Source organism: Helianthus annuus, chromosome 7, assembly GCF_002127325.2.
Source record: "Helianthus annuus cultivar XRQ/B chromosome 7, HanXRQr2.0-SUNRISE, whole genome shotgun sequence".
Classification (NCBI taxonomy): Eukaryota; Viridiplantae; Streptophyta; class Magnoliopsida; order Asterales; family Asteraceae; genus Helianthus; species Helianthus annuus.
The window spans coordinates 79,949,957-80,022,045 of NC_035439.2; the positions used below are offsets into that span (position 1 = coordinate 79,949,957).

A 72,089-nucleotide genomic window follows, 5' to 3' on the forward strand; every position below is an offset into this window, starting at 1 on the left:
CATTTTGGGCCCAGCTTTCCTTGGTTCTCTTTTTTACCAGCCTCATTGTTTCTAAGCACCAAGTCTCCTGGCTTGAAGCGTTCTTGCTTGACTCTCTTGTTGTAATAGGCTTCCATCATTTGTTTGTATTTGGCTTCTTGAATTGCAGCTAGGTCTCGTGCTTTCTCTAGGAGTTGTAAGTTCAACATGGTCTCTTTGTGGTTTGCTTCAGGATCCATGTTGACCGTTCTTTGAGTTACAACTTCTACTTCAGCTGGAATCACGGCTTCAGATCCAAACACCAAGCTGTAAGGTGTTCTTTTGTGGCTTGTTTTTTCGGTTGTTCTTATGGCCCATAGAACACTTGGCAATTATTCAAGCCAATTGCTTTCATGCCTTCCCAATCTGGCTTTGATTCCTTCAACTATGCTTCGATTCATCCTTTCAACCTGACCGTTTGATTGTGGGTATGCCACTGAGCTGAAAACCTGAGCTATTCTGAATTCTTTGCACCAAACGCTGAAAGGCTTTTCAGCGAACTGCTTTCCATTATCGGTGACAAGCACCCCCGGCAATCCATAGCTACAAATGATGTTTTCCTAAACGAATTCAATGACTTGCTTGCCCGTGATCTTTGCAAGTGGTTTAACCTCAGGCCACTTGGTGAAGTACTCTATGGCTACTAACAAGAACTACACTCCACCTTTGGCTGGTGGGAATGGGCCAACAATGTCTATTCCCCACTTATAAAATGGCCATGCTGAGGATATCAGGACAAGGTCATGCTTGGGGCTCTTTGGGACCGGTGCATGAATTTGGCATGCATCACATTTTCTCAGTCGTTCAGCGGTGTCTCGGTGCATGGAGGGCCAAAAATACCCAAGGTTCATTAGTTTAGCAACCACCGTTCTTGCTCCAAAATGAGCTCCGCATATCCCTTCTTGAACCTCTTTGATCAAGTACTGGCTTTGCTCGGGACCAACACATCTTAGCAAGGGTGCAAGGTAACCCTTTTTATAGAGGATTTCACCTTGCAGCACGTACTGTCTAGACTTGACTTTAACCCTTTTCAGCCTCTGTTTGATCAGCAGGTAACTCACCATTTTTAAGGAATTTTTTAATTGGAGTCATCCAATTGGTGCCTTTTTCGGTGATTACGTCTTAAACTTCCAATTCTTTAATTGATGGAGTTTTCAACACTTCTACCAATACCTTTTTGGTGAGGTGGGCAAAGGTGAGAGAAGCGAGTTTACTCAAGGCATCAGCTTTCTTATTTTGAGACCTGGGAATTTGCTTGATGGTACACGTTTGGAATGTGTTCATCAGTTCTTTGGATTTTTCTTTGTATCTCTTCATATCGGGCTCCTTTGCAACATAATTGTCGTTCACTTGTCTTGATACCAGCAACGAGTCTGTGAAGACAGCTTTTCAACCTTCATTTCCTTAGTCAACCTTAAGCTGACTATCAACGCTTCATATTCAGCTTCGTTGTTGGTGGTCTGAAATTCAAATCGAAGAGCGTACGTGAATTCTAACCCTTCTAGGTTGTTCAGAATGAGTCCAGCCCCTGACCCTTCAACGCTTGAAGCCCCATCGGTAAAAAGCTTCCAGGCTTCAAGGTCTGAGGGTTCAGTGGCTGTTGTGTTTACTTCAGTGATTGTTTGTTTTGGGACTTCTACTATGAAATCAGACAAGACTTGGGCTTTGATCGCTTTTCTTGGAACATAGGTGATGTTGTGTTCACCTAGTTCCACAGCCCATTTGGCTAATCGTCCTGAATTTTCTGGTTTTTCAAGTACACTTTTAATGGGTTGGTCAGTGACCACTTGTATAGGGTGTGTTTGGAAATACTTTCGAAGCCTTCTAGCCATTTGGACTAGGGCTAGAGCAAGTTTCTCCAAAAGAGGATACTTGATTTCTGCCAGTTTTAGAGTTTTGCTGAAAAAATAAACGGGTACCTGAACTTTGTCTCGTTCAATGGTGAGGACCGCACTTATTGTTTCTTCAGCAATCGAAAGGTATACAGAGATCAATTCTCCCGTTTCTGAGGCTGCAATGTCTGGGAGTGAAGCTAGGTGTTGCTTCATCTGGTTGAAGGCTTCCTCAGCTTCTTCAGTCCACTTGAAATCCTTTTTGTCAGAGCATCCTTTGATTGTTTTGAATAAAGGCAACGATCTTTCAGCCAATTTTGAGGTGAAACACTTTAAGGCTGCAAGCTTCCCGTTTAAGCTTTCTACCTCTTTCTTGCTTCGTGGTGGCTTGGTTTTGAGAACAGCTTTGACTTTTTTGGATTGGCCTTTATACTTTGTTTTCCCACAATATGCCCCAGGAACTTACCTTCTTCAAACCCAAACGAACATTTCTCGGCGTTGAGTTTCATGTTGACCTTCCTTAGGTCCTGTAACACCCCGAAAATATAAAATTACATATTAGAATTATAAAACATTAAATAAACAAGAACAAACTAACTAGGACTAAATAACCCAGTTAGTTACAAGTCTTGTAGTAACTCATAAGTGGGTTAAAACACTCAAAATATGAACTAAAGGAAATTAGAGGGACCAAAGGTGTCAAAAATGAAACTAATTATAATAAAAACCATTTTTAATCACAAAACACACATTTGAGTGTGCTGGGATCGATCAAACACAGAAGGGGACGCCCAGAGCTTCTCCAAACCCTAGTTCATGGTATTTGATCAAATTAAAGACCAAATTCTGTCCCAAATCAAAATCCGAACATAGATTAGTGATCACCTCAGTGAAAGGGATCATAAGGTATGTAAATTTTGTGGAAAAATTCTCTTTTAAATTTCTGAATGAACATGGGGAATTCAAATTAGATATTGCATGAGTGTTGTATAGATGAAATTAGAGTAATATGATGTCTAGGGATAAACCCTAGATGATTTCTTGTTAAAATTTAGCTTGATACTAGTGGGGTTCATAATCACCATTGTAGGTGATTAATGGGTTTTGTAGAAACTTGATAAACACTAGGATTATGATTCTTATCTAGTGTAATCCGAGTTTTAGGAAGTAATTTCTGAAATATTGATGTTAAAAACATGTGTAAATTGCCTAATTGATGTTAATCTTGGCTAAACAAAAAGTTATGAACTTAATGATAAGTTATGAGAAATTATGCCCTTAAGGTGTTTGTGAAAATGCCTAAAAGAAGATTAAAAATTGGAAATTTGAGTTAAAACGCGTGTTTATAGAGTTATGGCAAACTATGCGTATTATGTAAACAAAAGAGTTCTAAACGGGTTGTGATTGAACTCTATAGGAAAGGAAACCGGAGCGTCAAGTGGACAAGCCGGTGGTGACGCGCGATTGAAAGGGGTGCTTTGAAAGGTACGTGACTTTGGTCCCGTTACATTACGTATAAACGTTTGGTTTTAGCTTGTTAATAGTGTCATAATGTAGTGTATGCATTTGACGTCTCATTTAAGTGGCGAAGCCCACTCGACATTCAAACGGGTCAAAATATTGGTTAGAAATAGTTTGGCTTGACATTAAAGGGAGGATTTTCACTCGTCAACCAAACGGGTCAAAACTATGTCCTTATATCGATTCTTGCGCGTAAATATTTAAAAGCCTCATATTGCGCTGGTGCTAGATAGCAATTTTAGCAATGAATGGTTATACTAAGTTAAGGTTATGAATCCGTGTTATCGGGTCGAATGGTAGAAACTAGTTGCAAGAATTGCATAAAGTGGCAATGTTTGAATTTATAGAAAACAAGCATGAAATTCGAATACGAGCGTAAAGCCATGTAATGGTATGGATACGCCAAGAATTTCAAGCCCGAGGAATGGGTAAATAAGATTAGAATGCCAAAGAATAAATTGGCGAACAATTTGCACACATAGTTAATGGGTCGAATAATCAAAATAAGGATTTTGTGGGCCATTCGTTCATAATCCGGGTTTCGTTAAGTGAAATTTATATGGTTAGATCCGTAATTTTAATACAGACATATAGGAAAAAGAATCGGCTAAAATGGATATGTAAATAAAAAGTTATGAGGAATTAAGCGAAAAAAAAATATAAGAAGGCTGAGCTGGGCGAACCGTAAGCCACGGTCCTAAACCGTGGCTCACAGTCTGGCAGTTCTGTTTTGAGCTGGGCGAACCGTAGGCCACGGTTCTGAACCGTGGCTTACAGTTTGGCAGTTCTGTTTTTTATTTAAGTAACAGAACTCGTTTTTACTTAATATTAAGATGTCAAAACTAACGATTAATGTGGTTTTGACCATAGGTGATGCTCGTTTGTTGTGCATGTTGATCAAGCAAGGGAACCAAGAACCGAACACAAGTTTTGAATGCTTCCGCGCTAATCTAATCTAGTTTAAAACATGTTGTTTTGTAAACTCTTTTGAATGTTGAACATTTTAATCTAGTTAGTCGACTATGTTTAAATACTACAGTGACGTACATCTTAGTTATTAACTAAGCTTTTGTTGGTCATGTATTTCGAATTTAAAAAATCCGTATTTTATGGTTATAAAATGAAATTATAAATGAGTGTTACAAGTTGGTAATCAGAGCTCAATGTTGTTAACAAAATGTGTTCGGTTCAAGCTTGATCAACATCCGATAAGAATTAGTTATCTAGTAGATTTTATTACGATTATTGAAAGGAAGAAATTCTAGTCGATGTGTATGGGAAGAGCGTGTTAACACACTCAAACCCAGAAAGTGCACTAAACATGAATGGTTTAAGCAAGTGGTGAACTTGGCTAAACCAAAACGAGTGATGCATATGTTATAAAATGAAATGTTTAATAATGAATATAAACATTTCAGATTCAAAATGGCCGATGGAGGGAATGATGATACGGTGCTGGTGGTCACCGAACAAATGAGAGGAGTGATTGCCGAAGAAGTAGGGAAGGCAATTGAGAATAGTCTATCTGGTTTTATAGACAAAATTCAAAACACGGTGCTTAATGTGGTAGAGGAACGAATCCAAAGGTTGGAAGAAAATGCCAACCGAGCTAAGGAAAAGTCCGGAGAACGGAAAGGTTGTTCATACAAGGAGTTCATGGCGTGTAAGCCGACAACTTATAATGGGGAGGTCGATCCGATAATATGCCAACGGTGGCTAAGCGACATCGAGGGAGTGTTTGAAAGGACCCACTGTGAGGTAAGCGATTTTGCAGCTTACGGTACGGGTCAGTTAAGAGGTCAAGCCAAGGACTGGTGGGATAATAAGAAGAAGGAGATTGGGGCCGATGCTGCAAAGGCTATGACTTGGGATAACTGTAAGGCACCATTCCTTAAACACCATAGCCCCAAGGCGGTCATTAACAGAATCAAGGAGGAATTCATCCAGTTGAGGCAAAAGGGTGAATCGATAGACAAGATTACGGGCATCTTTCTCGATAAATTAAGGTTTTGTGACGAGCTGGTGACAAATGAAGAGCAGAAAATATATTATTACTATAATATGTTAAGTGCTGAATATCGGGAGTTCATGACTCCTTCCAAATATGAGACGCTCACCGAGATCATAAATACGGCTCGGGAACGGGAAATCGAACTCAAAAAGCAGATTGAACGGGGTGAACGAAGGGCAGGTTCTTGAAGACGAGTGTTACAGGTTCTTGAAGGTTTCTTGGATGTAATCAAGCATTTGGTATTCTGTTTCTCTTTTGATTACCAAATCATCGACATATGCTTCCATGTTTCTACCAATTTAACTAGCAAAAGGCTTGTCAACTAGGCGTTGGTAGGTTGCACCCGCGTTTTTTAGGCCAAAAGGCATCTTTTGGTAGCAAAAGATTCCCTTGTCCGTGTAAAAGGCAGTTTTCTCTTCATATTCTTCCTTCATGAGGATTTGGTGGTAACCCTTGTAAGTATCAAGAAAACACTTGAAAGGGTAACCAGTGAGGGAGTTAACCTTGAGATCATTTTCTGGCAACAGGTAACAATCTTTAGGACAAGCCTTGTTCAAGTCCTTGAAGTCTATGCATATTCTCCAAGAGTTGTCGGGCTTTCGAACCATGATTGGGTTTACAACCCAGGATTGATACTTGACTTCCCGAAGAATTCCAGCTGATACAAGCTTTTCAACCTCTTGGTATGCAGCCAAACTTCTTTCGGGTGCTAGACTTCGCTTCTTTTGGACAACAGGCTTGACATCGGGTGGTATTTTCAGCTCGTGTTCAGCAATGCTTCGAGGGATACCCGTCATGTCTTCCGGGCACCAAGCAAAGATATCACTATAGTGTACTAGCAGCTTTTCAAGATATGAGAGAGTTTTTTGTGAAAGACTTGGGTTGACCCTTATCCTTTGTTTAGGGTACTTAGGATTTATGAGTAGCCTCTGCTTGTCTTCTTCGCTCTTGGAACTTTCCCCTTCAACCATGTAGGCCTCTTGAGTATGTTGAAGGGTTGTAATCCCTCTCTTGGTATGGAACTTGACTGTGCCATGACCAACAGAAACAGCCATGTAAAATGCACACTGCCCCGACCTTCCTATGATCACATCATAGTTTGAAGGTATATTGATGACCACAAAAGTGAGGGGTTGGATTCTTTCCATTTTGCCTTCGCTGAAACGAACATCAAGGGTTAGTTGCACTAAAAGCTTGAGGGGTATGTCGGCAATACCTTTTATGGAGGTTCCTGAGGGTTGAAGCTTTGAACGCTCCTCATTGCTTAAACGATTGAAGAACTTCTCAAACATGATTTCAGTGGCTGCACTAGTGTCTATGTATGCCCTGCTTGTTTGTAGTGTACCCACAGTTGCTTCAACCACAAGGGGGTTTGAGAGTGGGACCTTTTCTGTTGGAGGGAAACAAACACATTGAAGCTCCCAAACTTCCAACCGCTGCCGTTTGTGGGGAACCTTTCCATCAAAATCCACCATATTAACTTCCTTGCCTTTTCCCTCGGCCATCTTGTCCCTTACTCCCTTTACCAAGTGAGCAAGCTCCCCGGACTTGACGGCCTCTTCAATCCGCTTTTTAAGTTGTAAGCGATCATTAGTATGGTGACCCTTCTCTTCGTGAAATTCACAAAATTGGGTGGAATTTTCATTCTTCTTGTTTTTAGGGAGAGGTCTGGGAGGTCGGAAGCTTTGCTTCACTTCCTCTGTGGCAAGAATCTCTTGAGGGGTCTTGGTAAGGGGTGTGAAATTCATGGCCTTCTCCCTGCTTGGAGGGTTTCGGCTTTCAGAACTTCGCTGCTCTGAACCCCTTTGGCGTCTATCATAGGAGTGAAAGTTTCCCCTTTTCCTAGCTGGACTGTTACCACGCCAACTAGATCCCCTTTTTCTTTGTTCTTTTATGTCTACAGCCTCCTCTCCTCTGATGTGGGCTTCGGCCCTTTCGAGAGCTTATTCCAAGGTTTTTGGCAGGGACTTGTTGAAATCCCTGGTAAGGTACTTGGAGGTAATTGCATTTATGAAGCCGGTTACTCTCATCTTTTCATCTACCCCCACATACGTTAGACCTTCCTTTTTATACCTTTCCATGAACTCTCGAATGTTCTCGTCATCCCTTTGTTTTATCTGGAAGATTATTGTAGCATCTTTAACGTATCGCCTTTGCTAGGAGAAGTTGGCCAGGAACTCCTTGCTAAGGTCATCGAAGCTTCGAGCGCTTTGGGCAGGTAAATCATTGAACCAGATTCTGGCTGACCCGACAAGGGTTTGCATGAACATGAGACAACATTTAGCATTTGACCATTTTTCAATCCTAGCAGCACCGGTAAAGATCTGAAGATGATCTTCTGGGTCCTCAGTCCCATCATATGTCTTGATATGGGATGGCATTTTGATCTTCGTTTGGAAATCATAATCAACGATTTGCTGAGAGAAGCATGACAAATTGCTTGGTTTATATGGCTTGGCTAGATCCTCTTCCACTCTTGCACCTGTGTTGTTGTTGTTATTGTTGTTCCCTTGGGTGGCCAACACTTGATTAATAAAGTGTTGCCACGGGAAGCTTGCCATCATTTGGGCCATCATCTGGGGCATAAGGTTGAATCCTTGTAGGCTTCTAGGTGCAACTGGACAGTTTACCCCCAAGGGAGTGCTCATAACGGCACTCTGTGCCAAGGGAAGCACAGACAAAGCTTGCTCCCATGTAGTCGTAGTTGAGGGTGGAAGGCTTGCTACTGGAGATTGAAGGAGCTGGTCCAAAGTCAGCTCGTGCCCTGAGCACCGGTTGCAATTGGTTAGGAAGAAAAGAGAGGGAAAGACGTTGGATCTGACCTCGTGTACAAATATGGGTTAGGATTCGGAGGAGGATTGTTGGGACCAGCCTCATTCCTGAACACAATTGGTTGTGAGGTTGCAAAAGGAAGAGCAGGTGGTCCAGGAGAAAGTGATGGCTCCAGCTCGTCATAGTCCAAACGGATCCTCACCCCTTTGTCTCGTTCTCTACTCACGTACTGGTTAAGAAGGGACCTTAACTCGAGAAAGTTGTTAACAACCCCTTCGAGAGTAAGGTCAACACGTGAGGGAGTGTTAAAGGCACCAATGTTGGGAGAAGGTACTCCGGAACGAGATGGTGTCGGCGTTTGGAAAGTGAGAAACTTGGGATATGTTGCTCCAGTTGGAGTGCTTCCCGGTGTGGAGAGGGAGGTTGGTATAGCCACAGGAGTTTGGCTAGTGTTCGGGGTAGAGGTACGAGGAACTTGGTTAACCTCTCCCGGAGACTCACCTTCCGACATGTTGATTCTTGAGCAGAAATGAAGCTACACTACTAGGTCTTTTGAAGAAAATTAGTGGCGTAGCCCCACGGTGGGCGCCAACTTGTTGATGCAACAAATACTAGACCGATCGTAGTAGCTGGGCTGGTTAGACAAAATGGTTGAAGGGTTTAATTTTGCCTAACGCAGGTCATGGGGTCCCCCCACGTTTGCAAGACGTGGAGAGAGGTTCACTAGTTAGATTTTGTTGTTTGCTCGAGATTCTCAGCTGAAGTATGTTCAGCCTCGGGTGTAGGAGCAATGGCAATGTGTGTGTTGAAAGTGGGGAAGAGTGACTTGCATGGAACATGTACTCAAGAGCAAAGACCAGAGATCCCAATGGAATCAGAGCTGATCGGAATGTCCCCAGCACTAAATGAAGTGTCATATATATAGAGAAGGTCATCGCTCAAAGAGGAAACCATTGACTAGTGAAACATGCTTGCAGTGGGGGACTTACCCTTTTGGGGGTTGAAGCGTTTTGACATGCGGGTAAAAGACTACACTCTGTGCATTCGTCTTACTTTTGTGGCTAGGAGAGTTGTTGAAGTAATCAGAGACATGACTGATTACTGTGCACGTGCTGCTTTATCCTAGCTCCCGGGTTTTTAACCTTTGAACCTTTTAAGCGTTCATGTATTTAAGTCATTTTATTTTGGTTTTGGACTACCCCGTCATCAACTATCAAATTTGTATATACATAGGCACACATTATATATACAGCTGTGTAAGTTTATATGTCATGATAAACCCAAAACGATTTTAAAACTTAAAAACCTTTGGAACTAGTTTATGGACATGAAACATACTAGGAGATTGGTCATAAAACTTGTGGGTTTAGAACGAGTATGATATTAGATAATACTTGCTCTTTATCGGAAAAGCTTGTGTAATCTTAAAAAATATAATAAATAGCATTATGAGTTTTTGGAAATTTTAAAATATAAAAAATGTGGAACTATCAAAGGTGTAATTGAGTATTTGATATTCCAGACAAGACTTTTAGATGAGTTTAAGATTAAATTTTAGGTAACTAAGGATCTCAACAAGAAACTTTTTACAAGATCATAAATAAGTGTACTTGATACTAATAGGGAAACACACAGACCTAAGTGGCTATAATCAATACAAAAGGGTATGAAACCGTATATAGAAAACATATGTACGATTCAGATTACCAAATATCGTCTCATATTAGCCCGTCTTTGTCACAATTTATATCATAAGGTATGACTAGAATTGCAACCAATATTGATACTGGACCGAACCGGTGCCATACTACATATTCTCAATACTGAAATGTACTTGATACTTACAGAGAAACACACTAGAAAATAACCAAAATAAAAAAAAATGACATGAAACCGAATATGGATAACATATATACGGTTGGTACCAAATCTCGTCTCATATTACATTAATACATTATAAGTAATCAATACCCCATTTGTTGCAATTTATATTAGAGTGAATTTCAAGTTTTGTCCTTTATCTTTAGGCCACTTTGCAAGTTTTGTCCTTTATGTTTAAATTTGACGAGTTTTGTCCTTTATGTTTAAAAATCAAGCACGTTTTGTCCTTTATGCTTGATTTTTAAGGACAAAACGTGCTTAATTTTTTAAACATAAAGGACAAAACGTGTTTGATTTTTAAACATAAAGGGTAAAACGTGTTTGATTTTTAAACATAAAGGACAAAACTCGTCAAATTTAAACATAAAGGACAAAACTTGCAAAGTGGCTTAAAGATAAAGGACAAAACTTGAAATTCACTCTTTATATTATAAGTTACGTATAGAAATAACAATATCCTTTTTATTTTATTCTACGCATTAAACTTTTGTTTTGTCATATTACATTAAAATTGTAGGATTGATTGATAACGGACATGCATTCTATTGAAAACTCTTTTTTATCTGTCAAACAATACGAAGTTTTGGTATACTATGACCGTCGTTTGGTCGAGTTCGTTTTGTCTATCGTTGATGAAAACAAACTATTGGTTATTTTTCTAGATCAAGCCGTAAGCGTCATTTTCCCATCTTTTTAAAATAAATCTCTACATGTTATTTAAATCACTAACAATCCTTTTGTTTTTATAGACGAAAAATAGCCACGTTCGCCCCAATATCTTCAATGCACTTTTACAATTACATGAATTTGTTATGTTTATGATTGTTATTTTAGTATTTGCGTGTACATTTGTTAAGATGCAACAATGGTTTTAATACATACAGTATACCTTTTATGCGAAATTTTTATTTAATTGGTATGTGTAAGACTAATGACAACCCTACAATTTAAGGAATCTTCGAGTCGTCTGGTTAAATTCCCCCTAATTATCAAAACATTGCCTAAGTATTGTGTTTCTATAGTAACGCACAGACAACCTAGTAGTTATACCATATATGTCTGGTCAATACGAGTATAATACGATATACGGTATAATTTGTATTAAATGACAAATTGCCTTTTAGTCTACGTAATAATAATAAATAAATATTATATTAGTAATAAATAAATATATTTTAAAAAAAGAATAATATTACTCACTCCATATCCACATGACATTGAATTCGTTGAAATTGGCGCCGGTGTATAAATACCAAAACCACATTCCATTCTTCCCCAAAAATCTTCTCTCCGTTCCAAGAATAACTCCGGCGCACGATATCCCCTACCCTTCTAACCTGCACACCATTTTCCGGCCACCGTATCTCCGCCTCCCACCGTCCACGTTCCCTTAATATGCACCACCACACTCCTACCTGATTCCTATTCAGTTTTCTCAATTTCAGAAACTGTAGATTAGTACAACATTCAATTCGAACACTCAATGAACGGTGATTACTAATTACTTATTATTGATTATGTTATCTAATTCTGATATATTTTGTTATTGATTTGTGATCTACTTAATTGTAGATAGATTAATGCTTTTTAGTTTCAGTTTTACGATTCTCATTTGTGATATTTCATCACATTTTGTGTGTTTTTTTACAAATTGATTGTAGAAGAAGACCTAAAAAGTCACAAGGATATACCGATCGAAGACTATGAGCAATCGCAATCGTCACCTAGAGGCGTATTGGAAATAACCGTCTCCGGTACGGATTCCGATGACGTAAGCAGTTTCAGCAGCCGTGGTTCGTCGTTCAATGATAAGTCTCCGGCGACGGAAGGAGATGCGGAGTCTGCAACAGATAGTGGCGGAGATGAGGACGACGGCGGCGGAGCGGAGGTGTACGGTCCGTCGGCTGTGAGTCAGGGTTTGCGGTGGAGAAATTTGGTTTATAACTTGAAGTTGAAGTCGAAATCGTTAAAGATGTTTTCGATGAAGAGGTTAGGGATGCGTCATGATGATGACGTGGCGGTTGTTGACGGTGGGGATTGGACGGTTGCGAAACCGTCTTGGCGGAATTTCACTTTTGAAGAACTTGCTGCAGCCACCGATAGTTTCTGCCACGGTAAGCTTTTTCATATTCTCTAGTTCTTTCTATATTATCACTAAGAGCATTCACATCCAACCCCCTAAAATTATACATACATTCCACTAAAAAACAACTCATATATCAATATATTTCCACTAAAAACAAATACTTTTTCTCTCTCCTTTTCAATTAAATAATATTTTATACCTTTATCATTACATTTTTCTCTCTCATTTAGGGGTGAGCAAAAGGGAAAACCCGACCCGACCCGATCATTACCCGACCCGACCTGAGAACCGATCAAACATAAAATATAGAACCGATTCACTACCCTAAATATAGGGTCGGTTCCGGTCATAGGTCCAAGTCGGGTTTCACCATGAAAAGAACCGAGAACCGACCTGACCCGACCCTATTTTATATAAAAAATTGGAACCGATTTAAATACCTAGGTACTTGGGTTCGGGTCGGGTTGGGTATTTTTCGGTTCGGTTCTCGGTTATTTTCGGTCCGGACCTAAACTTGCTCACCCCTACTCTCATTCACTCACAACCACTTTCAATATGTATTAAAAAATTATAGTGGGTGAACAGTGTCCCCCAAATATACAGATGAACAGCAACATTTTCTCTCTCCTCCACTCACAACCACTTTTTATACTTTTTATATTTTAAAAACACCACACTGAGAATATGATGCCTTGGATGTGAATGCTCTAACTAGTTATTGCCCCGCCCGCGTTGCGAGGCAATAAGCCGAATATTTCTCTCTCATAACATGTATGTCTGTATAGAGGGCATCGTAATTATATTTTGAACTGGAGGTGAAATCATAGTTTTAAACTGAGAGCAAAATCATAATTTTGAGCTAGGGGGAAAAATATAATTTCATTTTGAACTGTGGGCAAAAGCGTAACTTTGAGCAGAGGGCAGAATCGTAATTTTGAGCTAGAGGAAAAAACATTTTATATTGAGCCAGGGGCAAAACGTAATTTTAAACGGAGGGCGAAACCGTAATTTTAAACTGGGAACAAAATTAAAAGGGAGTTTTTTAACCGAGGGCAAAAGCGTAATTTTAAGCTAGCGGCAAAATTAGAAATTTATTTTGAGCTGAGGGCAAAAACGTAATTTCAAACAAATGACGAAAGCGTAATTTTAAACAGGGAATAAAATTAAATTAAAAATGGGCTGGTCCAATAGAGACTTGCCAGGCAAATTTTGAACTGGGGGCAAAAACGCAAATTTAAACGAAGGGCGAAACCGTAATTTTAAACGGATAGCGAAACCGTAATTTTAAACTGGGAACAAAATTAAAAGTGAGTTTTTGAACCGAGGGCAAAAGCGTAATTTTAAGCTAGGGATAAAAGTATAATTTTATTTTTAGCTGGGGGCAAAAACGTAATTTAAACAAAGGACGAAAGCGTAATTTTAAACTGAAAATAAAATGAAAATAAAAATTGGCTGGTCCAATAGGAAAGTGCCAGGCAAGTTGCGTCACACTATTCCCTCAAGGTGTAAATGTATTTATGCGCCGCCCGCGTTGCGGGGCGCTAAACCAAAAATTTCTTAGTTTAATAATATGTACGCATTTATTTCGGTAATGATACTTATAACACAATGTAAAAAAAGATACATTGAGTTAACCAATTAATTATTCACGCAGACCATTTGTTTTGTATGTATTAGAAATAGAAATAGAAATTGGAAATAGAAATTGAAATTGTATATTATCTAAACTAAAACCATGTGCGGCTCTCCAGTCTCCACCCACCAATTTCTATCTCATCTTCATTTCCTGAACTCTCTCTCATCTCTACAAAAAAATATCCATAAATGGTTTCATTTTCACCGCATTTCAGTTCATCATATTTCATATTTATATGATCTTGCACAACTAATTTCTTCAACGACAATTTCTCCAACTTGGCCGGCGGCTCTGGTGGCCTCAGAAACTCTTAAACCAACAGCAAAACCTTAAAATTCCGCCGAAATCGTTAAGCGGCTACAGCAAGTGAAGGGTTATTGCATGTCCTCTGTAGTCACTCTTTTTTTGTCCCCTAGACGTTTGTATCAGTTAAACCCTAGATCCGGCCAGCGAAGCAACTTTTCCGGCAAACTTCCGGCAAGCCGATGTAACCTTGCGTGTCTTATTTTTGTGTGAATCGGCATCGTTGAAGTACAATTCAACAGCATGTATACATTTTCTGAAACCGACATAACGGGTGAATATATGGCCTTTCCGGTGACGTGGTTGATTGGCGCCGAGGGTCGAAACCGTTGAGCATGCGGAAGTGGTGGTGACGGGATTTTGCTTGCGGAAATAAGAACCAACAATCATGGGCAAAAATGTAATTTGCTTTGCCGCCCTCGCCGCCGAATGACCGGGTGCCAGGCAGTTGCCTGGCACTATTCCCGGCCATGGGTTTTGTATACGTAGGTTAATTAAAGTTTTATACGTTTTAACATGTTGTATTATAATTTTATTTCTTTTATTTACTAAATTAGTGAAAGGTTTAAATACAAAAGTTTTTAAATAGACAACATGTGGCATTTTCATATATATATATTTATAGGGTCAAGTTATTCTACAAAGGCTTCTAATTGTAAGAAGTGTAAGAATGATTTATAGAGTGACAAGTGTCCAATAACCTAAAACTAAACCCACTACATCACCACCAAAAACCTAAACACCCACCCCCACCCCACCCCACCCCACCACCACCCAAAACCCTAACCCCCCCCCCCCCCAACCAAACACCTAAACACCCCCCCCCCCCCCCCCCCCCCCCGCGGCAAAAAAAAAACAAAAAAAATAAAATTATAGTAGGGTTTAAGGTTTTTTTTTTTTTTTTTGTAGTGGGTTTTTTTGTGTAGTGGGTTTTTTTAGGTTATTGTACACTTGTCACTCTATAAATCATTCTTACACTTCTTACAATTAGCATCCTTTGTATTTGATCCTAATCCTATATTTATATATGTATGTATTAGTTCATAAGATACGAGGAATAGTATTTATTTTTTTGTTGATTTTTTATGAACTTTAATGTTTTACGTTTTTATTATAAAAGTTTGTGTTTTTATTACTTTTCCACAAAAGTTAAAATGAGTTTAGTTTTTTTTATTAGTTTTTATTTTAGATTTCTTCTAGTGTATAATCGTCGTTCGGTAGCTATTTAGTTATATATAAATTTGTGATAAAAATGAAGGTGCGTAAACGAGCTGTGTGGCTTGTGAGCTACTCAAGGTTTGCTCGACAAAAGCTTGAATTGAGTCGAGTTTAAACAAGCTCGAGCTTGGCTCGCTAGCCTAAACGAGCTTTATATATATAATTTCAATTTTTGATATTTAATATATTTAGGTAATAACTATTGTTATATATAAGTTTGTGAAAAAAATAACTTAATGATATATATTATATGGGTAAGGATCCTGTAAAAAGTGCTCAAAGTGTAAGAAGTGTGAGAAGTGTATTATAACACTATATATAATACTATATAACACCATATAAACACCGTATAACAATATGTAACACCATATAATACCATATAACACTATGTAACACTATATATCATTATATAACAAATATAACACTATACATCTATCATAGACATGCTATCAGACAACCTATAGTGTTATATTTGTTATATAATGATATATAGTGTTATATGGTATTATATAGTGTTATATATTGTTATATGGTGTTATATAGTATTATATATAGTGTTATAATACACTTCTCACACTTCTTACACTTTGAGCACTTTTTACAGGATCCTCTACCTATTATATTGTATTGTATTATATTATATTATATTGAAAATTATAATAATTATTATCAATATGTATATAAATAATTATAAAATATTAATAAAATAATTAAATAGTTAATAAATAACAGACTAGGCGAGCTCAAGTTTAAAAACTACGCACGAGCAAGCTCGACTGCTCGAGCCTAAAGAAGCTCAGTTTGGCTTGACTTCTTTACGCCCCTTTAAACGATACATGTTTTTCATGTAAAAATATAAGCATGACGGTTATTGATTATAGTCAGTTATTTTAAAATATGGTATTTCTCATTTATTATTTCAGCCTAATTGATATTTGTAGACTTAGTTATCATCGTCTAAACGTCAGTCAAATAATGGGATTTTCAGTTGACTAATGAATAATGAAAGTCAAAATTAGGGATCTTTTGGATTTAATATTTTATCCATGAGTCATGACCTTTTCGTTTGTTTTTTCATATGATGTGGATTTTGGGTATTTCTTCAAAGTACTTATAAACACAACATTTCGTGTTTATTTTATATTCTTGATTCGTCATATTTTATTTTGAAATACAATAAAATGCTCTAGAAATCGCAAATATTTTACACTTTATTCGCGCTTACTTATATATTTGAATGATTCCTAAAAAAGTAAGTCATGGTTTTTTTTTGTGGTCTGTGGGCCACGTTTTGTAAATTCGAAAACAATCTTGACGAATCGAGAAGTTAAAACGTGTTCACGAAATTATCACACAATTTTTATGGCTATAGGCCATTTTTATGTACTTTGATGGGACATTTTGATGATTCACGAATTAAAACGGCTTCTTAAAATTCTCATCATACTCAAGGCTATAGAGATGAAAAAAACCTATTTGGTGAACACTATGCGTGAATGTAACAAAAAATGGATATATTTGTGGTTTTCTCTTTTTGGAAACTTAATACTTGTTAAAGCTTTCTTAATTACTATGTTAAGAGTGATTAATTACATTTATAGTTAAACTAAGCTAACTAACTACCAAACAAAGTATAAATTCTTTTATCAGAATTGTTAAAAATAAATTAATTTATACTCTGTTACGGCGTTAATTAGCTTTCTTAGTTAACTAGTAATCAATCATAAATGGATTTTTAGTCATGTTTTTTATCGTCTTTAGTATTTATTTCTCAACTAAGAATGAATTGATTTTTCTTCCCATTAATTAATTTCAAATACATTGTTGCTGGAAAGTAGGTCTAACAGTAAACTGATCAAAATTTCTTATTAATTAACGTTCTAAAAAGGCATTACCATAGAAAGCTGTCATCTTCAAGAATTTAGTTTAGTAAGCAAATTTATGGCTGTTTTCATATAACCACAACTAGTTTTTTATGTGCTATATGATATCTAATACTTGTTTTCGTTATGTTATAATGTTCTGATCCTGTTTTTTAATGTGTTATATGGTATTTGATACTTGTTTTTTATGTATTATACGGTATATGACACCTGTTTTTATGTGTTATTTATGTGTCTTGACAAATTTAAGTAGATATTAACTGAAATATTGGTTCACCTATAATCTAGTGTTTCAGGATAGCGACCTTGACATCACAGTCAAATCTTTAATCCAAGTTGTTAGTTGTTGACATTAGTGCAGTCAATGGGACCTGTCTAATTCAAGATTAACCTCCTTTATTTGCGCTCATAAACTATTTTTTTTTTATTTATATCAAAATGATCAAATATACTTCAGTTCTGGTAACATCTCTTGGCGTCAATTATGATTTACATAGATAATTTGGTGGGACGAGGAGGACACGCGGAAGTGTACAAAGGACGCTTACCCGATGGCCAACTTGTGGCGGTGAAGAAAATAACAAAGAAAGAGAAGAAAGACGAAGATCGAGTCGGAGATTTCTTATCTGAGCTCGGGATCATAGCTCATATCAACCATCCAAACGCAGCTCGCTTGATTGGCTTCAGCTCCGATACTGATTTACACCTCGTCCTCCAATTTGCACCTCACGGCAGCCTAGCAACTTTACTACATAGTATGCATAACGTTTTTATTCCACGTGATTCAAACGTCATTCTGTTGATCCAATTGCTTTTCCACAGATGGTGAAGAAAGATTAGAATGGGCGTTACGGTTAAAGGTGGCAATTGGCATAGCAGAAGGGTTGCAGTATCTCCATTATGAATGTAACCGGCGAATAATTCACCGAGATATCAAGGCTTCAAATATTTTGTTGATGGAAGACTATCAACCCCAGGCTAGTTTTATAGCTACATATATCATTTATGCACCCGTATAGTCCAGGGGTGTGAATTTCTGACACGACACGAACCTAACACGAAATTCTCGGGTTTGGGTTTAGTCTTAATTGGTTCGGGTCAGTTTTAGGTTGAACCTGCGAACCCGTTTAGCTAAACGGGTCGGGTTTGTGTCAATCCGATCGGGTTGGTAGGCTGACCCGTTTAACCCATTTATATCATATTTTATTTTATTTTATTTTATTTTATCTTATTTTTTTACAATATGTTTTGTCTCAAATTAAATCGGGTGGGTGTTTTACGTCATAATTATAAATTAAAAAGTGAAATTGGCATTAAATTTTATAATTAAAATGTAATTATATTATATACATTTGTGTTTTTCGTAGTAAAATTTTAACTTTAATACATTCTTTTGTGAAAAAAATAAAAAATTCAGTTTGAAAGGGTCGTGTTCGGGTTCATATGTATGACACAGTTTTCGGGTCGGGTTGAACCCACCAACCTACGCCCCACTAAATTGGTTCAATTCGGTCATGTTTGTACAGATATCTGATTTCGGGCTAGCAAAATGGCTACCGGAGAAATGGGTTCACCATATTGTTTCCCCCATTGAAGGGACTTTTGGGTACATGGCACCTGAATATTTCATGCATGGGATTGTTCATGAAAAGATCGACGTGTTCTCGTTTGGAGTTCTTTTGCTCGAGCTTATTACGGGTCGTGCTGCAGTTGATTCAAGCCGGCAGAGTCTTGTAATCTGGGTATGTTAATAAATAATCAATCTTTCGAATTTTGGTAAGTACAAAGTTACATAAGTTGGTGTGTTTGTCTAGGCGAAACCGCTTCTTGAGCAAAGTAATGTTGAAGAACTCGTGGACCCGCGTTTAGAAAACGATTATGAGGTAACTGAACTAAAGCGTGCAATGTCGGCTGCTTCCGCATGCATTCATCACATGCCAAACATGCGCCCAAACATGAAACGGGTAACTTCATCGACATATACCTTTAAAGAGACTTGATTTCGCGACCTAATAATAATATAATATACTTTGGTGCAGGTTGTACAGATACTGAAGGGTGAGGGGATGACAACCGAGCCAAAACCGAAGACGGGTGGTGGGCGTGCATTACTTTTAGACGCGTGTGACGTGGATGATTACACGGCTACTACGTACCTAAAAGACCTCAATCGACACATGGAACTTGCCATGGAGTGATGGTTGATCAACCTTGTAGAGATGGTGTGTTTTTTGTTTTGTATGTGATGGTTGTGGGTGTATATTGTTGGGAGTTGAGTCAGTGAGAGATGAAGATGGGCCTACAAGAAGCCCATTTAGAAATTTTAAGGACTGATCTTATTTTAGTGGTGGGCTTAGATGGGGCTGAAAAGGTGTAATCGTTCTAGACTTCTAGTTCTAATGAAAATCCCATGACACTTCTAAATCCTAGAAGATAATGATATCCATCGATTGACCGTACCCATAATATCTAACGCGATCAATGAATATGGATATTAAAAATTTGATTATTAATATTCCTTTCTTATGGCAGCCTTGCAACTTCTTTTACAAATGTAAGTAACCATCAGGGCCGTTGGCCGACTCCCTCCTTTATGGGGCCTTCTCAAATTTTATTGTTCTCAATGCTAAAAAATATTTTGCGTGTTTTAAGCGAAACATTTTACCTAAAATATACATAAATAACTTGCAAGTGTTTAAGAATGATTAAGCATGGCGTTCAAATAATTAAATGCAACTTGATTATATATAATGAACAAACAGTTAAAACCACCGAATACCTTATATAATTTCTGTGATATGAACTTACAGTTTTGGATTTTAATAATCATAAGTTTCACCTATTGGCCGAAAATAATCCCAACTTAAAAAATTCTTCCAACAATCTCAACTTGTAAGAATTTGGCCCTCCTCGATCCCATTCTAATTGGGTTATAACCCATTTAGTTTTTGTTGATGTGGATATATGATACATGGATGTGTCTCCTTTTCACCCTTTTCTCCCTCTACCACAACCAACCTATTCTCTCTCTACAACCCCACCACAACCACCTCACCTCCATCTACACCGCTCACCACCGCCATCTACACCGCCCACCATCACTGCCATCTCCACTAACCTGAGATAGTAGTGGATACGGCAATGGTGGTGGGCGGTGTAGATGGAGGTGAGGTGATGGTGGTTATGCGGTGGGAGATGGGTGGTTGTAGAAAGAGTAAGTAGAGCGAGTGTGGGTTGGTGGTGGAGGTAGAGGGAGAAAAGGGTGAGAGAGATATATATCCACATCATCATACACGTCATCGTATATTGACGTCATCGTCCACAATAGCAAAAACTAATTGAGTTATACCCCGGTTAGAAAATGATGGATTGGGGCCAAATTTCTTACAAATTAAAATTGTTAGAGAGATTGGGGCCAAATTTCTTACATATGAAACTTAGAATTATTAAAATACAACAACCCTTTAACCTATTCCATTTGTGGCTATCATCAATTTCATTTACCTTTATTCTCACAACTAATCAGTACACATGGAATCATAATTAATATCAATATTGTTTCATATATAAATCGTATATTATTCCATTTTTACTAATTACGTCTGTTCAAATCCCATATCCCTGGCAAACTTGTTATCGAAAGTCAAAATGTAGAATTGTATTTTCAGAGTAACTTAAGTCTCAAAGGTAGGTTTAAAAATCAGCAAACCCATATTAAATCAACAACACAACTTTAGAAAAAATTACATAATGTCAAAAATTCGTAAATCTACATACACCAGATAAAAGTATGCATTCTTAGACATATTAATTTGAATAACCGACCATAGTTCCACTTTTGTAGACGAAGTTTTGATTTAGATTACCCAGTGGACAAGAATTAAACTTTTTTAAACAACAGGCCTAAACATAATTCAGTAAATTGTTTTCTTTGCCCTAAGCCATCGCTTTAGTTCACTGGCCCAAAAGCCGGCGCTGGTAAGGATACGCCTAGTGGACATCTTTTTTTTTTGAACGGCAAATTTGGATCACTGACGGACCACTGGAGTATCATCGTGCCACCAGCAGAACCACCCGATCATATCCATCTCCACTAGACAATAATGTCTATACACCAATTCAGGAGGAAACCCAATACATCTGGGAAAAACCCCCTTTGTGGGAATCGAACTCATGACCTAATGGTCATAAGCCTTATCCCACCACCAAGATACCACTAGGCTATAATGCCATGGGTGGACATCTAATATTACTCTTCATATGTTACCTACCAATAAACGAAATATAATATAATTATTAATACTCCTTTCTCCAAAAATTGTTGAATATGATTGCATAATGTTATTGGCAAACTTCTTAAACTTAACATGAACTAGATATTAAATATGACCCCAAAGCGGGTATGGAATTGTCTCACCCGGCCCGGCCCCACTTCTCTTCGGGCACTTTCTAATTTTTCTTCTAACTTTTTTAAAATAGCAAACTATCGGACTCCTAAATACCATTATTATACCTCTAAATTGTCTCTCTTTCATACTACCTTCCGAACACCATATACAAATGATTATACGTTAATAGTAGTCTTATATTTGAAGTGCTTATTCTATACGTATTGAAAACTTATACTAGTATAATATAATACTACACATTATACGTGGTTTGTATTGCCTATTAAAATTGTTTCTCTATTTATTGCCTTTCTGAATTACACATTTGAGCAAATCAAAGCTATTGTTCAAAACTTATTTCACTCATAACTAATCGGATAAACAATTCTATAATGGACGTGTAAAACCCATTTATTTAAGTAAAGAACGAAAATAAGAAAATAAACCCTTCTACACATACTTCAAGTTCATAAAAAAAAAAAAGAAAAAAAAATCAGTTTTGACCTTTTCTTTCATAGTGTTTGACTAAATACAGTTTCTTAATGGTGACAGACAGTGGCGGACCTATGATTTTTTTTCAATGGGGTCCATTTTTTTCGGCGTTCAAAATTTTCATAACAAAACGTTAAAATTTTCGGGTCGGTCCTCGTTTGGGTCGGGTCATAGCGAGGTTTGAACTAGATTTAAAAAAAAAAAGAAAAAAATGAGCTATACAAGGATTGAACCCATGACTTCTTGTTGGTAAAGAGAGGGATTTAACACTACACCAGGTTTCTTTTTCTTTCTATGTTGTCCGCCTAATTGTATTTTTGGGGGCCTTATACAATTTAATATACCGAATCTACTAATTTTTTTTAAAAACATTGGGGTCCGAGGACCCGACCCACTCTATGTGGGTCCGCCCCTGGTGACAGAATTGACTTTCTCAATATATTTGAGCAACGGCTGGGAAAGTCAGCATGATCAAAAACTCATCTAGATTAGAATATGATCAAAAAGCTCTGAAAGTTCACATGTGAAAACAGAAACTCTTAATACAAAGAAACATGATGAACTGATAAAGCGCAACTTATACTAGTCAAGTCGCCGAGCTGAAACTAGTGAAAGTTGGATTTGAACCTGCGACCTCTGCTAGAGTGAAACCAAGCGCTTAGCACTGTGCCACCCCTTAAAGGTTCCATGCGTATAGTTTTTTTATATATTTTTCCGTTGACCGATTTTGTATACATGTGTAACGATCTTGTATCTCGGTTAGACTTGAGCAGAATAAAGGTAAGTTGGATTTATCAGACAAACTTAAATCAGCTACATTGGTTAAATCACCATCTGAAGAACAATGTGTCCACTATATTGATCCTAAAACAGATAAATGGAGTTTCTTGATGTTCTATATATGAAGTAGCACAATTACAATCATATCTATCAAAGAATTAGCCTACCAGCATAACCAATCGTAAACAAACTTACATATTCTGTATACATGTATCCATCCACCTGTTCGAGATGTGGGCTTATGCTGAGGTGGCACGCGCAAAATTGACAATTGACTATGTAAGGTCATGCATCCAAACACTTTGCCCATCTGAAAACGCGAGAAACTTTGCTTGGTAATTTATAGTCATTGAGGGAAGATGGATCTGCTGACAGGTCATCAGAGGTTGACCAATGGTACACGCCCCGTTCCTGTTGACTGCCCGGTACGGTGTTGTCTAGTATTGTCGCCACCAAGAGTGTCACCACCATGTTCATTGATAGCAGCGCGTTCATTATAAAATCAAACTGACAGCCAATCATTACAGAAAAATAGATGTTAGATATTCACAACAGTCTACATTCCAATTATACTGAATAAAAAAATTATGCAAATAATAGGGTCGCGTAGGGCTGTAATCGAGCCGAGCCAGGTTGAGGCTGAGTTCAAACTCGAGCTCGAACTTAAACGAGCCAGCTCGGCTCGGCTCATTTAGTTTGTCGAGCTAAAAAGTTGAGCTCGGCTCATAAAATGTTCGAGCCGGCTCGTTAATTTTTTTTACAAATATTGATAACATAAAAAACCAAAAAAATAAAATAAAATATGTATTATTTTTATTTTTCTAATATTTTAAAGATCGAAAGGTATTTTAAAAGTATTATATGAATAATTTTTGTTTATTTTCCCATATTTTTTATACGTTATTGATTAACTACACTCAAAATGTTTTCACTTCAATTAATCAATATAAAATTAAAATAATTCGAGCCGGCTCGCGAGCTCCCGAGCAGAGCCAGGCCTAGCTCGAGCTAGGCAACGAGCTTTTTCCAAGTGAGCCTTGAGCTTTTTGAACACCCCTACTCGCGAGCCAGCTCGATAAGTGAAGCTCAAGCTTATTTTTAAGCTCAAGTTCGGGCTCAAGCTTTTTTTAAGCTCGGCTCGATTCGAGATTTGAGCAGGCCGATCTCGAGTAGCTCACGAGCGGCTTGGCTCGTTTACATCACTAAACATACCTGTTTATTTCCAGAGTGAATTGGCCCATCTTGTGCTGCCGAGTAAGGAATGAAGTAACCGGGAAGAATTAAGGCGGTTTCGGGTTGATACTGTTGAAAATACGTGGGTAAGGATAACCCTAGAAACAGGGATACACCAACTATCATGATATTTCTGAAGCTTGATGTGTGAGTATACCGCAATGTCGAGAGCCCTAATGCCACAACTAAGGCCCACACAAAACACAACAAAGAAGCAGCCAATGCTTGCGGTATAGAAGCAAGAATCGCCCCCACTTTACCTGAAATAACATCTCATCGGTAAACAAATTCAATTCATGAAAACATTAACAAATGTTCAGTGGCGAAGCTTTAGATTTCCGACCAGGGGGCGAAAGTCACCGGACCTAAAATTTTCTATAAAACTGGGGGGTCGAAAACGTATATACCCAAAATTTTCTATACGAAAAGTATATACTCTCCACTACTGAGCGAAAAGTTCGGGAGGTCAGCCGCCCCCTCCCGCCCTACTTAAGCTTAGCCAATGAATGTTATTAAAAACATTAAGAGAATACAGATATATATATATATATACCTACGAAAGAGAAGACGATCAAGATAACCGCACCCACCTCCACTGCCCTTCTACTAGCTATCTTTGTGATGGCAACGGTGTGTGCGTTTTCGGTCAAAGTCGTTGACCCGCCTCCCGTTCCCCATAGCCCAGCCAGTACACTACACATGCCTTCCAAACCAATTCCTCTACTTACGATACCCCGTGTTGGAGGCTTCGCATTAATATGCATTGATGTCGAGTAATACGTTCCAACCTTTCAACATACAAAAATACTATATAAGAATTAAATCTAATCATTGAACATATAGTAACTTGTTCAAATTAACTACAGGGTAAACTGCATAAAAAGTAAACAACTTTAAAAAGTTCTTGTTTATGGTAACTGCACTTTTTTTCCACTTTGGGTAATAAACTTCCAAATGTAGGTTAAATTTTTCTTTTTGGGAAAGTGGGCATGCAAGAAAAAGGTCATTTCGGCTTGGGTGTCGAATTTACTACTTACCCACGTCAAGTTTCCACTACGTAAAATCTTGGTTTTAAAAAGCGAGAGGTGCACAAACGCGACAAGCTCTAAAACTAAGGCACGAAGCGCAAAAGCGGTGGGCTTTTCGAGTTTTCGTACCCGAGGCGCAAAGAGATTATATATATTTTTATATATCCCATAGGTTTTTAGCATACCTTATTCAAAATATAGCTATAAATAAGGTTTATATATGACTTTACCTACATGTACAAGCCAAAAAACCTATAGTATAACATTTTGATGCATAAAAACACCCAAAGTACAGAAGGCGCCTCCGACCCCAGAAAAACCCAAAATTTGCGTTTTTCTTGCGCTTTGTGGACATGAGGTGACATGAGGTGTTGAGCCTTGCGCCCTTGGTTGACATGAGGCCACCAAGGATACAGAAGGTGACATGAGGTGTTGAGCCTTGCGCCCTTGGTTTTAAAATGCGCGCATAATGCGTGATGCGCCCAATGCACTAATGAGAGCGCATCGCAACAGCTGATGCGATGCGTTTACGTGATGCGAGAATATTGCGCGCATTTCGCATAATGCGCTCTGATGCACGCAACATTGTTTCTTATGCCTTTTTTCCAGATTTTATGAACTGTGTTCGGTTTTTTCCATAATTAACATCTTAGTATGCTTGATTTGAACCAAAAAACACAACTCTTATCTTCTAATTACGTCAGTTGTTTTACTTTAAGTATGTTTTTATAAGTTTTTATGTATAAATAATGTTTAACTATTTTTTTTATAAAGAACGCATCACATTCGTGATGCGCTCGCATCACGCATCACGCATCACGCATCAGATTTTTGGACTAAACGCATCGGAGCGCATCACGCAATTTAAAACCAAGCTTGCGCCTAGGCACGCTTTTTAAAACCCAGCGTAAAATAGAAAATATTTAAAAGTCAGTACCTTTTTACGGATAGATATAGTAATATTACCATAAAGATGAATTTGATGAAAGTTTTTATATAAGTTATATATAGACATATAGTTACCGAGTCAACTGAGGCCACCAAGGATACGACAATCATGATAATGGAGGTTCTTAGATGAAAGACGGGGATACCCCATTGCAAAGGGTAAGGTATCCTAATCCAATCAGCAGTGTCCCATGCATTAGATGCATCGGTCCTGCAATGCTTCATTGTATACGCGTGTTTGATACAAGAATCGGTTAACATATTGGAGATAGGTATGTCTGGGCTACATCCTTTGTAGTTGTATGCGCCGCCAGCTGTCAAGAAAAACGCGTACACCCATACAATCACAACGCTCAAAGGGACCTGTAAGAAAGGTCAATGTTGTTGACAACAAGATTATTCATTTATTTGTTGGACATAAAAACTATGATAAGAAACGTAAACAAGAGGATTTATGATACACGTACCGCGTATATATGAAATACTCGATTTCCAAGAATAGATACTCCCCGAAGGTGCTACAGAAACGAAGCAAAACTATGACATTTATGAAATTCAACAAACTAGTACGTGAATCTAGACGTGTGAATTTCTAACACGACCCGAAAACACGACACGAACCTAACACGAAATTCGGTTTGGGTTTAGTCTAAACGGGTTCGAGTCAGTTTCAGCTTGAACCCACAAACCCGTTTAGCTAAACAGGTCAGGTTCGGGTCCACCCAGTGGGTTAACCCATTTTATATTATATTATATTTTTTTTACAATATGTTTTGTGTCATAAATTAAATTGGGTGTGTATTTTATGCCATAATTATAACTTAGAAGAGAAATTGACATAAGATTTTATAATTTAGATCTAATTGTATTATATACATCAGTGTGTGTTTTTAGTATATTTTAACTTTAATATATTAATTTGCGGAAAAAAATTAAAAACTAAAAAAATTCGGGTTGAACGGGTTGTGTTCGGATCAACCCACAAATATTCGGGTCATGTTCGGGTTCATATATATTACACGATTTTCGAGTTCGGGTCGTTTTCGGGTTCGGGTTGAACCTGTCAACCCGCGAACACGACCCGTTTAGCACCCTTTGGTGAATCAAACAGAAACTGTTATACGCACGTACCAGAGAAAATACAAGCACCAATAATATCTGAGGAACGCTGATCTCAACACAAGTACCGGCTTGAGGAAAACCGTAACTGAAAAATGCCAAACCCACGGCTCCGATAGTCGGTGCAACCACAACCGGATTTATCAACCTGCAGCGAACTCACTCACTTGAGCGTCTATTTTATTTCAAAAGTTAACGAATATTAACTGCTTATCATGATTCTTGAGTATATGATCATGAAAGAATTTACCTTAGGAGCAACGACATTAAACCGCTGAATCCAATAACGCATTGAAAGATTGAACTAACAATTATAGCCCCTTGTAGTTCCCTCATTATGTGTCGAAATTTCTGTATTACGGAAGGTTATCTAAGATTAACGCGAAGGAAAAAAAGAACTATGTGACGTGAAAAACGGAAAGCTTACGTTTTCACTAAGATTTCGGTACTCATGAGCGTTAATGATAACTAAAGCCGGAGCCAAAAACACAAATGAACTCCCTTGAACTAATGGTAACCGCGTCCCAAAGTACGAGTGCAAGATTGTGGTTAAACCAGAAACTAGCATTATTGTGGAGATTACAGTGGCGGTGTCCTTCTGTTGAAAATAAAGTAGAAAATGTGTTACAACGGTTAATTGTGGGATTTTTATTAACTAAGGTTAAAGTGAAAAAATCAAAGGAACGATGACGTACGTCGGTGCCACCCATAGCGGGGACAATGATCAACGGGACGAAAATCAGTGAACCCGCAAGTGAGAGGTAATGCTGCATACCATAATACAAGAGAGGTACTGCATTGCACATGATGAATCGTAAAAAGAAGGTAAATTGATTTTTAATGATCCAAACTACGAGTTATCGGTCGATGATAATCCATACTCACATTTTGATCAGCGACACTTCTAGGATCTAACTATGACTTCTGTTGACAAATTAGAACGTTGTAAATTGTTTTGAAAAGACATAAACGAGATTGCATTTGACAACGAAAGTGAAGGTTAGGAGTGCCATTGGTCACATTTTTGGTATAAACTATTATCGGCGAATGGGTCATAGGAGTATTAAAAAATAAAAATCCCATTCTATCGAATAAGTAACTTTGTCTAGTTCTAATTAATATGTTGTAAGTTGTTTTAAAACGACATAAATGAGATTACATTTGACAATAAAAGTAAACGTTAGTCCATCGGTCAGCATGGATTATTATCGGCCAACAGGTCATAGTTTGGATTATTATAATCCAACTCGCCTAAAACGAAACTCAAATTATATAAACAAATGCATTTATTAATCAAACAAAAAAAATAAAAAATAAATAAAAAAACACAAACCTAAACCAGGATTATCTCTAACTCCACACTTCATCTCAGGCAAACTTTCCTCCCCATCACCACCACCACCAGGATACTTCACATCAACCACCTCCTTATCACCACCACCACTAGTTTCAAATACCCCATTTCTCCTTTCCCGGTTCAACTCCGGTTCAACATGATCAGATAAAATGGGTTCAGCCTCATTCTCCACCCTATCCCGGTTCAACTCCGGTCCAATCTCAACTCTCCGGTTCACACCCCTCCCCACAACCGGTTCAACTTCACTCTTCTCCAACCCACCACCACCACCGCCGCCGCCACTTTCCAAATCAACCCCATGTGGGCCACTCCTATCTCTAACACTAGAACTTCCAACTTCACCAGAAAATATGGAAACAAAACCGGTTCTTTTAGCCCAAGATCTCAAATCTCTGGCATTGTGGTCACCTTGGGGCACAAAAGGTTCGATTTTGGATCTTAACTTTTTACCCTTTTGTTTGTTTGTGGATTCTGAGGTCGACCCACGATCCATTTTGTTCAAGATTTTGGGGGAAAACGAAGGTGGGTGTGGATAAATGTGAAGATTTGATCGACCCTTTTGTAAAAATTGAAAATTTATTAGAGGGGTGTGTTCAATTTGGCAATTTGAGTGATTTTGCTGACCGTTACATGGATGAGAGAGAAGGTGGAGTGATGAAGTTGGTCAGAAAAGGTAAGTAAGTGCAAGTGTCGTTTGGTTTCCTTCGGTTTCAAGGTTTTCTTTTTCTTTTTTTTTTTTTTACGAAATTACGGTGCTTTTTTTTTTTCTTTTTCTTAGAATATGTAAATAAAACCAAGGGGTTGGTTGTGGCGAATTTGAAACGTAGATAAAACAAGTAAATTACAAGTTTTGTCTTTTATGTTAACATTTTTTTTTGGTGGGTCCTTTGACGTTAACGTTGACGAATTTTGTACTAAAAAATCTAATTAGGTTAGGCTAAAGGACATAACGTGCAGAATTTTGAACGTTAAATACAAAACTTGTGAACTTTAACGCTCAATGTTTTAAAAACCGGTTCAAACCGGCCGGTTGTACCGATTAAACCGCCTGGTATACCCGGTTGAACCACTCGATACACCCGGTTAAACTGCCTCTAAGGCAAATCTGGTACGACATAAAAAACCAGATTTTAAAACATTATTAGCGCCAAAGTACCCCGCCTGGTGTTAACATAAAGAACAAAAACTATAATTATCTGATAAAAAAATATTGTGATGGTATATTAGAAATTACGAGAAATTTATGTCGTAATCTAATATCGTGTAATTTAAATCTTTTAAAATATTATGATTTTAGGTTTCTTTTTTATTTTTTATATCACCCCTCTTATTCTCCACCGCCAACGACTAGGGTTGCAAACAAACACGAATAGGACCTTGTTCGTGTTTGTTTGTTAAGAAATATATGTGTTCACGAACACTTATCGAACGAGATTTTATGTTCGTGTTCGTTTGTTAAGTTAATGGACTTATTCGTGTTCGTTTGTGTTTGTTTGTTAATTTTAGGCAACGAACAAAAACAAACGTTGACGAACACAAATGAGCAGAAACTAATGTTCATGAACACAAATGTAAACAAACGAACACAAACAATCGTTTATGAACAAAATATATAATACACTGACACTTATTAGATATTTAATTTGTCGAAATTTTGAAGTATTTAAATACATATAAAAACTAAAAACACTAATTAACTATCGAACACGTTACCAAACATTCACGAACATAAACGAACGAACATGACCTCTGTTCATGTTTGTTCATTTAACTAAACGAACGAAATTTCTTGTTCGTGTTCGTTTGTTTAATAAACGAATCAACACAAACGAACTTCCCGCCGTACGGTTCACAAACTGTTCGTCGAACGTTTGGTTTGTTTGCAGCCCTACCAACGACCACTACGTCACTCCATCCCAACATCTACCTCCGGCTCCACCCACACAAACTCAGAAGTGGAAACATTTTCAATTGAAGTCTTCATCTTGATTTGTATAGTAATAAAAACATATTAATTTGCTGGCTACTTGAACATATGGATTGAATTCATTGCCTAAACCTACATTTACTTTACTGGTTCATCTTGCTTGATTCAAATAACAGAAACCTAATTACAAACCAAAAGAAGCCAAAATTCCATGATCCACTAAATTTGCAAATAACTCATGAAATTAAGAAATATCAGCTCTGTAAACTTACGTCAATTCTGTTTAATCCAGACTCCATTACAACTGCATAGAACAAATAACCAATTACCAACTCAGATACTTGCTCTAGGGTTTGATATTGCAACTTCTGAAACAACAATACGAAGACTAATATTGAAATTCCATAAAATTTGAGCGCATCTTTATCTTATTTTTGTAATTTTTTTCAGATAAATTTTAAGTTTTACTTCATGATTTGATTTTCATGGTGAATGTAGGAATTTGGTACAAGCTTTGGCACTGCAATTCAACTGCATGTGTCATACGTAGAACAAGGACGAAGAAGGAAGGAGGTAGGTGGTTGTTTTTCTTTTTATCAGGTCAAGGTCAATTTTTTTTAACTTTGTTATAGAGTTATAAAACTTTAAAAAGATCATTTCCCCTTTTAAGAAAAAAAGACAAAAAGTAGGATATTAACTAAAAAATTTAATTAGATTTTGCTTTTGAATGAAAATGTCAATAAAATTAAACCATAAGGACACAGATTCAAAAAGTTTGAGTTTTGAACTAAAGTGACAAAAGTGATCATACCTTAAAGACAATTTTAAGAGTTTACTTTTTGTATAATAACGAGTTAACGTCAGTCCGCGCGTTGCGACGGGACATTGATTATGAATGTTTTAGTATCACCATATATATAAGATGCGGAAATTCTAGTTTTATTTAAAACACATTTTTCTTGTTACTTTAACCTTAGCCAACAACACAATCCTATGCTATTGCCGAGTTTATATAATACCCTGAAACAAACAAATCATATGCCATATATATGCCTATATATGACTACGATTTTAAACAAACTAAATAACATAAACGATAAACATGAATCAAATATAATCATCATATCATACCAATTTATTATTATGCTTATCTCCTTAAAACCGTCCCGTGAGATCAACCCAATTAATCACCCTTATCTTCAAAATGTATCCAAGAATTGGTGGTGTTGCATTTATCTATATGATCAATATATTTTATCACCCTTATCTACTATCGCATATATTTTATTTTAAGAAATCATCACAATATATTTGAGAATAGATAAAGCATAGTAATCATGTTGCTTCATATGTTCAAAATCATTTGAATTTGATTTATAGTATATGATCAATAATTTATCAAGCATAAGATCAAAATTTTAATTTGAAAGATACTAAAACATTGTTTCCAATTGCATTTCCATGATTGCTTCATATGTTCAAATCATTTGCGTCGTCATCAGCCATTTTGTTGATACAAAAGTCTGATAAGAAAGGTTCAAGGCTGTGGAAGACTGATTTATTGGTATGATGGTGGTTAAGATCGACGGTTGAATGGCTATTATACCTCACTTGGTAGTTATTAGAGAAAGACTATGACAACCCGTATACTTAAGGCTAGCACTACTTGAATTCCACAAACCGTTAGCATGTATCTCTGTGTTTGTTTACCTGTCGCGTGCACTATTAAATGTTTATGCGTGTATAGTGTTTACAAGAAATCAAGTTACGAGTTATTGTGTAATTTAGTATATTGGGAAACTAACTTATTCGGGCCGCGGATTTACACGACACTTGTGGACCACGAGTTATTTGAGCCCAACAGTTGAGCCCAACCCTAAGCACATAGATAAGTCTAATTAGATCACATTTATGCATGGGCTTAGTAAAGCCCAAATGGGATTAAAGTGGGCCGATTAGTTTGGATTATATATACACACACATGTAAGTTACGTAACTTGATAACACAAACATAACAAACCCTACTTCTCCCACTTGGTTGAGACGACAGACGACCCCCCCCTTCATCGAAGCATTAATTGGTTAGTAAATTCATGTTTGCGTAAAACTTTAATTCACAATCATTAATTTTGTTCATGTATGAGTTGAGTAACAAAGAGTGTATACGCATGCTATATGATGTTTATGTTAATGTGATTTCTGTGTGTGACTGCCGTGATTGTTAGAATAGGTTAATGGTTTTAGTATTAATCATATGTGTTACTAGTATGAATTAACTCGATGCAATAAAGAACTTGGAGCGGTTTGATATTAAGGGCCGATGATCATTGCATGTAATAGGGGTTGTATGGTGGGATTGGTGATTACTTGTATTGCTTAGCTCTTGGAGTAGAGGTTTTCTGTTGACGAGTAAATGTTAGGGATGATTATGAGGTTTGACTGTTAGGAGTATTAATTAGATGATAATGGCGATGATATAAGGTTGTTCATGCATAAAATATTGGTGATCATCATGTACCTACTGTAGTTGTGGAAATAATTGCTATGGGTTGTTTGTGAATGATGTGGTAATTCAAGGTGAACACTGAGGGCTATTGAGGAAATCGTTAATTAATATTGTGTCAGTGATTCATGTGACTTTCCTATTAATTCGGCCCAATGAATTGAATATTAGTTGTTCAAATATCAAGAATTAAAACAACAGTTCAACTAATATTTTGGTCCAATAAAAGTTCAGTGAGTAATGATGTTGTCGGTCATGAAAAAGCCCACTAGATTCCACAGTCCATTTAATACAAAATATCATAGGTCCAATTACATGTATGGTAAATCAAATTATCCGGGCTGCATGCTAATCGTATGGGCTTTACATGTGCTGGACTAGTCTAGCAATTTAATCACATGTGTCGCTGGTCTGGGCCACCTATGCGGACTGTTAGTATTCAGGTACGGCTGGGCCATTTGGGCCAGACCGCTAGATTGGGCCACGCAACTTAAGGTGATTCAGGCTTGGGCTACGAATTGTATAAGTTAGTAGGTTATCAGATTAAGTTCTACAAGCTGTGTTGGGCTTAACTGCAACTGGGCCGCGCAACGTAGGACTTCCAGTAGGGGCTGTCAAGTTATGGCGAGTCTTAAACAACGTTAATACAAGATTTTGTAACTAAATACATATTGGGTGATATAAATTATTGTCGGTATTTGCATGATCAATTGAATAGGGATTGGACTGTTATTATGTGTTATGATATATGATCCTGTAACGTGGAAATACATATGGCCCGAATGCTCGTTGTGACTTGTGTGATAATACGTGCCATACTTGATTACTGCTTGTGGAATTTGTGCAAAGAATATCTGGTTTACGTGTAAGCGAAACTAACTGTTACTGGAAATGATATTAGGGGTCGAATGATCAACTGTAAACACGTAACTAAAACATACCGAGCAAACCAAGGTGAGTTCACTGCTCTTTTTCCAAGCATGCATCCCGGGGAGGGATATCGGGTAAAGTTCCGGGGAGGGACGCTTGTTTATCGGGATGTTTGTTATTATACTCAGTTTCTATCATATAAGACCCTTTACATCTACCGACAGTTGCCGAGGAGGCAACGAGGTTATTAGTTGATAGCGCTATTAGGTTTGGCACCCTCACACCGTACCTGGGAGGACGGGCGTGAACTAATTTCCTTAAAGCATGACCAATGTTTTGATAGAGACATTGGGGTTAGGCAAATACATCTTGTAGCCATTTCGGTAATCGAGTTAATAACAACATCAAATCAAATCGTTGAACTGTTTTATACACATATCTGGTAACTAAACTCGGTAACAAAACTTTGAACTCACCAACGTCGTCTGACACACTTGTTTGCATGCTTGTAGGTCGTTAGAAGTCTTGCATTGGGAACTTGCTGTCTGGAATAGCTGGAGTGGTCATGAGTCGACTGGAGGGATCCATGTTATTGATTTCTTGATACTATTTATTGGTTTGTAACTATTTAACTTTGTTTAACTTTGCTTCCGCTGAACACTTTGGTTTTCACTTAAACCTGTTGATGGTATTTTTATTAATAATCGAGAACTTTATTTTGAAATATGTATGGGTTCAATGTAATTAGTGGCTCGTTGTTGGTACGTCACATGCCTAATAGGGACATTCCCTAGGTGGTATTTTAGGGGTGTGACAGTTTGGTATCAGAGCCACTGGTTATAGTGAACTTGGTTTTAAAACATTTTTATAAAACCAAACTATAACCGAACAACTTTTGAATACGACCATGACACTCAGCTCCAGATTGCAAGGTTCGTCTTTCGTTTACTCATTGTACTGCATAACTAGTGAAAACTTACATATGATATTGCATGAGATTGCACATTTAGCACAACAGTATGGATTTATGAGTTACCTGCATGTGTTGAGTGGTTGATAGTGAGGTGTTACCTTAGACATTCGTGACTCATGTTTTGAGATGTTCTTTGTTTGTTTGCTATTCGAGCCTGAGGAACCATTTGACATGAGTTAGGAGGAACTGAGATGAGCATGCAAATCGCATTATTATTGTGGGTGCACACATAATAATAATGTGGGGTGCATGCGAGTCCCAATGAGGCTTAACAAGTGAAAAAGGGGTTCCGTTCCGTTATTTGATCGATGTGAAACGTAACAGTCTATAGGAGCCTTAGTAGTGAATGTCTCCTACCCGAACGTGATCTTTTCACTCCTCTCTGAATCCTCACGAATCTTGATGCCATCGAGTATTACCTGAACACCCATCTGAACGCCTAGCGAACTGTGTAGAATGTTAGGTGCTTGTACGAACATCTCGGAGTTGGATGTTGCAGCGTCGAACGACTGGTCGAAACCTTCTCACTCCTTTTCATCGGTTGGAACTCTGTGTATTGACACCTTAGATCCTGTAAGTGCGATCGTTTCCGCAACACCCTAGCAACGTACTGTGTATTACTCGACCAACTTGCAAGATCGAGGGGCAAGAGGATGATCGTAGTATCTCACCAACTTCAGCATTAGAACGACCTTGGTTTCTAGCAACGAACACCAGCAAATTGGCTCCAATCGAATCTTTAACCCTGGTAAGCGACTTATGGGAGTCGACTCTTACAAATCAATCGGGACATAAGCAACGACAACAGATTATAGGGTGGAATATGTGACTACTAGCACAGTGAGTAGCGCGTTAGGACGTGGCACAGAATGTGAAAAGATGGACTTGGTTGGTGAAAGATCATAGGGTTCCGTTTCAAGCAACGACATTAGAGGCAACAGTCATGGCAACACCAAGGTACTTGTAAGAGTAGCCTACAGTATGGAAATGAAGGTGCCTACGGCATGGATTGGCCGTTGATAATTCTAGACGACAACAACCAAGGGAACGATGACAGTATTGGGAATCCACGTGATCGTAACAACAACACTGGTAGTGGTGCTCGTGGAAGGACATTTAGGATTGACATGGGCGACGACAGGATAATAGCAACATGGTAGCTTGAATGGGTAGCAAATCGCTTCGTCTCGGATCTGTTTAACCCTGATGCTTCTCGAAACCGAACCTGTTGTGGAAACCGGCTGATGGCAAGTCAATTGAAATCTCATATGTCCGTTGGGATGCGAACTCGACCTTGTGGGACAAGTGTTCGGCATCGACTTTCCTCTTGCTATCTTTGATGGTTTCGATGCAGTAGTTGTGTAGATTGGTTAACTGGATATCGCGTAGATATACCCTGTGGGAAGGAAATTTGCATCGCATTATATTTTGAAGTGTCAGAGTGGTGTAAAGGTTAGCATCATATCAGCAAAGAAGGCCCAGAAGTGTCCACGGAAGGATTATCCCGCTATGTTAGCACACATTACTAATGTTGGGACTAAGGAGGTGAGGATCGAGGATCCACCAATGGTTCGCGATTCCTCTCGGTGTGCTACTCGGGGAAATTTCGGGTTTACTTACACAACTGTTAGGCAGAATCTCCGTTTGATCTCACGCCAGAGGCAACCTTAATTCTCCGTACTTCTTACTGTCTTTCGCCAGGAGGGATGCAAGAACTGTCAAATCAACTACAGAGACTGTGGGACAGAAGTTTTGTTGGACCTAGTTTTCGCTCCGGGGAGCCCCATTTATATCCGTGAAGATAAGCCTTTTCGTATGCATACTGATTATCGAGGACTCAACAAAGTGGCAGTTAGGAACCGTTTGCCCCGACCATGTATTGACAACTTGTCGACTAGTTGCGAGAGTTAAGCTCCATTCGAGGATTGGCTAACAAACGAACTATCATCAGATGGAAGTCCAAGGGGAGAATGCTCTTAGAACGGCATATCAAACGCAATGCGGCCAGTGCGACTTTGTACACCATGACCATCGAGATAATCAACGCACCAGCAGCTTATGGACCACCAGAATCGACCGTGTTTATTGATGACGTTCTGGGTCATTTCCTGGAGGAAGGGATATCATGGACGACGTCTGTATCTTATTTTAGAGCTCCTAAGGGAGGAGTCACTACATGTGAAGTCTTGTTAAACGTAACATCTAGATTAGAGAGATGCATTTTGATCATGTAACCAACGAAGTGGAAATACGTAGGGATTGTGCTAGGATCCATTTTGTTAGAAACTGATTGACACCAAAGATTCCTTCGGGGGTACAACAATTTCTTGGTTTTGGTATGTTGGGATTGAACCCTACCAGAGGAACAGATAATGTAAAGCCAAAACCGGATCACATCAGCGGACTAACAATAAGCAGCAGCATACACTTTGCTCTCCCCTTGAATGTGGCTCAAACATCTGATATGCTCCAAAGTACTGCCTATATCAACGTCTGCTGACCTACAACTGCTGATCAACACAAGACTGATGAAGACTAAAAGCCCTGCTGTTTAATCTGCTGCCCTGAGTCAAGCACTGCTGATCATGACAAGTACTGCTGGGTTCACAGCAGTGGAATGATACAGCAGCATTTCTATTCATCTTATGTAAACTTTATACACTATCAGTAGTTAGCAAAGCGGTAGTTGTATAGATCAGTAGATAGAGTTTGTTAGGTTGTTAGATGTCACTTTCATGGTGACGTCAGCTGAGATGCTTCAGAGGATTGGATTGTCTATAAATGGAACAGTACTCTGTACTATTACATTTGATCATTTTGAGTGAGTTTTCTCCTCAATTCAATCCTTTCATCTTGTACAACCAACCTTGGAGCATTAGGCTGAGGGGGAGCTTAGTACTGTAAGCATGCTTGTAATCTTTTGATTTGCTTTGTAACCTTTCGACTGATGAAAAGCAATTGTTTATCAAACTACTCTCTCCTTTGGATTGTGTTTAACAAAGTTTGTATTCATTTCCGCTGCACTTTACATCACTTCATATACTCTGAATGTTCAATTCATACAAACAAGCACAATCATGACAGCCTCCGATCCTAACAATTGGTATCAGAGCTTGGACAGTCAAATTCAATCTAACAATCAATTTGAGATAACAGTTCAGCTCAAAATTCATTGATACTGAGGTTGATTGTATTTAGTTGAAAAACAGAGTAACGAGAAATCATGTTCAAAATGATGACTCAAAAGCTCTGTAAAACAACCAAGATGTCATAAGATTCACAAATCTCATACAACTGGTGATGTCATGCACAAATCACTCATAGTTTCCAGATCTGGAAACTTATCTGGTAACTATGGTATGATCATTTTCATTCAAAATTGATTTCAACTGTTGTTATGAAATTTGTGATGTTTTCATATTTTACACTAAAGTATGCACCTCAGATTAGCAAAACCTATGTTCATCTAAACAGTGCTACTCTTCTAACATAGAAAGAGGGAAATAAAGCTTTAGTCAAAATTTCTTATGTGCTCAAAGGCAGGTTGAGAATCCTCAAAAGGACCAAATCAACTTTGTCAAAACACATTAAGAAAATAAGGTGTCAAAACAGTCCAAATCATGCGTAATGTGAGATCTGGTCATAAAACATGTACAAATGTGGCCAGATCTTTCAAAACATTACTTCAAAATGATTCTGGACTAAGCTTCTTCAAAATAAAATCTCCCAGTGAGTATTTCTGAACACGCGAATGGAAAGGGTAAAAAGGGAAAAGGGAAATGAACAAATCTCAAAGTGTGGTTATCTCAAAACTTTTGAATCCAAAAGAAAAAGAGTATAAGCATAAAACACTTATGAGGTCAAAATTGGGTAAACAGTGGTCATCATGCAACTGTGTGCTTTTATCAAATACAGGAAACGTTCAGGTAGCAATGGCATCTCCAGTGACTGTCCTTAAAAGAAGACTTTACAATCAATTGTCTAGAAAATGACCCCAAACAATGGTCAAAATAACTTGAGAATGATATGATCATGAACTTACTTGAAAAGCTGTCAGATCCTTTTGATGATTTTCATAACTCCTTTAATTTTTTTTAAGGTGTTTTTCTCAAATAAAACCGGATATATTATCTCATTTTTCTTGGATAATATATTTCGTACTTTTACTCATTTTTTTATAGTAAAAGTTTCTCACCGGTCAGGATGTAATTTCTTAATTTTTATGTGAAATTACTATCCTTAAATCTGATCAGAAGGAAATGGCACACATATCAAGGTCATGTTAAGCTCAAGTTTGGTTGTCACGGATCAAAAATTGATTGCAAATTGATTTTCAACTAGTGAGATACTCATGTTCTAGTTCAAGCTATTAGACATACAATGAGTAGTTTTAGTAGAAAAGTCTTCATCATCTGGGATGCTAAACCACTGTCAGGAGTAATGAACATGTGGCAAAACCTTGAACAAAATTTCTGTAGATAACTGCTGGCAATTTAATCTTGATAATATACATCTAAAATGTATTTTGTTAAGAATAGCATTTCTGGTATTCAACAAATGTTGGATAAGATATTGTGCTTTCACAAGACAAAATCAATTCCTACATCTGAACAAGCAGATGCTAAAATTTGTCAAAAGTCAAAACACTGCTGCACAAACAGTTGTTATACTAATGATCCTTATTATTGTCTTCAACCACTGTTGTACCTTAAATGCTGCTGTGCCTCAACATCTGCTCTCTAAAGTCTGTCCACTGCTGATAGTCAACTCCTGCTCTTTCAAAAACACTGATGTTTAAAATCTTTGTTCTATCCACTGATGCTTGATCCATCAGTGGTTGTCAAAACAACTGTCCTCCATTATTTACCATTTCATCAGGGGTTGGCACGTGGTTAATTTTTAGCCGTCAGATCATTATAACCGCTGCCACATCAGCATTCACATTTTCCCTAAAATAAAACCCTGTTTAAACCCAAACAGAGGCTCACACTGTCGAATTGAATTCCAAACATTCTATTCACAAAGCAGTTTCCCTCTCATAACTCCAAAAACTTTCTTCGATCTTCTTCATCAAAAATGACGAAACCAAAATCGAAGTCAAAATCAAAACCATCTTCTTCCTCCACCCCAACAGACGCCACTCAAATGGCCGCTGAAACTACGGAGATTCGCTACAAATCTCCTCACAACTATGTGGGTATACTCACAAAACCCACAACTGACAACACTTTCGACTCCATCATTGACATCTTATCAGCATCAAAGTACAAAACTTTGATAACAGCAGACACTCCCATTTATCTTCAAACCCAGAGAGAGTTCTGGAAAAATGCTAACCTTGAAAAACAAGGTGACAGCGTCACAACTATCAACTCCTCGATACAGGGTAAGAAGATTCAAATATCTCCACAATCCATTTCAGAAATCTTTAAACTCGACGGTTTGAAAGGTAAAAACTCATTTTCTAGAGACGAGTTGAAAAAGGATTTCATAAACAGGGGCTATGCAGAGCAACCGAAAAGGGATACCTTACAAAAAGGTTATTTTCCTTCTGCACCCAGATTTTTATTTCACACACTGCTAATGTGTGTTTCTAATAAAACAACGTCTTTTAATGAAATACCAACAAAAATTCAATGCCTGGGGTATGCAATTTTAAACAATGAAAACTTTAATTACTCCCAGGAAATATTTGATGACTTGGTAAAAAAAACGTTGATAATAAGGCATTTCTGCTCTTTCCAAGATTTTTAAGCTACTATTTTGAACAAAAATTTGTAGAGAAAGATGCAGATTTGCCCAAACAAGGTGCCTCTTTTAAAATAAATTGCTTAACACCTGAAACATTTTCTAGAATGTTGGCACCAATAAAAACAAAAGCAGAGGTGCCTGAGCAGAATTTAGCAGATGAAACTGCTCCTCAGGTACCTACTGCTGAGCCCACTGCTCCAGGTGATCAAAGCAGCACACCCACTGTTTTGAAACCCATACCTACCACCACTAAAAAGACAAAAAGAAAAACATCCAGAAAGCCCACCAAATCCAAACCAAAGGCAACTCTGGAAGATGAGATCCCAGAGTCAATGCCAGTGACAGCACAAAAGTCACCAATAACCACTGCTGCTACTTCCTCACAACAGATGGAAGAAAGATCTCAACCCTTGCCTCAAACTCCTCCTGCATCCTCACAAAAGGATCAGGTTGTAAGCACAGGGACCCCACAATATGAAGCTCTGGACCCACTCGGATCCATCTTCCACAGTCCTGATCCCAAGGACATGTCTCTTTCAACTCCTTTACCCTCACCCCACATAATACCACCATCCACCATACCTTTGTTGCATGCAGCTGATGTTACTCAGACACAAACCAGTTCCTCTCAACCACCTATCACTGAGAGTATACTTCAACAGGTGACTGGGTCTGATGTTGACATTTCTGCTATCCCAGCAACAACTGAGGAGGTTACACTGCAGGAATTACAAGTAATTCCTGTCAGTAGTTCAAGTGGAGCAGCCACTACAAATGTTGAACCCACTGGTTTACATTTGGACAGTGGTTACATTCATAAGTCTCCCTTGAAGGCAATTTCTTCAATAGCACCACTGAGAACCACCAGTGAGATTGTTTTAACTACTGGCAACATCAAAAGGTTATCAAGTGCTGAAGAAAGAAGTCCCTAGTACCAAGAACAAGGGGCATCAATGGCTGAGTTTTGGGACTCTGTTCCTAAGTCATTCATTGGTAAAACCACTGCTGGTGGGGATTCAGATGATCCTGTTAACTCAGGTGATGATTCAAGATATCAGGAATTGACGGGCAGGGTCGAAAACCTTGAGACCTCAGTTGCTGAAATAAAAGATATGGTACAGCAGCTGTTAAAAGCTCAGAAAGCCCAATCAACTGCTCCTCCTGCTCAAGCATCTGCTCAATAAGCACCTGCTGCAAATGAGTTATGGAACCTATTTCAACCACTGCTGGAAAAACAAAAGCATATGGCAGATCAGCAGCATGCCATACATGTTCAAAAGCTGACAAATATGGTGGAATCAAGATTCAAAGATACTCAGGCAGATATTAAAGCTATCAAAGCTCACATTCAAAGTGCCTCTGGAAAAGTTCCCTCCACTGTTCTCTTCATGAATGAACCCTTCTCAGATAATGCCAAAAAGGGGGAGAAGATCAAGTGGAAGAAAAAGGGAATTGATGATGGTATGTATGTTGATCCAGAAAATAGTCAAACCAAAACTGCAGTATCAACACACACCACATCACCACACACCACCACAACTACTGTTCCACCACCATCTGTGTCTACAGCACCAAAACCACCATCACCATCAAAGACAACCAACCTATCATCACCTCCTGCCAAAAAGCAGAAGACGACAGATGTAATAACATCTGTTGTAATGGCAACAGTGGTTGAAACACCAGTTGTTTCAACTGCTGTTAGTCAGCCACTTATCACCACTCAAACAACTGCCACCACAACCCCTGCTCAAAAGCAGAAGACATCTGCTGATACATCAGTAGTTGTAATGACAACAGCGGTTGAGGCACCAGTTGTTTCAACAGCTGTTAGTCAACCTTCCACCACTGCTCTCACCTTTCCTACATCACAACCAAAGCTCTTCAACAGAAAAAGAAAGCCAATCTCTGCCAATGAGGGTATACATGATCCTAATGCTGCACAATATCCACTGGAACTTAAAGCTATCAAAAATGAGATGAGGCAATTCTATACAGAAGAAGATCCTTCAAAAAGAAGATTCTCCTCACTCATAGGCTACATGCCACCAGAGGATATGGATGATTACCTCAAGATCAAGGCAAGGCAAGCTAAACTAAGAGCTAAAGTTGAGAGTGAAAGTGAAGGTCTAAGCGAAGAAGGCACTGCTAAAAGACTGGATTTCTTCCTCACTAAAGTAAAGCAGATATAAGAGTTTGCACAAGAACTGAACAAAGAAAAGGCTGAACAACGAAGAAAGTTAAGAAAACAATATCTAGCCTACATCATGAAAGAAAAATTCTATCCTGCTGAAGAAAAACAGTTTGAAGAATGGCCAATAATCGCTCTAAAGCATGAGGCTGATAGGATTGATAGAATCAAGAATGATCCTACAAAGAAGAAGAATGCTCCAAACTGGAGCAAATTCAAAAAGCTCATTGCTGACCTCACTGCTGAGTACAAAAGAAAGAAAAAGGAGCTGATGGATGCAAAAATGGATACTGCTGAAGCCATATCAAAATGGTCAAAACAGCAGACTGATGAAGCCTATGAAAGGCTAAAGAAAAGAAAGATAACTGTTTCAGGTGCTTCAAAGAAACGTGAACAAATGATAAAGCTTGAACAGCAGATTGAAAACCTCAAAACATTGTTCAAATCAGCAGATAACCCTACTCTTGTGTCAAACCAAGAAAAAGGAAAACAACTGTCTGAAGAAGAGGTCAAGGAAAAGGAAGCTGAGTACTTCAATGATGCCATCATGAAAATGGGATTAAAAGAAGGGAACTCAACAAAGCTTCAGAACCTTTTTAAGAAGGTAATAACCAATCCTGTATCACCAAACACTACAACAGGCATGACAGACATTGAAAGGCAAGAGCTGATCGAAAAAGAGACTGCAGAAGACATAGCTGCAGCTAACAATGTTATTGAGATGGCCTTCAAAAGAATGTCTGAAAGTCTGCAAGTGTTCACAAGGCCATCATCTCCAAACTCATCAAAGAATAAATCTCTCCAAAGAAACCCATTTGGTTTAAAAATACTAAAGTGGATATCTGATCAAAAGACCCACGTATTGACTCTGGTCAGAACCAATGGTGATGTGAAGTACATCTCAAGGAAAGAAGCTCTTGGCCTGAGTCTTGAAGATTTGCAGGATCTCCTTGAACTTACACTGTGTAGGGATGAAGATGATCTAAGTTCCAAGGAATTTGAAGCTGAATTTAAAAGACAAGCTAAGGAACTTTTGGTGAGAAATAAAGGTCCTGAATAATGAAGGGTTTTGGCATTATCTATTCCAGGGGGAGATTGTTGGGATTGAAGCCTACCAGAGGAACAGATAATGTAAAGCCAAAACCGGATCACATCAGTGGACTAACAATAAGCAGCAGCATACACTTTGCTCTCCCCTTGAATGTGGCTCAAACATCTGATATGCTCCAAAGTACTGCCTATATCAACGTCTGCTGACCTACAACTGCTGATCAACACAAAGACTGATGAAGACTAAAAGCCCTGCTGTTCAATCTGCTGCCCTGAGTCAAGCACTGCTGATCATGACAAGTACTGCTGGGTTCACAGCAGTGGAATGATACAGCAGCATTTCTATTCATCTTATGTAAACTTTATACACTATCAGTAGTTAGCAAAGCGGTAGTTGTATAGATCAGTAGATAGAGTTTGTTAGGTTGTTAGATGTCACTTTCATGGTGACGTCAGCTGAGATGCTTCAGAGGATTGGATTGTCTATAAATGGAACAGTACTCTGTACTATTACATTTGATCGTTTTGAGTGAGTTTTCTCCTCAATTCAATCCTTTCATCTTGTACAACCAACCTTGGAGCATTAGGCTGAGGGGGAGCTTAGTACTGTAAGCATGCTTGTAATCTTTTGATTTGCTTTGTAACCTTTCGACTGATGAAAAGCAATTGTTTATCAAACTACTCTCTCCTTTGGATTGTGTTTAACAAAGTTTGTATTCATTTCTGCTGCACTTTACATCACTTCATATACTCTGAATGTTCAATTCATACAAACAAGCACAATCATGACATCCTCCGATCCTAACACGGTAGATGCTGTTGTAGATTCATTGTAGGATTTTCGAAGATCGCGTAGCTTAACTCCCTTAAGCACAACAAGGTGCTGTGTTCGTGGGAGACAAAATGGGAGAACGTCTTTCCAGCTTTCGAATCCCAACTCTGCAACACACTGAGCATAGTCTTCACCTGAGGGTGCGGGTGATTTAGTGTTATATCATGATGATTCAAATCAGAATCCCAGTTGCGTGCCGATGCAACACGAGAAAGTGATGGCTTACATAGTGGAATTACAAAAAGAGTTGCACGAATCACAACCTGCAATTGAAACCATGGTCTTTGGATTTAAGTTGGAGGCATTACTTGGACGGTACCAAATGCGCTATTTAGACCGATCACAAGGGCCTCCCGTGTACCGTTGTTTCGAAGGAGCTAAAGCATGTAATGACATCGTTGGATGGACCCCTTGAACGATTTCAACTGTGACACCTACACGTGTACGAGCCTCGCAACACACCATCGACTTTAACCTACCTGATCAGATTTGCCCACTCAAACCGAAGCACTGAAGGAAGAAAATTTTCAAGTTGGGTCCATGCGGGGCATGGAGAAGTGAGTTTTGGCAAGTCCGACGATATTCGCTACTTCGCGGAACGAGCATGGGTTTTACTATACAGCAATCCAAGGGAACTCGTGTTGAGCAAAGCACGCCGGCTTCGATATTCTAGATGTCTGGATTTTGATGAGAGATATTAGGACCTATAAATCTTGTACTGGTGATCGGGCATGAAGACCCACTTACCAAAGTATGTGTATGATGTTTGACTTGTGGGAAAGTCAAAGTGGAGTATCACCTGGGTGATCGATGATTATCCCACGTAACCGGCACGCTTTCTCGCAACCAAGGAAACTGACGAGTCTTCACAGCTGTGGATGTTCCTCTGAGAGAGGCGGCTTTTAGGCACGAGGTGCCAACTCCTGTTACCCCTAATTTTGATCTATGTTTGATTTATGGCAGATAACTCACAACACCCTTGGCTCACGTCTAGGCATGAGCATTGGACAAACGGTCAAAGTTAACGACCCGTCCAGACACTCGAAGGAATGCTGTGAGCATGTGAGTGATTGACTTTAGTAAGAGTAAGGACATCTACCTTTGGTTGAGTTCTACTGCAACAGCCACCGTTTTGGTATTTAGACAGCTCCGTTGAGGCATTGCATGGATAGTAGCGTTAATCTCCTTGTTGGATTAAGGTGGGGGACAACCTAATCACGGGTCCAGGACTCGTACTCGAAACCCTTGGGAAGATTGCTTGGATCGGAAATCGTTTGACAGCAACGCATGACTGTCAGAAAAGTTGATAGGCTTAGGAACACTAGGGGTTCGCTGTAGGCGATCGTTTCATGTTGAAAGTCTCACCTTGGGAGGGTGCGGTACGCCTTCGGAAGCGTGGTAAGCTTAACTCATGTTATGTTGGGCCATTCAAAATTCTGGAACACAATGGCGAAGTGGTGTACACACTTGAGTTACCTGACGAATTAGGTAACGTACACAATGCCATTATGTCTCGAATCTAAGGCAGTGTTTGTCCGATGAAACGCTTGTGATACCCTTATTAGAGTCTGAGATTAATGACAAGTTGCAGTTGTTGAGGAATCTACTGAAATCATGGACCAGGACGTCAAGGTTCGTAAGCATAGTCGAATTCCAATCGCGAGAGTTCGTTGGAACTCAAGATGTAGACCGGAGTTCACGTGGGAACACGAGGATCAGATGAAGCTCAAGTACTCGCTCTTATCCCCAATCAACTAAACTGAATCCGATGCAACTGGTGAATTTCGAGACGAAATTCCTTTCAAGTTGGGGATGATGTGGCACCCGCGGAAAATTCGCAGTCATCCTAATTTATCACTTCACTCCTCTGAGATTGGTTATCAAATTTCGGGACTAAATTCTTTCAAGTTGGGGATGATGTGACAACCCGTAAACTTAAGGCTAGCACTACTTGAATTCTACAAACCGTTAGCATGTATCTCTGTGTTTGTTTACCTGTCGCGTGCACTATTAAATGTTTATGCGTGTATAGTGTTTACAAGAAATCAAGTTACGAGTTATTGTTAAATTTAGTATATTGGGAAACTAACTTATTCGGGCTGCGGATTTACACGACACTTGTGGACCACGAGTTATTTGAGCCCAACAGTTGAGCCCAACCCTAAGCACATAGATAAGTCTAATTAGATCACATTTATGCATGGGCTTAGTAAAGCCCAAATGGGATTAAAGTGGGCCGATTAGTTTGGATTATATATACACACACATGTAAGTTACGTAACTTGATAACACAAACATAACAAACCCTACTTCTCCCACTTGGTTGCGACGACAGACGACCCCCCCTTCATCGAAGCATTAATTGGCTAGTAAATTCATGTTTGCGTAAAACTTTAATTCACAATCATTAATTTTGTTCATGTATGAGTTGAGTAACAAAGAGTGTATACACATGCTATATGATGTTTATGTTAATGTGATTTCTGTGTGTGACTGCCGTGATTGTTAGAATAGGTTAATGGTTTTAGTGTTAATCATATGTGTTACTGGTATGAATTAACTCGATGCAATAAAGAACTTGGTGCGGTTTGATATTAAGGGCCAATGATCATTGCATGTAATAGGGGTTGTATGGTGGGATTGGTGATTACTTGTATTGCTTAGCTCTTGGAGTAGAGGTTTTCTGTTGACGAGTAAATGTTAGGGATGATTATGAGGTTTGACTGTTAGGAGTATTAATTAGATGATAATGGCGATGATATAAGGTTGTTCATGCATAAAATATTAGTGATCATCATGTGCCTACTGTAGTTGTGGAAATAATTGCTATGGGTTGTTTGTGAATGATGTGGTAATTCAAGGTGAACATTGAGGGCTGTTGAGGAAATCGTTAATTAATATTGTGTCAGTGATTCATGTGACTTTCCTATTAATTCGGCCCAATGAATTGAATATTAGCTGTTCAAATATCAAGAATTAAAACAACAGTTCAACTAATATTTTGGTCTAATAAAAGTTCAGTGAGTAATGATGTTGTCGGTCATGAAAAAGCCCACTAGATTCCACAGTCCATTTAATACAAAATATCATAGGTCCAGTTACATGTATGGTAAATCAAATTATCTGGGCTGCATGCTAATCGTATGGGCTTTACATGTGCTGGACTAGTCTTGCAATTTAATCACATGTGTCGCTGGTCTGGGCCACCTATGCGGACTGTTAGTATTCAGGTACGGCTGGGCCATTTGGGCCAGACCGCTAGATTGGGCCACGTAACTTAAGGTGATTCAGGCTTGGGCTACGAATTGTATAAGTTAGTAGGTTATCAGATTAAGTTCTACAAGCTGTATTGGGCTTAACTGCAACTGGGCCGCGCAACGTAGGACTTCCAGTAGGGGCTGTCAAGTTATGGTGAGTCTTAAACAACGTTAATACAAGATTTTGTAACTAAATACATATTGGGTGATATGAATTATTGTCGTTATTTGCATGATCAATTGAATAGGGATTGGACTGTTATTATGTGTTATGATATATGATCCTGTAACGTGGAAATACATATGGCCCGAATGCTCGTTGTGACTTGTGTGATAATACGTGCCATACTTGATTACCGCTTGTGGAATTTGTGCAAAGAATATCTGGTTTACGTATAAGCGAAACTTGTCACACCCTGCTAGTAGCGGAAGCGTATTGTGTGTGACGTAAGAAAGGTAATCATTGCATCCAAATGTATTAACAAAATGAACCAACAACGATGCCATAGATATATAACTTCCAACGAATATTTACATATTTTCCCAAAAGTAGTTTCAAGTACCATACATGTTCACAACCTTAGACATAACATAGTTATCAGTTTGTTTTTGCACATCACAAAAGATAGTTTTAACATAAAACTTAGTAAGGCTTTGTTTCCTATATACCCATACGAAGTTGGGATATAGAATACAAACCCTTCAAAAGTGGCAATCGTTGTCATTTGTTTTCCCGAATCCCATAGTGAATCACCGGCTCAAGACCTGTTTCCTGAAATACATGTAGTTTTAAAAAGTCAACAAAAGTTGAGCGAGTTCATGCAGTATTTGTTATCATATGAAATCTCGTAAATGTTATCTTGTAATCGTGGTATGTTCTGATTCATTCATGGAGTCTGTTAAGGATCTATCAGTGGGTAGCGAGCCCCCTGACATAATGTACCATAAGTAAATAACCAAACCGAGAGCACTTTGTCATCATTTGCGATCACAAAAGCACTCCAGGGTATACCAACCAGGAGTGGGGCGTGCCTCAAGCCCAATAGATCTACACCTTTTGCACCTTGGTCACTAAGTGATTAATGGTTACTAATGTTATCATCCTACTTATGCACATTGATCGTGTTATCTACTACTCCGTAACTAACATACCAATAGTTTTAACATGTATTTCCCCTCGATGTTTTTGAAAACAAAACATTGAAATCAGTGAAAGGAGGGACATGAACTCACAAGTTTGCGTTCCTGTGTTATGATATCGAAGTGAGCATCCGTACGTGTCAATAACCTACATGTGTTCTGATCTCGTTAGACACTAGGTCTTTCGGACCTCGTACAAGTTGTTCATCTTGAATTCTTTATTATGTTCTCATTTGTTATCTTTGGAACAACTTTGTATTTTAGAGCATTGATAGTTTACCCACTCGATTGTTATGTGTATACATGTATTCTATTCGTATTGAATTCATAAGCGTATTCATGTATTCTATGTGTATTGACTTATGTGTGATCGGCTTCGTTCTTCACACGTCCTCGTGCAGTGCACACATGCAATTGAGCCTTTGCTCATGTCATTGGGCCGAGCCCATGTCATTGGGCCAAGCCCATGTCATCTATGTTATCATATCTAACCCATGTTTTAATGTTATTGGGCCGAGCCCATGTTATCTATGTTATTGGGCCTAACCCATGTTTTATTGTTATTGGGCCGAGCCCATGTTATATTGCCGTTGGGCCCTAGCCCATGTATTAAGGAATTTGGGCCTAGCCCATTACTAACTTTGATAGGCCCAATTATAACTTCATGAGTCCATTAACATTATCTTGCAATTTTTACCAAAATGTTACCAAGTAGCAAACTTAAATAAGTTCATTTTTCCTATGAAAAATACTTGGTAATTTTTATAGTTTTCGACTTTCCGGATTCTTGTTATAGGTCACTTACATACGTGCTCGTTTAAACGTCCAAAATATGTTATTTTAGACTCGACTTTGTAGTAGCTTGTTTACGGTGTCGATACGCCCAAATTGTCGTCATCGAGAGTTATGTATTTCCATTTCGGCCATTTTATTTAACTGTCCGATTTCACTAGCATTTCTTGGACCATGTAGGAACATGTATGTGTATTTATTTTGGTCACCCTTTAGGTATCTAATAAATACACATATATCACACATTGCAAGCACTTAGCAAGTTTCCGAAAATATATATTTTTTTTCTTACCAAAAATTACATTTACACATTGTTATATTTTTACCCATTTATTTTTGTAAAAATATAAGTTTAAGTTCATAAGAACTTCTTGAATATTTAAACCTTAAATATTCCCATCAAAGTTTCCATAATGACGTTTAAGACCACTAATCGCGTTTAACATTGTTAATCACCCTTTAATCCCTTCTTTAATCGCGATTAGATTTTTAGAAAAAAATCGTCATAGTTTCCCCTAAACTATGACGTTTCCCACGTTATAAAAACGCGTTTAAATCAATAATCAATTTCCAAACATCACTCATCATGCTTATTCATTCAAAGATTCTTATGAGCATTATTTTGCTTAAACTTTCAAGTCTTCAAGGTTAACCATTTATTAAGTTTATTTCTTACATAAACTTGATTGTAAATTGTTTTTCACTTTTAAAGATTCACACATCTTTATGTAGAAATTTCCAAGACTTTTACATAACACTTTTGATAATTTATATCACACAAACTTATTTTATGTCAAAAACCAAGTTCATTAGTGTTGTTAAAAGCCTTTCACATGATTATTCTTGGTTTAATCTTTCAAGAATCACTAAATCAAGTTTATATATAAATGCTCATAATCTTTGAAGTTGATGATCTTTCTTGATTTAACATAACTATGTTTAAATCACATATTTATGTTCATCATAATAATATGAACACAAATATAAAATACTACATAAAACTAACAACAAGATCATCATAATTATACACTTTAAGCTACTAATCACAACAAAATTAACATAATCAACAAGATCACATGAACATATTAACACTAAACAACATAAATCAACACATAATATATTCATATTTAGTGTTTATTAGTTTTATGTTTAGGGTTTTCGATTATGTTTAACTTTTACTTCAAGATAATCAACTTGTACTTCTATGATTAACTAGTAATAAGAAGCATAAAAATTGTGTTTAGAAGACTCACAAAGTGCACAAGCTAAATTAGATAATAAGAAGAAAAATAAGCTCCAAAGATGCTCCAAATAATGCTCCAAGCTTAACCCATGATTAGATGATCTTGTAGTGGCTAGATTAAGTGAAATTAAGGTGTTTAGTGGTGATTTTTGGTGAGTTTAGTGGGGGGTTTCATGGCTGAACGAAAATGAAGGTGTGGGAGGGGTTTTGGTTTCAACTTTTGGTGATATGAAGGTATAAGTGATGGTGGTGTAAAGAAATGTTATAATTCTCATGATCTTTTCAACTTAATGACCATACTTTCATCAACATGCCCCATACATTGAATCAAAATTTTTCATCATGAAATCTAGTGGGTGGGACCCACTTTGACCAATTTTCAAGAATGGGGGGGGGGGTAAAGTGTAACATTTTATAAAAGTTACCAAAATATCTAGATATTTTGGTAATTAATCAAAGCATGGTGATTAGGGGTTTAATTACACCATTAGAGGGTAATTAATGAACTAGGATGATAATTATTGTTAACTAGTTCACTAAACTAGTAAAAAATGCATTTCGACGCTTTAAATGTCTTCCGTTTGGTCGTCGGTGGGTTTACGGCACTTTTGTGGCGTACCGACGGAACTTTGCCGAAGTTGTTTTCTAGCCTCCAAGTGATGTATGAAATTATTCCGAGTCTCAAAATAGGCTTAACTAGTTCACCAAAGTTTTCATTTGGTTGTTACGATGACAGAAATACTGCTTACTAGCTCGTCAGTTCGCTAACGTACTAGTTTAATGCATAGCGATATAATATCAGAAGCTTATGATTCTGGTCATCTCATTGATATCCTTAAAATGTTTTAGTGTGTTTTTCATCAAGTGACATAATTCCGAAGTCCCGGAAATGCTTTGTTATAGGTTCGGACAAGTTAAAAGTGCTATATTTTTAGCCGAAATAGACATTTTTGAGATTAGGGCGTTATACCGGAAAGTCTTGTTTCTTTGCAAGATGTGTTTTCATAATAATGTTTTCTTATATAAATGGACTCAGTTATGTTATCCGAGTGTCGTTTTTCAGTGTTTCGGTCTGATTTCACGGTTTGCTGGCATAAATAGTGTAACCGTGAATAGTGCACGTGGCACTTTCTACCAACACTTTTAGGACATTGTTTGCTTGGGTTCGCAATGTGATGGAAACCAACATATGTTTTAGGATTGTTTCCTTGTCCTAACCTTGTTATCCAATTAACGACACTGTTACGTAATTAAATTACGCTAAATGCATGAGATTATGTAAATAAAGTAGTGATTAGTTTGTACGGATTTTCTGGTTAATTGCCTTTTGTCACATTCTCCCCCTGTTAAAAAGAATTTCGTCCCGAAATTCAAGCTGAGTTATCCTTTGCAGGAGTCTTCTCGAACAGGTGGGGATATTTTGCCTTGATCTGATCTTCACGTTCCTAGGTGTACTCGGGTCCGTGACGTGAATTCCAGCGGACCTTGACTAGTTCGATATGACTTCTCCTTGTCTTGTGGACTTTCCTGTCCACAACCTCGACGGGTTCTTCGGTAATCTGGAGTTTGTCGTCTATATGAATTTCATCAGTTTGGATGATAACTGTTTCAATGGTCGGAATTTTCTTGAGATTCGACACATGAAATGTGTCGTGTACGTTACTGAGTTCTTCTGGTAGTTTCAACTTGTACGCGACTGTACCGATCCTTTCTAGAATCTCAAATGGCCCAATGTATCTCGGGTTTAGTTTTCCGCGTTTCCCGAATCTAGCTACGCCTTTCCAAGGCGAGACTTTCAATAAGACTTTGTCTCCGACCTCGAAGGATAATGGTTTACGTCTTCTGTCCGCTTAGCTCTTTTGTCTGTCACGAGCCACTTTGATACGGTCTCGTATCTTTGCTATCTTGTCCGTAGTTTCTTGGACTAGTTCAGGGCCCACGAGTTGTTTGTCTCCGACTTTCGCCCAACACAGCGGTGATCGGCACTTCCGTCCGTATAGTGCTTCGTATGGGGCGGATTTGATGCTTGTGTGATAACTGTTATTATAGGAAAACTCTACCAGAGGTAAATGAGTATCCCAGTTTCTGCCCAAATTCATCACACAAGCGCGAAGCAAGTCTTCCAACGTTTGGATGGTTCGTTCGCTTTGCCCATCGGTTTGCGGATGAAATGTTGTGCTTAGATCCAAACAAGATCCAAGCGATTCTTGAAATGATTGCCATATTCTTGACACAAAGCGACTATCGCAATCCGAGAATATTGAAATAGGCACTCCATGACGTGCTATTATCTCTTTGAGATAAAGTTCAGCTAACTTCTATGTACTGTCTTTCTCGCGAATTCGCAAGAAGTGGGCTGACTTGGTTAATCGATCGACGATAACCCAAATCATATCATGACCTCGAGAGGTCCGTGGGAGTCCTGTAATGAAATCCATTGATATCTATTCCCATTTCCAAATAGGAATCTCGGGTTGTTGTAATAGTACAGATGGCTTTTGATTCTCGGCCTTGACCTTTGCACAAGTTAGGCATTTCCCAACGTAGGTCGCAATATCTCCTTTGAGATTAGGCCACAAGTAATATTCTCTTACATCCTGATACATCTTATCAGATCCGGGATGTATTGAATATTTTGACCTATGTGCTTCATCCAACACTAAGTCTCGCAATCCGCCAAAGTAATGAATCCAGATTCTACCCATGAAATACCTTGTGCCATCTTTGTTCTCTTCCATTTGTTTCTCTAATCCTCGCAAGGATTCTGCTTGGATGTTCTCCGGCTATAGAGCTTCTAGTTTTGCATCGTGCACACGAGTAGTGAAGTTCATCTGAATGGTTAACTCTAAAGCTCGTACTCGTAATGTTTTGACTTGCTCTTTCCGGCTCAAAGCATCCGCCACAACATTTGCTTTGCCCGGATGATACTTGATTTAAGAGTCATAGTCATTCAGCAATTCTACCCATCGCCGTTGGCGCATGTTTAATTCTTTTTGATTGAATATATGTTGAAGACTTTTATGGTCTGTGAATATGGTACACTTAGTACCATAAAGATAATGGCACCAAATTTTTAAAGCGAATACCACTGCGCCCAACTCTAGGGGTCATGAGTGGTATAATTCTTTTCATGAACTTTCAACTGTCATGACGCGTACGCGATGACTTTTTCACGTTGCATTAATACGCAACGCAAGCCTTGGTGCGATGCATCACAATACACAACAAAGTCATCGGTGCTGTTAGGGAGTGATAAGATTGGCGCTTGGCATAGTTTAGCTTCAAGTAATTGGAATGCCGTTTCTTGTTTTTCACCCCAATCGGACTTCCTATCATTTTGAGTGAGCGAGGTTAGCGGTTGAGCAATTTTAGGGAAATTCTCAATGAATCTACGATAGTATCCCGCTAAGTCTAGAAATTGTCTTACTTCCGTTGGGGTCTTGGGAGCGTTTCAGTTCTTTATGGCTTCTATCTTAGCTGGGTCCACATGTATTCCATTCTCATTCACAGTGTGACCAAGAAATTGTACTTTACGAATCCAAAATTTCTCATTTTGAGAACTTCGCGTACAATTGTTCTTTCTTAAGCAACTCCAGGGTAGTTCTTAAGTGTTGTTCGTGTTCCGCCTCTGTTCGTGAGTATATTAAAATGTCATCAATGAATACGATCACGAACTTGTTGAGGTATGGTTTACATACCTGATTCATCAAATCCATGAATACGACGGGAGCGTTTGTTAGGCCGAAAGGCATAACAAGGAACTCGTAATGCCCATAGCGAGTCCTGAACACTGTCATAGGAATGCTTTCCTCTTGGATCCTCATCTGATGGTGTCCAGATCTTAGATCGACCTTGGAATAGAAGCTGGAACCTTGCAACTGATCGAACAAGTCGTCGATCCTCGGTAAAGGATACCGATTCTTGATAGTTAGCTTGTTTAGTTCTCTGTAATCGATGCACATACGAAAGGTTCTGTCCTTCTTCTTGACAAATAGCACCGGAGCTCCCCAAGGTGAGAAACTCGGTCCAATGAATCCCTTGTCAAGCAACTCCTGAAGATGAGTAGATACTTCATGCATCTCCGAGGGTACGAGTCTATTTGAAGCTTTCGCCACCGGTGCAGCTCCTGTCACAAGATCGATACTGAATTCGACTTGTCGCTGCGGAGGTAGTCCCGGCAAGTCTTCTAGAAAGACTTCAGGGTATTCCCTTATCACAGGGATGTCCTCCACCTTGCGCTACTCGACCTTCTTGTCGACCACATGGACCAGAAAGGCGATGCATCCTGTTCCCAGACTCTTCCGAGCCTTCATACAGTTGTTGGTCAGCAGCCGTGTGTCGTGTTTTTCTCCGTGCACCAAAAGATGTTCTCTCGTCAGACAGGGGGATGCAAATGATCTTCTCGACCTATGAATTCGGCTCGATTATTAGATAGCTAGTCTATGTCAAAAACTATGTCGTAACAAGCCAATTGATTGAGTGAAAGGACGATATTAAGTTTTTGACCTCAAGATTCGAGTGTGCATCCGTTAATTTCTTCTCCAGACTCATCTAATTTACCGTTGGCCAATACTATGGAATGAGAGGATGTCTAGCTTACTTGACTCTAGGCCAAGTATATTTTGAATTCTAGGAGGATGAAACTAATACCGACACCAGTATCAGATAAAATGGATGTAATGGGTCGGTTGATAGGAAACCTATTAGTGACCCTTAATGACTTCATATGACTCTGTTAATTTTCCATTAGCTACTTGATTGAGTAAGACATGTCTAACCTACATGACCCTAACTCATGTATATGCTTAGTATCTAAAGACACTAAGTTAAGCCGACGTTGATATCCAAGGAATGGATACATATTGGTTATAGAGTAGAGTGTACCCATGGCAAAAATGGGATTTTGGGGAGTATTCATAGTTCCACCCATACACTTACTTATTCACTTGCTTGATTCGTCCTTAGACATCCATACTTGTCGTGATCTCCTTGCCACAGTTAAAAACCTCCTCATCCATTCTTGAATATAACTAACTCATTAGTTTCCGTTATGTGCCCGTCTCACCACACTGCTACAATTGGCACTTTTGCAAGTGCCCTCATGATGAAGGCTTCACTTATCTCATTCAAGATTTTGGCAAGTTATTAGCATACTCCATGTTGCCGGCTTCATATCTCAGGCTAAACCCCAAATGTAGCACTCAGCGCGTTTTGGATTCAGGTGTTATCTAGTATGCAACAATCTTTTAGAGATCGTAGAGGTGTCGGGGGCAACCAATAACATTGGTTCTAATCATGATCAAGTCCTAGAGTCCTAGAGTTCGGTTTCCAACCTTGGAATTTACCACTAGCGAGCAATACTATTCTCGCGTAAGATCCTTGAGTTCTTCCCACAGTAACCTCTTTGTTGTATTACTCCCTATAGTTTGCACGTGGAGATTCCACCAAGTTATTGCCTCCCTCAACAGATGACTATTAGTTTACCAAATCGTTTACTTAGAAATACATTTACTAGCACGGCTAACTAGCTTCATTGTCTTTATTTAGCGGACATAACTTACCGCACCTCTTGTACCGATGAGGTCTCGCGGCTTGTAATCCGGAGATGCCTTAGAATTAAAACCTGGTGTGATTGCATCTCCAAGTGTGGCATTACCACTCGTTCTCGTCCCATCGGGATTTGAACCACTTGAACTACCGGTACCATCAGTACCATCACTAGTGTCGACTCGACAACCTCATGTTGTTCCATATGACCTCTAGTTCAACTTTAATAGTAGGGCGCTGATTAACTGACCCTCTTCTAGGCGTCGATTTTTTTTGTCGACGCCACGTTGTTTCTGATACATAGTATCATTAGGTCTAGGTTTTTATTTGGACAGATATAGCCTATCATGCACCTGAGAATTAAGAATGTGATTGGTCATGGAAACCTCAAGACAGCGTTGCTCCGGTATGTTTGAAGAATGATATTCATGAATAAATGCATTCCAAAATGCATAGTACCTCTTGAGTGTATTAGCCATGTGCCTAAATGGGAAAAGAAGTAATTCGTTGAGGAGAAGAAACCAAACGGTCGTCTCCAATGTTTACAACGTGTATCCCATAATTCATGGATCTTGAGCGCCCAAAGTAGGAAAAATCCTTCGCCGCACTAGCCCATGTGACGAATAAATTGATATTCCTTGAGCTCCACGAGCTTCGACAAAATTGTATAATTCCCATAGATGTCGAATAATACAATGAAGGGGTTGTAGCATGGCCCATGCCATACCATCCCTTGGAATAAGACAAATGTCAAACGACGGAGTTTAATGTAATCATTTTCGATAACTAAGATAAGGTAAGGTGTCACAGACACCAAAGAACCAGCCCATGTATAAGAATTCCGAAAATGTTGAGAAAAATCCTGCATGAGTGGCTAACGAGTTTTGTTTGCTTTCGATGACTATTCTCAGACGACTCGTGTTATAGATCGAATGTTAAGTGAAAACAATACGTGTAGTCTTCCTGTATCGTAGAGTGTTATAGTAACCATTCCGGTTAGTGTTCTACTAGATAGAAATTTGAACAACTTAAGAACTTCGAATGGATAGTGATCGCTAGTTTGACCCGTAGAGCCCACCAGGATTCCCCATGCACTACAAGTTAATATTACGTGGGCCCCCGTAATAATAAATTGTCTTGCATGGTCACCCTAGTATTCTCTTGTTCAAGCAGACGATCAGTCAAAGAGAGGACATTGTTGTCTATATACCTTCAACATAGAAGGGACCTTCGTGCTGGTCCACGTGCCAATGCCCTTTGTCATTATTCATGAAAGGGAACAACGTTAGTCTAAAAAGAATTCGCAATAATAACCACTGGAGGGGCACCTTCAAGATGAATACCTCATCTTCCTTGCCTTAACAAGAATGTAATCAATCGTGACCTTTATGAATCTCAGGGACCTCTTCCCACTAATAGAGTTGTTGTCCAGGGCTGCCACCTCTGCCTCGTCGTCACAACCGAAGCTAGACATATACTACCCGGGGGAAGCAACCATCTTCCACGGAATCAATGCTTTAGGGTCTCGATTAGGGACCACTTCCGCCAAAAGCTTCGTAATAGACGCGAGGTCGTCATTCTCATCGAGTGAGTTAAGTGTAACAATAGAATTCATAGTTGAAGGTATTTTCGTTCATGGCAAAATATTCCGTACAACACATATATAAATACACTATATATATAATCACTAAATCTCATGCTGTTTTTGTTCTCGTGTTTCACATGTAAGCCTTAGTGCTTTCAAGTCTATTCCTTATCGACTATCCATGTATTGATCCATATTTGTTACTAGTGATTGAGCCAGCGTGATAGATTCTCATGTTATAGTGACACAATGAAAACCATTTGTCATTTTTTTTGTCATACTTTTGAAATCACTTTTGTAATGTTATCGACTTTGTTTTCATGTGAGAGCCCTTCGGTGATTGTAGACCAAACTTTAATAAAAGTTTTTCCCCGGTTCACTACAATCGGAGCTCTGATACCAATCTGTCACACCCTGCTAGTAGCGGAAGCGTATTGTGTGTGACGTAAGAAAGGTAATCATTGCATCCAAATGTATTAACAAAATGAACCAACAACGATGCCATAGATATATAACTTCCAACGAATATTTACATATTTTCCCAAAAGTAGTTTCAAGTACCATACATGTTCACAACCTTAGACATAACATAGTTATCAGTTTGTTTTTGCACATCACAAAAGATAGTTTTAACATAAAACTTAGTAAGGCTTTGTTTCCTATATACCCATACGAAGTTGGGATATAGAATACAAACCCTTCAAAAGTGGCAATCGTTGTCATTTGTTTTCCCGAATCCCATAGTGAATCACCGGCTCAAGACCTGTTTCCTGAAATACATGTAGTTTTAAAAAGTCAACAAAAGTTGAGCGAGTTCATGCAGTATTTGTTATCATATGAAATCTCGTAAATGTTATCTTGTAATCGTGGTATGTTCTGATTCATTCATGGAGTCTGTTAAGGATCTATCAGTGGGTAGCGAGCCCCCTGACATAATGTACCATAAGTAAATAACCAAACCGAGAGCACTTTGTCATCATTTGAGATCACAAAAGCACTCCAGGGTATACCAACCAGGAGTGGGGCGTGCCTCAAGCCCAATAGATCTACACCTTTTGCACCTTGGTCACTAAGTGATTAATGGTTACTAATGTTATCATCCTACTTATGCACATTGATCGTGTTATCTACTACTCCGTAACTAACATACCAATAGTTTTAACATGTATTTCCCCTCGATGTTTTTGAAAACAAAACATTGAAATCAGTGAAAGGAGGGACATGAACTCACAAGTTTGCGTTCCTGTGTTATGATATCGAAGTGAGCATCCGTACGTGTCAATAACCTACATGTGTTCTGATCTCGTTAGACACTAGGTCTTTCGGACCTCGTACAAGTTGTTCATCTTGAATTCTTTATTATGTTCTCATTTGTTATCTTTGGAACAACTTTGTATTTTAGAGCATTGATAGTTTACCCGCTCGATTGTTATGTGTATACATGTATTCTATTCGTATTGAATTCATAAGCGTATTCATGTATTCTATGTGTATTGACTTATGTGTGATCGGCTTCGTTCTTCACACGTCCTCGTGCAGTGCACACATGCAATTGAGCCTTTGCTCATGTCATTGGGCCGAGCCCATGTCATTGGGCCAAGCCCATGTCATCTATGTTATCATATCTAACCCATGTTTTAATGTTATTGGGCCGAGCCCATGTTATCTATGTTATTGGGCCTAACCCATGTTTTATTGTTATTGGGCCGAGCCCATGTTATATTGCCGTTGGGCCCTAGCCCATGTATTAAGGAATTTGGGCCTAGCCCATTACTAACTTTGATAGGCCCAATTATAACTTCATGAGTCCATTAACATTATCTTGCAATTTTTACCAAAATGTTACCAAGTAGCAAACTTAAATAAGTTCATTTTTCCTATGAAAAATACTTGGTAATTTTTATAGTTTTCGACTTTCCGGATTCTTGTTATAGGTCACTTACATACGTGCTCGTTTAAACGTCCAAAATATGTTATTTTAGACTCGACTTTGTAGTAGCTTGTTTACGGTGTCGATACGCCCAAATTGTCGTCATCGAGAGTTATGTATTTCCATTTCGGCCATTTTATTTAACTGTCCGATTTCACTAGCATTTCTTGGACCATGTAGGAACATGTATGTGTATTTATTTTGGTCACCCTTTAGGTATCTAATAAATACACATATATCACACATTGCAAGCACTTAGCAAGTTTCCGAAAATATATATTTTTTTTCTTACCAAAAATTACATTTACACATTGTTATATTTTTACCCATTTATTTTTGTAAAAATATAAGTTTAAGTTCATAAGAACTTCTTGAATATTTAAACCTTAAATATTCCCATCAAAGTTTCCATAATGACGTTTAAGACCACTAATCGCGTTTAACATTGTTAATCACCCTTTAATCCCTTCTTTAATCGCGATTAGATTTTTAGAAAAAAATCGTCATAGTTTCCCCTAAACTATGACGTTTCCCACGTTATAAAAACGCGTTTAAATCAATAATCAATTTCCAAACATCACTCATCATGCTTATTCATTCAAAGATTCTTATGAGCATTATTTTGCTTAAACTTTCAAGTCTTCAAGGTTAACCATTTATTAAGTTTATTTCTTACATAAACTTGATTGTAAATTGTTTTTCACTTTTAAAGATTCACACATCTTTATGTAGAAATTTCCAAGACTTTTACATAACACTTTTGATAATTTATATCACACAAACTTATTTTATGTCAAAAACCAAGTTCATTAGTGTTGTTAAAAGCCTTTCACATGATTATTCTTGGTTTAATCTTTCAAGAATCACTAAATCAAGTTTATATATAAATGCTCATAATCTTTGAAGTTGATGATCTTTCTTGATTTAACATAACTATGTTTAAATCACATATTTATGTTCATCATAATAATATGAACACAAATATAAAATACTACATAAAACTAACAACAAGATCATCATAATTATACACTTTAAGCTACTAATCACAACAAAATTAACATAATCAACAAGATCACATGAACATATTAACACTAAACAACATAAATCAACACATAATATATTCATATTTAGTGTTTATTAGTTTTATGTTTAGGGTTTTCGATTATGTTTAACTTTTACTTCAAGATAATCAACTTGTACTTCTATGATTAACTAGTAATAAGAAGCATAAAAATTGTGTTTAGAAGACTCACAAAGTGCACAAGCTAAATTAGATAATAAGAAGAAAAATAAGCTCCAAAGATGCTCCAAATAATGCTCCAAGCTTAACCCATGATTAGATGATCTTGTAGTGGCTAGATTAAGTGAAATTAAGGTGTTTAGTGGTGATTTTTGGTGAGTTTAGTGGGGGGTTTCATGGCTGAACGAAAATGAAGGTGTGGGAGGGGTTTTGGTTTCAACTTTTGGTGATATGAAGGTATAAGTGATGGTGGTGTAAAGAAATGTTATAATTCTCATGATCTTTTCAACTTAATGACCATACTTTCATCAACATGCCCCATACATTGAATCAAAATTTTTCATCATGAAATCTAGTGGGTGGGACCCACTTTGACCAATTTTCAAGAATGGGGGGGGGGGTAAAGTGTAACATTTTATAAAAGTTACCAAAATATCTAGATATTTTGGTAATTAATCAAAGCATGGTGATTAGGGGTTTAATTACACCATTAGAGGGTAATTAATGAACTAGGATGATAATTATTGTTAACTAGTTCACTAAACTAGTAAAAAATGCATTTCGACGCTTTAAATGTCTTCCGTTTGGTCGTCGGTGGGTTTACGGCACTTTTGTGGCGTACCGACGGAACTTTGCCGAAGTTGTTTTCTAGCCTCCAAGTGATGTATGAAATTATTCCGAGTCTCAAAATAGGCTTAACTAGTTCACCAAAGTTTTCATTTGGTTGTTACGATGACAGAAATACTGCTTACTAGCTCGTCAGTTCGCTAACGTACTAGTTTAATGCATAGCGATATAATATCAGAAGCTTATGATTCTGGTCATCTCATTGATATCCTTAAAATGTTTTAGTGTGTTTTTCATCAAGTGACATAATTCCGAAGTCCCGGAAATGCTTTGTTATAGGTTCGGACAAGTTAAAAGTGCTATATTTTTAGCCGAAATAGACATTTTTGAGATTAGGGCGTTATACCGGAAAGTCTTGTTTCTTTGCAAGATGTGTTTTCATAATAATGTTTTCTTATATAAATGGACTCAGTTATGTTATCCGAGTGTCGTTTTTCAGTGTTTCGGTCTGATTTCACGGTTTGCTGGCATAAATAGTGTAACCGTGAATAGTGCACGTGGCACTTTCTACCAACACTTTTAGGACATTGTTTGCTTGGGTTCGCAATGTGATGAAAACCAACATATGTTTTAGGATTGTTTCCTTGTCCTAACCTTGTTATCCAATTAACGACACTGTTACGTAATTAAATTACGCTAAATGCATGAGATTATGTAAATAAAGTAGTGATTAGTTTGTACGGATTTTCTGGTTAATTGCCTTTTGTCACAAAACTAACTGTTACTGGAAATGATATTAGGGGTCGAATGATCAACTGTAAACACATAACTAAAACATACCGAGCAAACCAAGGTGAGTTCACTGCTCTTTTTCCAAGCATGCATCCCGGGGAGGGATATCGGGTAACGTTCCGGGGAGGGACGCTTGTTTATCGGGATGTGTCACACCCCGATTTCCACGTGTATCACCGGTGGGCCCGGTGGGGGATTACCGTGACGTAGTTGGCAACAATATAGTCAAACCACACAATATATAAATGCACAGCGGAAGCATAAAGATAAATTATATTTCAACCACTGATTGTAATATCCAAGTATCACGAGTAGTCGAAATAAATCCACAGGGGATCAAAATAAAATATAAAATTATTGTTCAACAGATATTGGCATCCCAAGCTTGCGAGAATCTAACGATGCTAAAGAGTGGCCAGCCTATTACGAGTAGAACCTGCATTAATCTTTTTGGGGAAAATACCTCAGTTTACACTGGTAAATACATTCAACCGACACTTTTGTAAAATGTTTAATAAAAATTGATTTGAATGCACATGGCACAAACTCTTTATAGCGTTCGATAGCCCGGGTCGTGCCGGGTTTAAGGTTAATAGACACGCCACAAAGCATAAAGCCGTGGCGGGAAAACCAATGGTTATACCTTTAATAATATAGACACATTGCTGGGTGTACGCCTACACCCGCGTGTCGAGGTCGTGGCCATTTCGTAAAATGATGCCAAGGATATCCGGGACATGGTCATTAAGCTCCCAAAGGCGTAAAGCCAACAAAACCAATTTTTAAACGGGTCACATTGAAATCACCCGACTACTAATGAGTTGGGGTCAATTGCCCGACCAAGCGGTATTTTAAATACCGTAACCCAAGCCCATATAACGGAAAATAAGTTAAAAGTATTTACCTGAGCAAGTAATATCCTTAATAAACAAATGCAAGTTTCTTTTACGGGTCTCCTATTCTGGAACGAAGGTTTAAACAACCTATTAGAATCCTAACGGGTCTTTAATTTAGCCTTAGCTTAGACCGGTCAGTTTCAAAGGATAATTACGGTTTAATCGCGTGAAAGGCGAAAACCGTGAATGGAATGTGATTCGGACCCAACAAGTTTGAAGACTTGTTTTATATGGGTAATATAACCACACTCTGGATTTTGAGGTCAAAACAATAAGGTTTGACCCGTTTCGGGTAGTTTATGTAAACTAGTTCAATAAACCGAACCGTGCGCGCAAAAGGCGTAACGGGTAACCGTAAGAGTCCTGCACAAGTTTTCTAAGTCAATATGCTTTAAAGAGGTTGTGGTCACTCTGGATTTTGAGGTCAAAACAATAAGGTTTGACCCGTTTCGGCTAGTTTATGTAAACTAGTTACATAAACCGAACCGTGCGCGCAAAAGGCGTAACGGGTAACCGTAAGAGTCCTGCACAAGTTTCCAAAGTCAATATGCTTTAAAGAGGTTGTGGTATCAGTAGGATACCTTCCATAATGCCCGTAACGAGTTTAAATCCATTATATGCCACGTAGGGGTATTTCGGTCATTTTAAAGATTATAAAAGAGGTTTCTGAGTTCTACAGGAAATCTGAGTTTTCCGAATAGTTTATAAAGTCCAAAATACTCTATTTATTATTTAAAATCAGTAGCAACTGGAATCGGGTCAAAATACCTTCTAGAACTCAAGTTATGCTCGAAAAGGGTATATTCGGTATTTACCGAACCGATGCCATAACCGCAGATTATGAGCAGGTTAAAAATAATTAAAAATATTTAAAAATTCCAAAATATTATTTTACATCAGTGTGTAAAAGGTTTGGTGCCGAAATTTGGGTTTAGATAGGCTTTATGCTAAATGCGCCGTTTAATTACTAAAGTTTCCGTAATTGCGCTATTTAGCATAACTCCTATTCTAGACCTCGGATTGACGTGAAATTTTAGGGACATGCTTAGAAATTAGTAACTAAGGTTATTGTCCTTCCAAATATTCAAAATTCTCGTTTTAAGGTAAAAAGGGTGTTACGGTCAACTTTTAAGCATTTAACGGAAATGTGCTATAGACTTGGACAAACAACGAACCGGTCACAGAGGGTTAAACCATCATGTAACCTGGTCCTAAGAGGGTTCTAAGGCATATCTAACTCATACCAAAACGGGTCAGAACTGAAGTCAAAGCAAAAGTCAAAGTTTTGCGACTTTCGGTTTCGAACCGGGTCAAAACAGTAAATGGTCGGATCAAAGTTTTCTAAGCAAGTTTGACTCGACATTCAGACTAGTTAGAGTGGGAATCAGAGGGTGCCCTTTTTGGGGTTTAAAGCCTACATGATTACCAACATATAACTACCTTTGATTCGACAAACCACTAGAGCATTTGTGATTTATCGTAAAGTCAATCGTTAATTACGACGGATTGACTTTTAGGCTATAACTAAGCAAAAACTAAACCACAAAGGATTAGGCATACTTACAGAAGTGTGGTACACGACCAGAGATGTTAGAAGAGTGCTCTTGAGCTCTAGAAGTGATCCAGAAAGCAGGTTTGAGGTGTGGTTACAATGTGCACAACTTATGGCCTTTTATAGTAAAAATGGGAGCACAAGATCATCACAACTAAGGCTACAAGGGCTCCTTGATCATCAACATGTGTCCCTGGGTGCTAGGGGTCGTTTAGGGGGCGCCCATGCTCTCATAATGGCATTCTAAGGCGGTTAAAATAGCAAACAGTGAACCTGTCCCCGTATTCTGCATCTGGCGGTCTGACGCAGCCCGCGTTAAGGATCAGGCTACCCTTACGCGGGTCGCCTGGATCCTATTGTCAGCAAACGAATCTGCACTGCCCGCGCGGCCCACGTAAGCTCCATCATCACTCTAACGCGGCCCGCCTGAAAGCTAATTTTCAAGATTTTCAAATCTTTTGTAATCATTGACCTGGCCTTTCGGTTTCGAAGGGGTAACTTTGCGATTTGGGCCTCGATTATTTGCGTATATGGGCCTCGAAATTCCTACCCAACATATTAACCCTTGGTTAATTTATTATTACCCGAAAAGTCTTATCTTTCAATGTTTGACGCTTTTAACCCTTTTTAACGAATTCGATCATAACTTTCTCGTTTCGAATCGGAACTTCGCAAAATTTAAATCACGCATTCTAGTGAGTATAATTTACCATTACAGAGCCTCAGGTATGCTCAAAGGTCACTCAGAGGTATAACTTAAACATGTTGACACATTTGGCCCCTATAGTTTGTAATTCCTCACTTTCTTCCACAATTCGTTCCGTACGATCCATGATTCATTCGTTTGAAGGTACGAGCATCATTTAGGGCTACTGTACAGTACATTTATCCCTCGTTGACATTTTTAACCCTCGAATTTACATACTTTCAAGGTTTGTCAACTTTAGTCCTTTATTCTGTATTTAACACCACGTGTAAACTCAAGACACGTGTCAATACATTATTGAACGCAAAATTTCGAGGTGTTACATCCTCACCCCCTTAAAAGAAATCTCGACCACGAGATTTATTGGAATAGATGAGGGTACTTCTCCTTCATCATGGACTCTACCTCCCACGTGTACTCGGGACCTCTACGGGCATCCCACTTCACCTTCACAATCGGTATGTGTTGGATCTGAGTTTGATTTTGATTGTATTTTATGTTTGTAAATAAGATGAAGATGGATGAGTGTGCAGCGGAAATTAAGATGAAAACAAACTTTGCATACAATCAAACGAGAGTAATACTTTTATCAAACATCTTTACACAATGAACCGAAAGATTGAATTTATTTCAAACACAATACAATGATTGATGAATGAATGCAGCAGTTATGGGTCAGCAGTTTAGCAAGATCAGCAGATAGGAGGTCATCAGTAGTTGTAATCACTTTCAAGGGGAGAGATTTGTATATCAACATCTGCTTATTCAGGATCCACTGCTCTGATCCAGTTTTGGCTTTAATTATCTGTTCCTCTGATAGGGTTCAATCCCAACAATCTCCCCCTGGAACAGATAATGCCAAAACCCTTCATTATTTGTGTACATTTTATTGCCTCATTAACAGCTCCCTTATCTGACCTTTAAATTGTAATTCAAAGTCAAGGGCATCTGTATCTTCATCATCCCTGCTAAGTGGAAGATCAAGGAGATCCTGCAAATCTTCAAGACTCAGGCCAAGAGCTTGTTCCCTTGATATTTTCTCCACTTCTCCACCAGACCTGAGCAAAGTCAATACGCAGGTCTGTTTGTCAGTTTCCCACTTTTGTATTTTTGAGCCTGGTGGGTTTCTTGGGAGATGCTTATTTGCAGAAGTATTTGGTGAGGCTGGCCTGTTCATCACTGGCTGAGCAGTGTTTGCAGTTTGACCCAAGCCAAGAGATTCTATGATCATTTTCTTTATGCCTTCTTTTACAAGGTCATCTCCTTCTATCATCTCTTGGATGGTTTCATCTCTCAACTGTTTGTGTATCCTTCTTTTATAGATGGCATTACCAGTTGGAGCAGTGGCTCTCCTGATTTGCAGCTTTGATGGTCTTTTGGAAACCGCTGCTTCAGGATAGTCAGGTTTTTGAGGAACTTTTGGATCTTTCTTTCTTAATTCCTCCAACCTTTTGTAGGTTGTCCTGACTACATCTTCTTTCCATCGAGCAACTTGTCTTTTGGTACCATAATCAGCAGCAACCAGTTCTTCTTTCATTCTTTTTAGTTCCAACTGTTTGTCAGATACATTCTTTTTGAACTTTGCCCAATCAGGAGGAGTGTGAGTGACTTTCCTTTTTATCATGTCTTGAATTCTTGCTGCTTCAACTTCAAGCTCAGGAACAGTCCACTCTTTGTACATGTGTCTCTCTCCTTTGTATCTCTTGTGAAACATAATGCTTTCAATGTAGTCTTTCTTCAAAGTTTCAGCTGCTCTTTCTGAAATTTGTTGACTGACATTCTTTGCAAAACGTTCTAGGGAACTGACTTGTGTGAGCAGATATTGATAGTATCTTGAAACTTCTTTGTCAGATTTCCCTTGTGTGTTTCTTTTCGAGATATCTTCTGCTTGCTTGGCCTTTATCTTCAAATATTCATCAATATTTTTGGGCCAGGGATATCCTTTTATTGAAGGCAAAATCCTTTTGGCAGGGTCATCCTCAATATAAAAAGACTTTATTTCTTCTCTAACAGCTTCTAGTTCAAGAGGAAATTGAACACCTGCAGGAGGTAAGGGTTTGTGCATTGGAACTGAAGAAAGTGGAACTGGTTTTGGTATATTGACAAGAGCTAAAGATTTTGAAGATGTTTGTGATGGTGAAGAGACATCATCTTTAGGAATTAGCCTTCTCCTCTTTATTTGAGGAGGGACTGATGATGTTTTGGATGGAAAGGTGGTTGTGGTGGCAGTGGTGGGTGATAGACTAACAGCTGTTGAAACAACTGGTGTTCCAACCACTGTTGTCTTTACAGCAAAAGTGGATGTAGTGTGTGTTGAGATGGTGTGTGTTGAAGTGGGAGCAGATGTTGAAACTACTGAAGTACCAACAGCAGGTGATACAACAGGAGTTACAACAGCTGTTTTAGGTGGTGGTTTTTGAACAGACTTTGAACGTCTGACTGGAATGGATTTGGGTAGCCTTACTTTTCTTGTAGGCTTCTTCTTTTCATCATCTCTTGACCCTGAAGTACCCTGATCCGGATAATCCACCCTGGCTTTCTTTTTGGCCTTTCTGTCCCTTTTCACACATGCAAGTGCTTCTGCAAGTGCATTTGTGGTCACATCAATTTTCTTACTCCCATCTGGCAAAGGAATCTGTTTGGTCATATTTGAATTTTCTGGTGCAAGGTAGAGACCATCTGTTATTCCTTTCCTTCTCCACTCCTGAATTTTCTCCCCCTTTTTGGCATTATCTTCAGGGAGTTGATCAATGAAGAACACTGGTGGAGGAGCAGTGCCAGAGTTGTGCAGGATCTGAGTTTTGAGAGCCTTTAGATCAGCCTGAGTGTCTTTGAACCTAGACTCCATAGCATTTCTCAGCTCTTGAACATGTTTTTCATGTTGCTGATCTGCTACTTGTGCTTGATGATGGAGAAAAGGTTGAAAGAGATTCCAGAGGTCATTTGTAGCAGGTGCTTGAGGTGGAACAACAGTGGATTGTACCTTTTGTACCTGTAACAACTGTTGGAGCATATCTTTGAGCTCTGCAACAGAGTTATCAAGTTTTTCAACACGAGCCGTCAATTTCTGGTACTTCAAATCATCACCCAATTTAATGGGATCATCTGATTTCCCACTAACAGTGGTTTTATCAGTGGTTGAAGTAGGGAGTTTACTCCAAACATTAACCACTGATGCCCCTTTTTCTTGGTACTGGGGTCTTCTTCCTTCAACACTTGACAACCTTTTGATGTTGCCAGTAGGATAAATAAATCCACTGGTGGTTGGCAGAGGTGCTATAAAAGGAATTGCCTCCAAGGAAGTCTTATTGATGTAACCACTGTCCAACTGTGTAGGATCGATTGCTGACCTAAACGAGTCGTTCAGAGGCTTTCTCCTTGGTTTCAGGTGCGGAATAACAAGAAACTAAGGTAGAAATAGCACGCAAATCACTTTAACTACTTGTTTATTGATCTGACAATCTTTTACAGCTCAAATCTCGCACCGGCAGCACTTCGGTACGATTTCAACACCCGTTTTTGACTAGATCGCTCATTGGAATATATATAGGCGATTGGGTTCGCTTATTGGACAGGCCCAATAAGCGAACCTGTTACTTGCCGTTCGAGCGGATCCAACATCTTGTCGTTCGAGCAGACCCAACATTGTATAAATGAGCGAACCTGATCAATGCTGTTCGAGCGGACCACTCATATATCCACTCGAGCGAACCTAACCTAATTAGACCAATGAGCGGACCTATCTATTACATATTTTCTCATTTTCCGTTCATTATACAATCAGTCGTATTCTAAGACTCGAACGAAGATGTAGTCGACAGACAACTGCACCAACAGACTCCCCCTTGAATGTTGACGGAATCTTCAGTGAGAGTCTTCAACATGACATTCTCGAATATTGCTCGGTCTTCTTCAGGAATTCCGCCTGGATCTTTCTTTGGCTATAACTATCATTAGACTCCCCCTATCATCATGCTAGGATCGCCGTCTGAGATTTGTTACCACCATTGAAATCATCTCCTGGCTTTATCTCTTCAAACTTCTTCTCAGGATCTGATGTTTTTCCTGGCTTTCCGTAGCAACAGGATCAGAAACCTGCACAACTCAAACAATCTATCACAAACAAACACAATTGTGATTCAACTTAATGAATCAACTAATCATTTGATACTTTTTACAATTAAACACTGATCACAAATTTGAAACATTCCAATTTCTGATTCAACCTAATGAATCATTTTAAACATTTCAAACCAATTAACCAACCTGTCTGTTCATCAAGTTTAGCTTTTGAGATTTTGAAAATCAGCTCTTCAACATCAGTTGTCGAAAATCTTTTTGGATTTTTCAAAATATGAAATGTAAATGCAAAGACAGAAATTAAAATGCAAAACAAACATGTTTTTGTGAGTTTGTGCAAGAGGATCATATCAGTTTTTGAGACACATCACAAGCACCGTTAAGCTTCTAATCGTTTTAAGTTCTAAACGATTCACGTAGATTGACGATATAGTTGTCCTCTTAAATTTTCATACAATTTTCAATCTATTCAGGATACTATTTAAGTGTTTTATGAAATTAGTTCAATTCATGTGTCCCACCTCTTGAATATACTCCCGTATCCAAAATCCCAATATTCAGTCTTACAGGTATGTATACTACAATGATATCTGTACATAAATTAGGGGAAAAATGCAAGAACTGAAGGATCTCAGGTCAGAACTTCCGTTCAGCAGAGAGATATCAGATTCGACTTAGCAGTGTGTCCCCTTTAGAGGATCTTTTCAGCTACAACAGATGATTATCAATTTTATTGTCTAATCAGCTGAGGGCTTTATGCTATGTTTCAAGCATTTTGCGGAAAGTATTAGCCAAGGACTAGGTCAGAACTACCGTCAGCAGAAGTCCCGGAATAATACCCCAGACATCATAGAGTATAAACACCTATTATATCAGAATACGAGACCTTTCAAACGAGATTTCAGGGGTTACCTATATATCCAAGTAGTATTCCCCACGAATTTCACAAGTTTGAAATTTTAGGTTTATATCCCGAATAAATCTACTAAATGTACAAAAATCTATCGTCACATCATCAGTAAGACCGTTTATTACATTTGACATTACATTTCTTTAGCGTGCTGTGATAGTCCACTGATTTACAATCATTTCCTCTTGTTTCGCAACAAAACTCATTTTTGAATTTTACAATGTTTTTGACATTTTCAAATTTTCTAATTTTTTTAAAAATTTTTCTCCCCCTAAAATCAAAATATGTTTCAATTTTGATTTTCTGGGAAAATTTGAAACAAAACTATACAAATTTGACAACTTGATGAGAATCACTTCAATTCTCCATCCACTTGGCATAAACAATCAGAACTCCCCCTCACAACAAACTATTTTCCCATTATGATCTCAAAACACTTAAGTTTATTTTAATCAAAATGGTTTTTTCCGGAAAATAAGTTTGATTGATTTTACCACTTGTAGATTTATCAAACAAATGTTCGGGGTTACGGTTCATCATCTTGTCTTCCAACCAGATGTAGGAAAATACAAGTACAAATTAATGTCCTTGATTTACCATATGCAATCAAATCATCTAACCACTTGTAATTATAACCAACAAACATAAACAAACCTCTTTACCGATTGTATGATTGACGTTACCGAATAAAATTCAAGAAAGATGCCGATTCATGCTCCACGCTTACCAACCTGGGAGCTCCGGCAAGTCAGGGTTTTTCATTTGAAAAGATTCACCCAAGCCTGACCAACCTTGGGTGATTTCGAATTCTTATTTAACAATGGTGGAAAATTTGCATCATCCATTGTTAAACTAGAACTCTCCTTTTTTACCTCAACCAATGGCTCCTCTGGCTTTGACAAACCAGAATCATTGCTTGCAGGTGGCTTGTCTGACTTCGACACATCAGATTCATCGCCAACCATTTTCTTCTTTCTCTTTTCCTCTTTCTGTTCTGTCCTCAGATTTTATATCTGATGAATTCGTCTTGCTAGACTTTTCAATCAAAGGATTCGATTCATCAGAACTCTTATTTTTCCCAACGGATGAACCCGAGGACAAAATCCTTTCGAGATACTCTCTCGCCTTCTTCCTCTTCTTCCTCAGTCTGTCTTTCTGCCCCTGTGAAAGTTTAACTTTCTTTTCCTGAATTGACCGTTCTTGAACTTTAGGTTTCAGAACCTTCTGTTCCTGGGGCTTGACTTTGACT

At 38.3% G+C, this 72,089-nt stretch overlaps 2 protein-coding genes across 3 annotated transcripts; one reads left to right on the forward strand and one right to left on the reverse strand.

The window, feature by feature from the left end:
• Positions 1-11,301: 11,301 nt before the first annotated feature.
• LOC110867816 (receptor-like cytosolic serine/threonine-protein kinase RBK1) lies at positions 11,302-19,590 on the forward strand. The gene is made up of 7 exons (XM_022116828.2): positions 11,302-11,525; positions 11,697-12,149; positions 17,659-17,916; positions 17,984-18,138; positions 18,688-18,903; positions 18,976-19,125; positions 19,201-19,590. Exons 1-7 carry the CDS (start codon positions 11,519-11,521, stop codon positions 19,357-19,359), a joined length of 1,398 nt encoding a protein of 465 aa, XP_021972520.1. The 5' UTR covers positions 11,302-11,518; the 3' UTR covers positions 19,360-19,590.
• A 3,216-nt stretch (positions 19,591-22,806) lies between these two features.
• Positions 22,807-29,191, reverse strand: LOC110867815 (nucleobase-ascorbate transporter 11). Of its 2 annotated transcripts, XR_004863300.1 has the most exons (11): positions 28,483-29,191; positions 27,845-27,942; positions 27,577-27,747; positions 27,400-27,500; positions 27,162-27,297; positions 26,498-26,548; positions 26,106-26,393; positions 24,608-24,842; positions 24,034-24,314; positions 23,017-23,328; positions 22,807-22,905 (listed from the first exon to the last, which is right to left on the reverse strand). XR_004863300.1 is itself a non-coding variant. In XM_022116827.2 (10 exons), exons 1-10 carry the CDS (start codon positions 28,997-28,999, stop codon positions 23,107-23,109), a joined length of 2,100 nt encoding a protein of 699 aa, XP_021972519.1. In that variant the 5' UTR covers positions 29,000-29,191; the 3' UTR covers positions 22,807-23,106. The 2 variants fall into 2 exon arrangements, 1 of the variants encoding a protein (XP_021972519.1); XM_022116827.2 differs by having other exon boundaries at positions 22,807-23,328.
• Positions 29,192-72,089: the final 42,898 nt, after the last annotated feature.

Coding starts and splice junctions, on each gene's coding strand:
- LOC110867816 (XM_022116828.2), top strand. Junction 17,917..17,983: donor CCTAGCAACTTTACTACATA/GTATGCATAACG, acceptor GCTTTTCCACAG/ATGGTGAAGAAAGATTAGAA. Junction 18,139..18,687: donor TGGAAGACTATCAACCCCAG/GCTAGTTTTATA, acceptor ATGTTTGTACAG/ATATCTGATTTCGGGCTAGC.
- LOC110867815 (XM_022116827.2), bottom strand. CDS start 28,999: ATGGATCGTGGGTCGACCTCAGAATCCACAAACAAACAAAAGGGTAAA. Junction 27,943..28,482: donor TAGAGATAATCCTGGTTTAG/GTTTGTGTTTTT, acceptor TGTGCAATGCAG/TACCTCTCTTGTATTATGGT. Junction 23,329..24,033: donor TTCACTCTGGAAATAAACAG/GTATGTTTAGTG, acceptor ATTGGCTGTCAG/TTTGATTTTATAATGAACGC.